At 42.8% G+C, this 72089-nt stretch overlaps 2 protein-coding genes across 5 annotated transcripts; both read right to left on the reverse strand.

The window, feature by feature from the left end:
- Positions 1-4631: 4631 nt before the first annotated feature.
- Positions 4632-17641, reverse strand: LOC115105272 (prolyl 4-hydroxylase subunit alpha-2-like). Its single transcript, XM_029627085.2, has 14 exons — positions 17113-17641; positions 16839-16935; positions 16156-16313; positions 13953-14084; positions 9836-10075; positions 9451-9638; positions 9060-9236; positions 8898-8968; positions 8512-8611; positions 8340-8390; positions 8201-8260; positions 8031-8099; positions 7569-7665; positions 4632-7103 (listed from the first exon to the last, which is right to left on the reverse strand). Exons 1-14 carry the CDS (start codon positions 17201-17203, stop codon positions 7033-7035), a joined length of 1602 nt encoding a protein of 533 aa, XP_029482945.2. The 5' UTR covers positions 17204-17641; the 3' UTR covers positions 4632-7032.
- A 2406-nt stretch (positions 17642-20047) lies between these two features.
- Positions 20048-59355, reverse strand: LOC115105273 (prolyl 4-hydroxylase subunit alpha-2-like). Of its 4 annotated transcripts, none has more exons than XM_029627086.2 (16): positions 59147-59321; positions 51574-51700; positions 36704-36806; positions 33986-34082; positions 33632-33783; positions 30584-30721; positions 29629-29868; positions 28411-28610; positions 27913-28089; positions 27630-27700; positions 27410-27509; positions 27131-27184; positions 25875-25940; positions 24254-24322; positions 23889-23985; positions 20048-20550 (listed from the first exon to the last, which is right to left on the reverse strand). In XM_029627086.2, exons 1-16 carry the CDS (start codon positions 59296-59298, stop codon positions 20480-20482), a joined length of 1914 nt encoding a protein of 637 aa, XP_029482946.1. In that variant the 5' UTR covers positions 59299-59321; the 3' UTR covers positions 20048-20479. The 4 variants fall into 4 exon arrangements, with proteins under 4 accessions (XP_029482946.1, XP_029482949.1, XP_029482948.1 ...); XM_029627088.2 differs by lacking the exon at positions 25875-25940 and adding an exon at positions 26003-26056 and having other exon boundaries at positions 20413-20550; positions 59147-59322; XM_029627089.2 differs by lacking the exon at positions 51574-51700 and having other exon boundaries at positions 59147-59234.
- Between the last annotated feature and the right edge of the window lie 12734 nt (positions 59356-72089).

Genomic DNA, 72089 nt, shown 5'->3' on the forward strand with positions numbered 1-72089 from the left:
CAGGGAAAACCAGGAAACACGCTGGGACGACCTGACGATACAAGACCAACTGGCAGCAGACACACAGAAAACGCAGGAATAAATACAGGGGATAATGGTGAAACAGATCAGGGTGTGACACCATGACCCAAAGCACATTCAGCTAACATGACACCACAGTGGTTAAGCATTGGAGTCAACTTGGCCAGCATTCATGTGCAATGCTTTCAACACCTTGTAGTCCATGTCCCGATGAATTGAGGCTGTTCTGAGGGCTTAAGGAGGTGCAACTCAATAATACAGTAGGGTGGTGTTCCTCAGTGTATTTTTGGGACAGTATACAGATACATGACACTTTGACACTAGTGTTTCTGCTTTCACCTGCCCATTGGAGGGTGCAGGAAATACTCGGGGTACAGGAAAGATACAGAGTAAGGAGCAATGATTTCTGGCTACAAGGATGGACCCTGGAACATCACTTCCAACTGCGGATGAAGGGCATCATGGCAAAGTCCCAGCACTGGAATGTAAGAATTTGGTACCCTTTAAATCACTTAGATGTAGTGTAATTGACTGTTGGTTGATTTGGACCATTTTAACATTATTTTTCATTTAATTGCCTCTAGTTTGACATTTATACTTTGTGCTTTGGGTCATTTGAAAGCTGGCTGTTTGTTAGATTGCTCAGCTGGTTGAAGGCATAGTGCTGCATGACAGCGTCGATTAAATTCCTGCATGGGCTTCATAAGGTTAATATGTTTGTTAACCATCAATCACTTTGGAAACATGAATCAAACTAGTCAGCGACCATTGTTTTGCTAGTTGTAGTGTAGCCTATGTCATTTTACACAAGACATTCTCAGATTTATTCATAGCTTTTTTTTGTCAGGTTGCATAATAAGACAGATAATGTGATTCTCTCAGCCCTAATTAAAAATTGTATTCGAAGTGTGTAGCCAATAGTGAGGACTGTGACATAGTTTCCCAGAAACTTAAACAAGGAAATTGCCAATTGCCATTCGATCTCTCTCTCGCTCTCTCCTCCCCTCTCTTTTCACAGCAAGCACGCACATGCACACATTTACGAAACCACACATCCTCTCCCACATGACAAATACTATGGTCTAGTATTACTATATTTATATTCTGTTATTCACTGTAGTGTTTCTGCAGACTTTATTGTAGTATTCACGGGTGGGTTTTTGCGGACATGATTAGTAGTAACTGTTTGGCCATAATGACCATCGTTGTGTTTGGAGGGAAAAGGGGGAGGCTTGCAAGCCGAAGAACACCATCCCAACCGTGAAGCACAGGGGTGGCAGTATCATGTTGTGGGGGTGCTTTGCTGCAGGAGGGACTGGTGCACTTCACAAAATAGATAGCTTCATGAGGAAGGAAAATATGTGGATATATTGAAGCAGCATCTCAAGACATCAGTCACAAAGTTAAAGCTTGATCGCAAATGGGTCTACTAAATGGACAATGACCCCAAACATACTTCCAAAGTTGTGGCAAAATGGCTTAAGGACAACAAAGTCAAGGTATTGGAGTGGCCATCACAAAGCCCTGACCTCAATCCTACAGAAATTGTGTGGGCAGAACTGAAAAAGTGTGTGCGAGCAAGGAGGCCTACAAACCTGACTCAGTTCCATCAGCTCTGTCAGGAGGAATGGGCCAAAATTCACCCAACTTAGTGTGGGAAGCTTGTGGAAGGCTACCCAAAGGATTGACCCAAGTTAAACAATTTAAAGGCAAATGCTACCAAATACTAATTGAGTGTACGTAAATGTCACGTTTTATCAAGGTGGGTGGAATCAGGCGCAGAGAGCAGGTTTCAGATATTTGACAGTTTATTCTCCGGCGCACAAAAAACACGGTCAACCCAACACACAGGGTGAATAATCCAACACAGGATCAAAAATAGACCGGAGAATAAAACACAAGCACTACACCAAATGACATGAATACAAAAACAATCCCGCACAAAACAAGGGTGGGACAACCTACTACATATAAGGACGTTAATTAAACTAAATACACACAGGTGAAACTAATAAGACAAAACCAATAGACAAACGAAAAAGGGATCGGTAGTGGCTAGTAGGATGGTGACGACGACCGCAGAGCACCGCCCGAACAGGTAGGAGAGCTAACTTCGGCGGAAGTCGTGACAGTACCCCCCCTCTGACGCGCGGCCCCCGCAGCGCGCCGCCACCGTCCTCGAGGACGACCCGGAGGACAAGGTGCTGGGCGATCCGGGTGGAGGCGGTGGAAATCTCTCAGGAGAGAAGGGTCCAAAATGTCCCCCACCGGAACCCAGCATCTCTCCTCCGAGACGGATAGCCAAGTCAATGAGTTCATCCAGTGTGAATGTGGTGTCCCGACATGCCAGCTCCCTGCGGACGTCCTCCCTGAGACTGCATCTGAAATTATCGATCAAGGCCCTGTCGTTCCATCCTGCTCCTGCGGCCAAGGTCCTGAACTCCAGAGCAAAGTCCTGTATGCTCCTCATCTCCTGACGCAGGTGGAAGAGCCGTTCACCCGCCGCCCGACCCTCTGGTGGATGGTCAAAAACAGCTCGGAATCGGCGGGTGAACTCTGGGTAATTATCCCTCGCCGAGTCCGGACCATTCCACACTGCGTTGGCCCACTCGAGGGCTCGCCCAGTCAAGCAGGAGACGAGGGCGCTCACGCTCTCCTCTCCGGAGGGAGCAGGACGCACGGTAGCCAGGTATAGTTCCAGTTGAAGGAGGAAACCCTGGCACCCAGCTGCCGTTCCATCATACTCCCGTGGGAGTGTCAGCCGAAGAGCCCCGGAGCCAGATGTGGTCGCAGGAACAGGAGGTGCTGTAGAAGGGGGTGCTAGAGATGAGGTAGGGAGGCCACTCCTCTCCCATCGATCCATCCTCTCCATCATTTGGTCCATGGCAGAACCAATCCGGTGAAGCACGCTGGTGTGATGGAGGACCCTCTCTTCCATCGATGGGAGAGGAGACGCGGCTGCTCCTGCTGATTCCATGGAGGTGTGGGATTCTGTCACGTTTTATCAAGGTGGGTGGAATCAGGCGCAGAGAGCAGGTTTCAGATATTTGACAGTTTATTCTCCGGCGCACAAAAAACACGGTCAACCCAACACACAGGGTGAATAATCCAACACAGGATCAAAAATAGACCGGAGAATAAAACACAAGCACTACACCAAATGACATGAATACAAAAACAATCCCGCACAAAACAAGGGCGGGACAACCTACTTACATATAAGGACGTTAATTAAACTAAAATACACACAGGTGAAACTAATAAGACAAAACCAATAGACAAACGAAAAAGGGATCGGTAGTGGCTAGTAGGACGGTGACGACGACCGCCGAGCACCGCCCGAACAGGCAGGAGAGCCAACTTCGGCGGAAGTCGTGACAGTAAACTTCTGACCCACTGGGAATGTGATGAAAGAAATAAAAGCTGAAATAAATCACTCTTTACTATTATTCTGACATTTCACATTCTTAAAATAAAGTGGTGATCCTAACTGACCTAAAACAGGGAATCTTTACTGGGATTGAATGTCAGGAATTGTGAAAAACTGAGTTTAAATGTATTTAGCTAAGGTGTATGTAAACTTCCGACTTCAATTGTAGGTATTACCTGTAGTGTTTTTACATGAATGTATTCAAACAAGGATCTCACCATTGTACAGCTGACAGAAAAACATTATAATAATAATATATAACAGAATATTTTTTTGTGTTATTCGCAACACATTTCTAAATGCATTGTATACACCGTTGTGGTTGTATTGTGTTTTTCCATAGTCAAATAAAATCTATCAATCAAGGGATACTACAGTGTGTCTTATAGTATTCTCCAGTGTACAGTGCCTTCAGAAAGTTTTCATACCGATTGACTTATTCCACATTGTGTTGTGTTACAGCCTGAATTCAAGGGGGAACCTCAGAGGGATACTTGAGATATTTCTGTATGTAATTTTCAATACATTTGCAAACATTTCTAAAAACATGTATTCACTTCATCATTATGCAGGATTTTGTGTAGATGGGTGAGGAAATATAACACATTTTAATACATGTTATATTCAGGCTATATCACAACAAATGTGGAATAAGTCAAAGGGTATCGAATACTTTCTGAACGCACTGTACTACAAAATTCTAAAGTAAACACTACATGATCGAGGGATATTATACTGTATTCTACATTATACTACAAAATTATAAAGTAAGTAATACAATTGATCGAAGGATACTACAGTGTGTATTATAGTGTACTACAAAAGTCAATAGTAAGCACAAGCCCACTGGTGCTTTAAATAAACAAGTAGGAAAGCCTTAAGATAAATAATACTACTTGTTGTAGAGAGAAAATGTTTGATAACTAGGGGGTAAAATGTATTTTTTATGTGGGCTGGTCAGCCCACCTCTCTCTCTCTCTCTCTCGCTTGACCCCATTTACAGCAGGATTGGTGGGTTTTGTTTGTTTGTCTCCTGTCTGTCCCCATCTGTCTATATAGGTTTCAGACCGTGCCAACGTCAGCTACAACTTCTCAAATCCAAGGAGAACTTTACTTGCACATCCGAAAAAGTATCAGGCCTCATGACCTGCAAAGAGAAGAAATGCAAACAACGCGTATGTAGCGTTCCACATATTTATTAAAGAATGAAGTGAAACTTTAGTAAAGACAAAACAAATAAAGAATAAGTGAAACGTGCCTAACAATGCAGTGCTAACAGGCAACTAAACATAAACAATATCCCATAACCCACAGGTGGAAAAAAATGCTACTTAAGTATGATACCCAATTAGAGACAACGATAACCAGCTGCCTCTAATTGGGAATCATACAAATCACCAACATAGAAAATAATCCTAGAACCCCACATAGAAAATATAAACTAGAACAACCCCCCAGTCACACCCTGACCTACTCTACCATAGAAAATAAAAGCTTTATCTGGTCAGAACGTGACAATTTTAAAGGTTATCGGAGCTATAATCGGACCTGGAGACGTGTGGAGATTCTCTTACATGTGCTACAATAACGTGAGTGAACATGGTCATCACTATTTACCACAACCACAAAGCCATACATCGGTCTTTTTCTACAATTTCTCTTCTTAAAATCAGATTTTAAACCTAATCCTAATCTTAATACATTAATCTCACTTTATGTTTAACCCTAACCTTAAATTAAGACCAAAAAGCAAATGTATGTTTTCATGAATTTTTACGATATCGACTAGCAAATGTTGACTTTGTGGCTGTGTTAACTGGTGGAAACCAGTAAAAATTGATGATTTGTCCAAAGTCGGTCATTGGGTTGCATCAGAGCAATACATTTGATTTCATGGGCGTAATTTGAATGGGACGATGGTGATAAAAACAACTAACAGTGCCATTTGCGCATGTGTTGAATCACCTGGTTTTGCTTGTCTGGCAGGTGTGTTCTTCATTCCATATGTTTTGTTCTTGGTGACGTGCGGGATAAACTTGGAATGGCTAACACAACGTGCCATTGGAACACAGGAGTGATTGTTGCTGAAAACGGCTATGTAGATATTTCATCAAAAATCTTCCGTTTCCAGCCACAATAGTGATTTACAACATTAACAATGTCTACACTGTATTTCGGATCAATGAGATGTTATTTTAATGGACAAAACAATGTGCTTTTCTTTTAAAACAAGGACATTTCTAAGTGACCCCAAACGCTTGAACGGTAGTAGAAATACATTAGGCTATAGGCCTATTTCAATCATATTGAAATACATTTTCATGTTATATTTTGCTACTTATTGGATACTGTCTGTAGTCTAATTTGTCTCGATATAAACTACATGACCAAAGGTATGTGGACACTTGCTTGTCAAACATCCCGTTCCAAAATCATGGGCATTATTAATATGGAGTTTGTCCCCCCCTTTGCTGCTATAACAGCCTCCACTCTACTGGGAAGGCTTTCCACTAGAAGTTGGAACATTGCTGCAGAGACTTGCTTCCATTCAGCCACAAGAGCATTAGTGAGGTCGATCACTGAATTTTGCCGATTGGGCCTGGCACGCAGTCGGCGTTCCAATTCATCCTAAAGGTATTCAGATGGGGTTGAGGTCAGGGCTCTGTGCAGGCCAGACAAGTTATTTGTCTCTCCTTCACAGTGGAGGACGAGAATATACTGTGTAGTCTCAGAGAAAGATGTAAATCTCTGGTGCGTCGGCGGCGCCAAAAGCACGTGCAAAAAATGTATGTTTGTGCTTAGTCTTTACATCGGCAGTGGCACCATCCAGAAACAGCCACCCTCTTCACCCACACATGCCTTGTTGGATTTTAGTTTGACGTTTGTCTATACAGAGTGATGTGGAGAACACAGACTCAGAGTCATGTATAGCATCTCTGAATGCAGCCTTTACCTGCACTGCAATGCATCAATGGGACATTGTGTATTTTTGTAACCTGGTTCCAAATCTGTTAGTGCTCTTGTTAACAGCATTGCTGTCATTTTCATGCCAAAAATTCCATTAGGCATGAGAGCAGAAACAGACATAGTAGCAATTCCTCTACATTAGTTTTTACCTCTTCTATTTTCCCGTGTGTGTGTGTGTGTGGGTGTGTGTGTGTGTGTGTGCTGCAGATTAAGTGGATGCTAAAATCAAAACAGCAAGCAAAATATATTCTGTAGTATGTATAGAGGAACAGTGATTCTTGGTCCAAATATTTTATTACTCTGTCTTCTACAATGTATTTTAAATGGATCATGCGGATCTAATCAATCACGTAAACTACTCTATGGACTACCCGCAAACAATATCATTTTCGACAATCACTGTAAAAAAAAAAAAAATGCAACACAGTTCAAATGTCAGCTTAGTATTGTTGACATCTTGTCCTGCTTCACTGCACAAACACTTGAAAGGTGCTTTCGTGTGATTCAGTGGGTCCCTCCCCCAGGTGGCCAGCTGAGGCCAAGGAGAGTAACAATGGGGAAATGTGCAGGAATGTGTAGGTAAACTGAGGGGAGAATCCATCCTGGCTCCAGTCTCAGTCCATCTGGGACAAAGAACATCTTTTCCTGAACTCCTGTCCGTGGGCCCGCACCCATTTATTGGCAACTAAAACCAGGGAAGAAATAAGAGTCAAGTTCTGTTCATTTCATTTTTTGTAATCTCTCATTTACCCATTATATTATCTAATGATCTTATCACTTTATACCAGTTTCCCTTTATTATGTACTGATCAGCTGATTGTTTTCCCATCTGACTGTAATGCTGTTAACATACAACAGATGTTATGGCTCAAGTTCTCTCTGTACCCTTCTGCTTTAAAGTACCATCAATGTACATTACAATATATATATTTTTTAATGATTTGAATCCATTTGTTTTGATTATTACATCTCAATATGCTTTTTAATTCTTCTTTTTATATTATATGAATTATTATGTCTTCATTTCAATAAAATTGTAATAATAAGTGATGAGATTTTGTCTTTCTTCATGACAAAAAACTGTGTTCTAACTTTTTTTTGTTGATGTAATTGTCCATACTATGAGGCATAGGTTTTGATGGGAACGTACCCCATTTATTGCCCACAAATACAGGGCATGCAGCGTGTAAGGTCCTAGCGTCCTCCTCTCCATTCTGCAAAAGGTTGTACCACAGCACCGCTGAACCCTATAGCAGATTACACAGGTAACAATGAGTTCACGGATATACCTCAACCCAGATCTACAAGCACTACTCACATGTTTTACTGGCTTAGGGCAGAGATGCACAGCTCCAGTGCTCATTAAGGACCACCTATAGCATATGAGACTGATTTCTACCTGAGAAACTAGGTACATGTACTGTCCTGCCAATCAGTGGCATTAATCAACCAGTTCAGGGCCAGGGAAAACCATAAAATGTCAGAACTGCGGGCCTGAGTTCTGCATCGCTGGCTTTTGGACAATGCACATGGACACCTGTAGTGTTTAACGTTGCTGTCACTACCCATGTAACCATGAATGATGATGATGATTAGTCAGCTTTGAATGTACCTTGTACGGTCGTAGAGTAGCGCCTATATCAGGGAACACAGTCGATCCACCCACTTCCACATCACTCATCTGACATGGATCAGAAGAGGGAGACATGATGTACAACACAGTCACGCGTTTCATTACTTTGTCACGTTTTAACCAGAGATGTCGATATACAGCAGTCTTACATAGATTAAGATCGTTGCGATCCTGCCACCCCTCGTCATGTAGTCTGTGTCATTGGTCAGCTGTGGAGCATAAGAATATTACTATATATGCTTGTTGAACAAACAACACATACCATTATCAAATTATTTTAATGCTTACCTTGTTGTCGAAGTGTGGTTCATATTGGCCCCCAATCCCATAATTTGCAACCTGAAAAAATCTGACATTTGAGACATTTTAAAAACTCCACACCCTAATCCCTTAACCCTATCCGTATCCTCCAGCCAACACCCGGGCTTAACCCTGAGCTCTGCCTCTAGCTGTCACCTACCTGGAGCATCTCTGCTGCCTCCATGTCCAGCCCAGTCAGGTCAGCCATTCTCTGGGTAACACGGGAGATGACAGGGTTGTCCTCGTCAGCCAGCCATGCACTGGCCACACAGCACAATGGGTTTAGATAAAGTCATAGGGTCACATAAGGTCAGAGGATATCACAGAATCTTTGGTCTATGATCGATCCTGATTGTCCAGCTTTTACAAGTGGAACTTGCAAAAATAGAGGATGTATAGAAAAAAACAGAGGAAGACTTTATTGTGTATGCAGTAAGTAGCTATTCAAATAGAAGTTACACATTACATCCTGTCTGCTTAATGCATGGTGGAAATCAATACACTAATCAAAAGGCACTATTTTATAACAACATGAAAACAACCAACCTTTTAGCCACACGGGTTTCAGCTGAAAATCTTTCCCCTGTCACATGGTCTGACACCTTTGCTCTGTCAAGCTTGGTGACAATGCACAACACAAAATTGAGTCCCAAAAAAAATAGACACTTGTGAATATATTCTTAGTAGTTTAAAATCAAGCTGCAGTACCTTTGATCGGGATAGGTGTTTTATGGTCTCAATCTCCCTTTCAGATACAAGGTCATGATAGCGTATTATTAGTGGATGGTCCCATTCCTGCTCCTCTTTTATAGGTGCATAGATGAGTCGAGGGTTGCCTCTACCAGTGCTGTACCTGCACTGCAATGTCCTCTGTCTCCTCGGGGTCTGACCATCACAGACACAGCATCTTTTATTCATACACTCACAAGACAGGTAGACAATGAGTATAGAATTCATGGAAAAGTTCATGTTGGCACCTCAGAAGCAAATCTTGTGTGAACGCTGAACTATGGCCAGCTTTGTTACGGGATGTTAAGGACAGACTGTTCATTTACATTCATAGTATGTTGCTATTTGTAATTGAGTACGAGGGACTTGCCATTTTGACGCCCTCCCCTCTGCAAAGAGATTCGTATGAGGTTTCGCTTGCTGGTTTGATTAGTGTTAAGATGTCCACTGGTGCATCTAAGGGCAATGAGGGTGTTTGTGTCTGGCTCCCACACCGGATGCTCTCTCTCAGGGTTCTGTAGTAGGCCAGGTGCACCTTGGTCTGCATGCAACTGGGGTCTAAGGGGAGGAAGTGTTTTGACAGACACACACTGTTATGTAGTACATCTTAGCTAACTCTCAAACTTGAGTCCAGATATCAAATGAACATGGTAAAATACTTCACAGGAATTTGGGTTCACTGTGATCACTGTATTGTTTTTGAAACCAGTGCATAAGAGAAACAACTGCTCCTTTATGTAACATAGGCCACATACCCAGTTCCTGCAACTGCTGCGTTAGCTCCAATGCTAGAGGCAGGTTACCCATCTGAAAGGCTAGGGGACCCAGGTAGGTCAGAACCTCTCTCCTGGTCACCAGAGCTGGGATGCCATCCTCCAGCTGCCTGAAGGTCTCCTGGAGCCAGAGCAGGGCATACTGGAACTTGTGGTTCTGCAGGGCCACCATGGCAACGTGGAAGGAGTCATCTGGATCCAAGGGTGTCACATTTACCTGTCCTGTGAAGCAAAGCAAATCATGCTACAATTTATTTGTACAGCACTTTTCATTTAAGACCGCTCTGAACACAGCAACAACCTTAAAAATGTATTTTTTAAAAGTATTTTATTTAAAAGGATATTGGTCAGATACTGTACAAGAAACACAGACTATTGGAGGCAGCATAAGACTAAATGGCAGAACTTTAAAAACGTAACCCCTGTAGATCTACGCTCTTTGATCACAATATCGACTTAGCTAACGTGGAATTGCTTTATGATGGCTGTAAAATGTATCATTTAGCTATTTGATTTGGAATTTTAGGACCCCTATAGGTCTAAAAAAAATTATACAAAATAGATTGATGAAATTTTGAATTTGGTCCCACATGTTTTGAGCCCCTCATATGGCGGTGCTGGCATTTTTTCCATGTTATTTTGGAATTAATACGCGTCACATATCAGTTTGCAAACAATGTAAAAAATTATCTATATATCATTGAGTTAATTAATAAAGCCTCATACAAAATTATACAAAATATGGTCTCTTTTTTGTTTTCTTGAGTAAAGTAGCTCCAAAATGCAGATGTTTCAGCCTAGCTCAGTGCTTTCTGTGGTGATGGGGCAAGTCAGCAGAAAATACGGAGAGTTGCGCCGTGATTGGCTCAGAGTTCTGTCACTCATGGGGACTTTACATCACTGCCAAGCATAAGAAGATTCCTTGAACATTCTAGCCCTTTGGGGTCTGCCATAGAGTTACATTAGTAGTGCCCATCCAAGAAGGCTCAAGGTCATTGGCCACAGATAAAATGTCAAATCACGTTATATCTACAGTAGCTTTGATTGGACTGATCATGTCAACATCATACTTTCACAATCCTAGCTAGCGGTCATCATCATGAATCAAGTCAATAATCTACTGGCAAATCATTTTTAATCATTGTCATATGAAGAGAAATAATGAAGTGGTTTGGAAGGAATCAGTGACAGTGACTGTGTGGTCCCAAATCTGGGATTAATGGGCTCATTTCCAAATTTAAAAATGATAAACATTCAACATTGGCCCTGCTGTCAATGAAGCATGATTTATGCCACGCTCACAACAACTGTTCACCTCGGAACTGCAAAATCTTGAACTCAAGTTAACTGGGAAGTCAGGAATAAACGAGCTCCGACTGGGAAAATACGTTTTGAATGGTCATCCAACTTGGAATTGTAAACCCGTCCTCCAGTTGTTTTGAAAGCACCATAAATCGAGACAATGCCAGACAAAATGATGACAAAATTTGCCCCACGAAGGACAAGCACGCAAACTTCCTGTCCAAGACCAAAAATGCATTGTATGCTGCTGCATAAATTATGTAATATCCCAGGAAGATATGCATACTGTAGCTAAGAAAGTAATACTAAGTGTATGTTCTCTGTATACATCAATGATGTCGCTCTTGCTGCTGGTGAGTCTCTGATCCACCTCTACGCAGACGACACCATTCTGTATACTTCTGGCCCTTCTTTGGACACTGTGTTAACAACCCTCCAGACGAGATTAAATGCCATACAACTCTCCTTCCGTGGCCTCCAACTGCTCTTAAATACAAGTAAAACTAAATGCATGCTTTTCAACCGATCGCTGCCTGCACCTGCCCGCCCGTCCAGCATCACTACTCTGGACGGTTCTGACTTAGAATATGTGGACAACTACAAATACCTAGGTGTCTGGTTAGACTGTAAACTCTCCTTCCAAACTCACATCAAACATCTCCAATCCAAAGTTAAATCTAGAATTGGCTTCCTATTTCGCAACAAAGCATCCTTCACTCATGCTGCCAAACATACCCTCGTAAAACTGACCATCCTACCGATCCTCGACTTTGGCGATGTCATTTACAAAATAGCCTCCAATAGCCTCCAATACCCTACTCAATAAATTGGATGCAGTCTATCACAGTGCCATCCGTTTTGTCACCAAAGCCCCATATACTACCCACCACTGCGAGGGCCAGCCAAGCTCTCGTTGGCTGGCCCTCGCTTCTTACTCGTCGCCAAACCCACTGGCTCCAGGTCATCTACAATACCCTGCTAGGTAAAGTCCCCCCTTATCTCAGCTCGCTGCTCACCATAGCAGCACCCACCTGTAGCACGCGCTCCAGCAGGTATATCTCTCTGGTCACCCCCAAAACCAATTCCTCCTTTGGACGCCTCTCCTTCCAGTTCTCTGCTGCCAATGACTGGAACGAACTACAAAAATCTCTGAAACTGTAAACACTTATCTCCATCACTAGCTTTAAGCACCAGCTGTCAGAGCAGCTCACAGATTACTGCACCTGTACAAAGCCCATCTATAATTTAGCCCAAACAACTACCTCTCCCCCTACTGTATTCATTTATTTATTTTGCTCCCCATTATTTCTATTTCTACTTTGCACATTCTTCCACTGCAAATCTACCATTCCAGTGTTTAACTTGCAATATTCTATTATGCCATTCTTTGTTTTCACAGATTCATAAGAGTGTTATTGTCTGAACTTTGTTTGTTCCTCCGTGCGTTCGTACGGGTTCTCTGTTGTTGAGGGCGTTGTATTTTTTGGATTGTGCCATACCTGTGTTGGTGGACTTGCCAATTAAAGTACGCTTCTCAGACATCTCTGCTCTCCTGCGCCCGACTCCTTCACCTACCTAGGTCTGTGTCCGTGCATTGATTATAGAGGTCTAAATTCCATCAGGGTGGGGTTTAGTTACCCGCTACCTCTTATCGCCACAGTGGTGGAATCATTTCACGGGGCACGTTTCTTCACAAAACTGGACCTTAGGAGTGCGTATAATCTGGTGGGTATCCGGGAGGGAGATGAGAGCAAGACCGCGTTTAGTACCACATCTGGCCATTTAATGAAGTCCTGAGGAGGATAAACGAGGTGTGTTATAGGTTACAGCTTCCTACTTACTATCGTATTAACCCCTCGTTTCATGTGTCTCTCCTCAGGCCAGTGGTGGCTGGTCCCCTGCAGGACGGTGAGGTGCCTGAGGTCCCTCCACCCCCTCTGGACCGAGGGGTCCCCGGTGTACACAGTACGTGCTATTCTGGACTCGAGACGCCGGGTGAAGGGCCTACAGTACCTCGTGGACTGGGAGGGGTACGGTCCGGAGGAGAGGTGCTGGGTACCGGTGGGGGACATTTTGGACCCTTCACTTCTGAGGCACTTCCACCACCTCCACCCGGATCACCCGGCGCCTCGCCCCCCGGATCGCCCTCGAGGCAGGTGGCAGCGCGCTGTGGGGGCCGTGCATGGTATAGTCACGACTCCCACCGAAGGTGCCTCCCCTGCCTGTTCGGGCGGTGCTCGGCGGTCTACTAGCCGCCACTGGTCCCTTTTCTGTTAGTTTAGTCTTATTAGTTGCACCTGTTCCTTTGTGTGTTTCTTGATTTTTGTCTACTTAAACCTGTTAGGCCCGCTTAGGTTTGTGCGGGATTATTTTGTTACTCTGGTGGTTGGGGATGTGTTCTCGTTTAGTTTTCTCCGGACTCGTTGTCCTGTGTTTGGGCTGGTCAGTGCGTGACCATTTGTGCCGGAGAATAAATAATTACATTTCACCGAACCCTCTGCTCTCTGCGCCTAACTCCTACCCAACACTCCTAGTGATAAGCCCAATGTTACATTAAAGGAAAGATATTTTAGTAGTATGACATCTTTTTTTGCCCAATAAAGCAAAATAATGATTAATCTTACAGAAATCATCAAGCAATTGTGGCCATTAAATGATCCTTTTAGGTATATTGCTATCAAGAGAAAATGCCTAGGAAAATGACTATTCATAGGATGTTTAAATTGCAACGGTCTGATTTACCAGAGTGATTATTTACCAAATGTTCCTAGATGTACAGTTCCCAGTTTAGTCTCACCTGACACATCCACTGTAATAATTTGCAGTTGTCTGTATATGTCCTGTAGACGTATAAGACCCAATGCAACCCCATCCATGTCCTTCTCACTGGGGAGCCGCTGGGAGACCAATGATACATTAGCCAGGAAATCTAGATTTATGGAAAGGTTTAAACACGGCAGGAAAAAATGGAACAAGAGTTAATGGACACTGGGTCTAGTCACTTTTAACACGTTCATATCCAAGCATAGATAACTGATTTAGTAATGGAGTTGTGTAAGGTTCAATAAGTCTGCGTACAAAATGCCACACGGTTCCCTAGCGCACTGCTTTTGACCAGTAGTGCACTATATTAGGAATATGGGGCCATTTGGGACACAACTTGGGTCTTATAGTCACACTTAATATGTCATGACCAAGGGTCTTGTGTAAGCTTGAGTTAGTTTGAACAAGGTTATTTAAGACTCACTTATACAACCGATAATTATAATAAGGTGAACATACAGTTGAAGTCGGAAGTTTACATACACCTTAGCCAAATACATTTAAACTCTGTTTTTCACAATTCCTGACATTTAATCCAAGTAAAGATTTCCTGTATTAGGTCAGTTAGGATCACCACTTTATTTTAAGAATGTGAAATGTCAGAATAATAGTAGAGAGAGAATGATTTATTTCAGCTTTTATTTCTTTCATCGCATTCCCAGTGTGTCAGAAGTTTACATACACTCAATTAGTATTTCGTAGCATTGCCTATAAATTGTTTAACTTGGGTCAAACGTTTCAGGTAGCCTTCCACAAGCTTCCCACAATAAGTTGGGTGAATTTTGGCCCATTCCTCCTGACAGAGCTGGTGTAACTGAGTTTGGTTTGCGTGCTCACACACGCTTTTTTCAGTTCTGACCACAGATTTTCTGTAGGATTGAGGTCAGGGCTTTGTGATGGCCACTCCAATACCTTGACTTTGTTGTCAAGTAATTTTCCCACAACTTTGGAAGTATGCTTGGGGTCTTGTCCATTTGGAAGACCCATTTGCGACCAAGCTTTAACTTCCTTACTAATGTCTTGGGATGTTGCTTCAATATATCCACATAATGTTCCTTCCACATGATGCCATCTATTTTGTGAAGTGCACCAGTCCCTCCTGCAGCAAAACACCCCCCCAACATGATGCTGACACCCACGTGCTTCACGGTCGGGATGGTGTTCTTCGGCTTGCAAGCCTCCCCCTTTTTCCTTCAAACATGACAATGGTCATTATGGCCAAACAGCTCTATTTTTGTTTCATCAGACCAGAGGACATTTCTCCAAAAGTATGATCTTTGTCCCCATGTGCAGTTGCAAACCGTAGTCTGACTTTTCTATTGTGGTTTTTGGGCAGTGGCTTCTTCCTTGCCGAGCGGCCTTTCAAGTTATGTGGATATAGATACTTTTGTACCCGTTTCCTCCAGCATCTTCACAAGGTCCTGTGCTGTTGTTCTGGGATTGACTTGCACTTTTCGCACCAAAGTACTTTCATCTCTAGGAGACAGAACACGTCTCCTTCTTGAGGGGTATGACGTCTGCGTGGTCCTATGGTGTTTATACTTGCGTACTATTGTTTGTACAGATGAACGTGGTACCTTCTGGCGTTTGGAAATTGCTCCCAAGGATGAACCAGACTTGTGGAGGTCTACAATTTTTTTCTGAGGTCTTGGCTGATTTCTTTTGATTTTCCCATGATGTCAATCAAAGAGGCACTGAGTTTGAAGGTAGCCCTTGAAATACATCCACCGGTACACCTCCAATTGACTCAAATTATGTAAATTAGCCTATCAGAATCTTCTAAAGCCATTACATAATTTTCTGGAATTTTCCAAGATGTTTAAAGGCACAGTCAACTTAGTGTATGTAAACTTCTGACCCACTGGATTCTGACCCCTATTATTGGAAAAATTACTTGTGTCATGCACACAGTAGATGTCCTAACCGACTTGCTAAAACTATAGTTTGTTAACAATACATTTGTGAAGTGGTTGAAAAACGAGTTTTAATGACTCCAACCTAAGTGTATGTAAACTTCCGACTTCAACTGTATCTGCATCATCAATCCATAAAAACATGAGGTTGTATTAACAAACGCACATCAACAGCGGAAGTGTGTCTATCAAGCAGATAGATACTATGTGGATACTGTATACATCTAATGATGTTCATTTCAATTGAAGATATTAGATCACTACCTGCAATATATGAAGAACATGTCTTGGTAACTTGTTCCACGATGTTCCGCTCGAGCCTCAGTCTTCGCACCAGCTTGAATGCAGTGAAAGGGTTGCTGATGTGTTTTTCCAGATCCTCTGGGAAGTCTCCAGAGGCATTTTCACAGGCTTCAACAACACTGTGTTTGATTATTATAAAAATATGATTAACTGAAAGCCCATTTCTAAGACCAGCAGCAGAGTATGTAGGAGTTATGGCACCAGAGGCCACAAAAAAAAAAAAGAGAAAATACATTCTGTTTTGAAAAACCAAGTAACTCCTAGATTACGGTTGGAAAATGTTCATTTTCTTTCAACAGCCACATACTATATCTACATGTCCACCAACCCTGGTGAAGGCCAGAATGGGGCCGAAACCACACTTGCAACATTTACATTTTTTTTCATAATTTGAAGATTTCCGACAGCAGTCTAGGAGTATTCCGTTTTTTTCTCTTTATTGCCAAGAAGATCAATAAAACAACTAAAATTGATTCCAACTCTCTTTTTAGAGGACTTAGACTAGATGATTGTGCCAAAAGATATAACTTTCAAGTCAGAAACTGGGTACTTCTGATTCCTCAATGGATAGATGAGGTTAATTGCTGAATATTATGTGACAAAGTGGAGATTTCCCATAAACCCACTACCCTCTGCACGGTCACCTGTTAAATCGGTCTATGCATTGTTTCTTTGCTGTGATGAAATCTCTGAGGCTCTGGATGAGACTCCGCTCAATGACAAGCAGTTCCATCATGTGATCTGTCAGGAAGGAGAAAATGCCGTTCCCAATGAATGTCATCTGATGCTCATAGACACAGAGGTGCACATACACTAACAGTGAATCCTCTTTAATCACAAATCTGCGAATGACCTCAATCCTGACTTTAAAAGTTCTGATTCAGTGAATGTGCAATCTAAAAAGTAACATAACTTTACCTGTAGAGGAGTAGAACTCAGTCTCTTCAGCACAGAAAGTCCAGCCTATCAGCAATAATAAAATCACACGTCGAAGACAATTTGATTCCATTTCCTGGCCAGTCGCACAGCTCTAGCCCTGTTTTAGTAAAACTCCAAATATACCCAATGTATATGTTATATATACATTAAGGTATACCCAATGTATATGTTATATATACATTAAGGAATACCCTATGTTGATGTTGAACCAGCAAATACAATCGTATTCTTGTCAGATTCCAAGACGAGAGTCCAACGCAGAAATTATGTGGTAAAACACAACTGAAAGACACTACTCCAAAGTCAGTCTAGAAGCCAAACATGTCCACGTCAACGAGCCTGGTCAAACCCTTTACATCTCGAGTCACCTGCATCTACAGTTTTCATAAAGCACAGTCATGGCAAATAGAGGATCTTTTCATTCGCACTAATCTCAATTGAGTAACCTACTGTACAGTTTAAGGCCACAGATTATGGCACTAGTAAGAGCGTGCTAGCCACATTGTCTATCTCTTGTCTACAGCATTTGTAAGAGAGGTAGTAAAGTGCCAGGAAGTTGTGCAAAACCATGTAGGCGCTAAATCCCTACTACTGTAACTCCCTGATGGCCTATGTGTCATAACACCTAAGTAGAAATGCGTTTAGTTTAACTGCGTATTTAGCGTTGAACTGAACCAGGGTTATGGAGATACCACCAAGGGCTTCTGTTAATCCTTTAATGACAGGGTGTGGACATGGCTTCATTTATGGTGAAACACCTGAAGACATAAAGCCATGCTTAGCAACATGAATCATAGAGTCCCTCTTACACAAACTCTCTTACCCAACGCATTTACTCTGTTAGGGTGTCATCTGTTTGTCTCAAATGAACCACAAAGTGCACCCTCATCAACATACAAACCTGTCATGAGAGGATCTCTAGGGAATTTTGACAGCAATTTGACATAATATCCAAACAAGGCTATGGGAGCGGTAGAGAGAAAGGTATTTATGAGTGTGGAGGGACAGTACATTAGACTTGTGCGGTAAATTAACTTTCCTGTGTTCAGTCAAATACTAAAATAAAAGCACATGGTAAGCTGCCCCACAGTCATAGTAGGGTAAGGGCAAGTTATGGAACAAGACAGCTTGGTGATATCATGGCAGAGAGGAGGGAATGAGACCTTTACCTGTAGGCCCACAGCTGATCTCATCTATGGTACATGGGTTCCCATATACACTGAGTGCACAAAACATTAGGAACACCTGCTCTTTCCATGACATAGACTGACCAGGTGAAAGCTATGATCCCTTATTGATGTCACTTCTAATTCAAATTCAAATCAGTGTAGATGAAGGGGAGGAGACAGGTTAAAGAATGATTTTTAAGCCTTGAGACAATTGAGAAAATAATTGTGTATGTGTGCCATTCAGAGGGTGAATGGGCAAGACAAAGATTTAAGTGGCTTTGGATGGGGTATGACAGTAGGTGCCAGGCGCACCAGTTTGAGTGTGTCAAGAACTGCAACACTGCTGGGTTTTTAATGCTCAAAAGTTTCCCGTGTGTATCAAGAATGGTCCACCACCCAAAGGATATCCAGCCAACTTGACACAACTGTGGGAAGCATTGGAGTCAACATGGGCCAACATCCCTGTGGAAGGCTTTCACCACCTTGCAGTCCATGCCCTGACGGGGTGCAAGTCAATATTAGGAAGGTGGAAATGGAAAATGATGACACCAACGCTGCTGTAATGAGTTACAGGGTAAAGGCTGAGATGTCACCAAATCGCAGTCTGCTCGGGAATGTGTCCATGAGCTCTTGTCAGAGTCTCGAACAGTGTTTAAAATCATCAATGTGACGTGGAAAAACACTCAATGTTTTCAGTGTGGTGCTTAAAAGGCTTCACATTTTAATAGTGAATGTCTGACTGACTTTCGCAAAGTGAGAGGCCGTGTTTGAGAGTGTCAAAACCGTGATGTAGCATGGGTAAATTGTGACTGACTGATCTACAAATTATATCGAATAGTTATTTTGTAGGTGATTTGACTAGTCAGTCTTGACTCGTCTTTAAAGTCGACTGGAATGTTGATCACGCCCATAGAGTTTGGTCAAGTTCCCCTGCTCAGACATTGCATCCATCCACCAATGGTTGCGTACCAGGTCATCAACTTTCCTGTTGGACACCACATTGCTATAACATATGATACTTAAAATACCTATCCAGGCGTTGTAAGATCTGGCATGCATCATCAACGCCTGGGCAGAGGAACACGCCCCATGTGTGTCGGAAAAATGACACCCTCATCACCGCTTTGCTACAATTCTCTGTTGTGAACAGTTGGGATGTGTTAATCTGGAAAACAGGTCATCCTTACTAGGTGGTGATGGTGGAATGGCTTTACATTTTTTTTTTTTTTTTTTTTACATTTGATTTATCTAGGCAAGTCAGTTAAGAACACATTCTTATTTACAATGACGGCCTACACCGGCCAAACCCAGACGACCCTGAGCCAATTGTGTGCCTCCCAATCACGCCCGGTTACATACATGAATAGCCTTTCTCAATGGTGGAGGTGATGACATTATGAAACAGTAATGTTAAACAAATTTGTTCACAAGGTTACAATATAGGCCTTCCAATGTAGCCTGGTCTCATATCTGTTTGACAATGACTGACAAGGAGTTGGCAGGATAGCACCCTCTAGTGGCTAACTCCTGAAGTGGTTCATATCGGATGATGACTAGTCCTTTTTTCTTGCACTTAGATCAGGCAGCGTTGATGGGATTTATCAGGCAGTCAGATTTAAATCATGAGCCTTAGCCGATTTTAGGCTAATTTAGAAAAATGTCATCATAAAATAGGTTAGGGCTAGGCAAAACCTTATAACAACTTACATTTGACAGAGCCGTCAAGAGATCAGCCATCACAATAGTGAATGTAGGCCTACTGCACTTTTAATCAAATACACTGTTTATTCTGCTCCACATTTTCCATCTTTTAAAAATGTCACAATCATACAGTGTAATAATTTAAGAAGTCTATAAATACAAACGTAAATGGACAGGAATAGATGAAGCAGTATGTTCTGATAGGGTTGTGCAGTCAGTATGTGGTTATGCATAAGTCATTTTTGTATGAAACATCTGAATGCTAAACAAACATGTAAACAAAACAAGAAATCAGAGACTTTAAAGCTACATATCCATTTCTCTGCATAGTTACTGCAGACTCCCAAGCTTCAGATCATTGTTAAAAGCCATAATGGATACCACAGTGTGTGTGTGTGTGTGTTTTCAATCAAAAGTTCAGGCACTGCAGGTGGAGTGTACTCCTGCAGCCAGGGGTCAGGGGTGAGAGGTCAAGTTCAGTCCACTTCTGTCAGGCCACATGGCCTCCTGAACTCCTGACCTCGTTCGTGGATCCATTTGTTGGACACTGGCAACAGATAAAATAAAGTACAGTATGTCAATGTCAGTCTCAATTGAGTGGAAGTCTCAAGTATCTCCAATGTGTGAGATTAGGGCTCTGTTAAAACCTACAACTACCAGGAAGACTCCACTCACAGGTAGATGCTTCCTATTCCAGAAGTACAGTGCCTTCAGAAAGTATTCATACCACTTGACTTATTCTACATTCTCTTGTGTTATAGCCTAAAATCCAAATGGGCAACAAAAAATAGTAAAATCTCACCCATCTACACAATACTCCATAATAACAACCTGAAAACATGTTTTTAGAAATTATGGCAAAGTTATTGAAAATGAAATATCTTAATTTAAATAAGTATTCACACCCCTGAGTCAATATTTTTGGAAGCACCTTTGGCAGCAACTACAGCTGAGAGTCTTTCTGAGTAAGTCTGTAAGAGCTTTCCACACCTGGATTGTACAACATTTGCCCATTATTCTTTTCAAAATTCTTCAAGTTCTGTCAAATTGATTGTGGATCAATCCTAGACAATAGTTTTCAGTATACTGAACAAAAATATAAAAACGCAACACGCAACAATTTCAAAGGTTTTACTAAGCTACAGTTCATATAATTAATTTAAATCAATTTAAATACATTTATTAGGCCCTAATCTATGGATTTCACATGACTGGGAATAGAGACATGCATCTGATGGTCACAGATAACTTTAAAAAAAAAAAGTAGGGATCAGAAAACCAGTCAGTATCTGGCATGACCATAATTTGCTTCATGCAGCGTAGAGTTGATCAGGCTGTTGATTGTGGCATTGGAATGTTGTCCCACTCCTCTTCAATGGCTGTGCGAAGTTGCTGGATATTGGCGGGAACTGGAACATACTATTGTACACGTCGATCCAGAGCATCACAAACATGAAACATGAGGTGATGGCGTCGGATGAAGGGCACGACAATGGGCCTCAGGATCTCGTTATGGTATCTCTGTGCATTCAAATTGCCATCGATAAAATGCAATTGTGTTTGTTGTACGTAACTTATGCCTGCCCATACCATATCCCCACCACCACGGGGCACTCTGTTCACAACGTTGACATCAGCAAACTGGTCTCCCACATTACGCCATACACTGCTATCTGTGCAGTTGAAACTGGGATTAATCCATGAAGAGCACACTTCTCCAGCGTGCCAGTGGCCATCGAAGGAGAGCATTTGCCCACTGAAGTCGGTTACGACGCCAAACTGCAGTCAGGTCAAGACCCTGGCGAGGACAACGAGCATGCAGATGAGCTTCCCTGAGACGGTTTCTGACCATTTGTGCAGGAATTCTTCAAATGTGCAAACCCACAGTTTTGTCAGCTGTCCGAGTGGCTGGTCTCAGATGAGCCGTCAAGTGAAGAAGCCGGATGTGGAGGTCCTGGCGTGGATACACGTGGTCTGCGGTTGTGAAGCCGCTTGGACGTACTGCCAAATTCTCTAAAACAACGTTGGAGGCAGTTTATGGTAGAGAAATTAGCATTCAATTATTTGGCAACAGCTCTGGTGGACATTCCTGCAGTCAACACCCCAATTGAACACTACCTCAAAACTTAAGTCATCTGTGGCATTGTGTTGTGTGACAAAGCTGCACATTTTAGAGTGGCCTTTTATTGTCCCAAGCACAAGGTGCACTTGTGTAATGACCATGCTGTTTAATTAGCTTCTTGACATGGAACAGCTGTCACGTGAATGAATTATCTTGGCAAAGGAGAAATGCTCACTAACAGGGATGTAAACAAATTTGTGCACAACATTTGAGAGAAATACGCTTTTTGTGCATATGGAACATTTCTGCTATCTTTGATTTCAGATCATGAAACATGGGACCAAACTTTACATGTTGCTTTTACATTTTTGTTCAGTGAACACTTTGTATTCAGGACAAATGGTTAATTGCTTTGCCACATTTTTTGCAGACTCCATGCAACTTATTATGTGACTTGTTAAGCAAATGTATTTAGGCTTGCCATAACAAATGAGTTATTTATTGACTCAAGACATTTCAGCTTTTCATTTTTAATTAACTTGTAAAAATTTGAAAAACATAATTCCACTGACATTATGGGGCATTGTGTATAGGACAGTGACAAAGAAAATCTGAATTTAATCAGGCTATAACACAAAAAAGTAATTTCTGAAGGCACTGTAAGTGTATGTGCAGGCAGACTTTCAAAAAACAAACACTGCAGGTCATTCCATGTCATTTCCACAAGCCATGAAACCCACCATCTCAGATTGTTAGAAACAGATAAGATAAGCATTCCTATAATTTGATTTTTGACAATTTAAGCTAACTGATTATACATAAATTGGCCATTTTATTTGATAGGATTCATATATTATTCAATAAATATAGTACCCAAACTCCGATTTGGACCAAACTTCTTCTTACCAATAAGTAAGACATGAGGAATCCAAAAATGGTTGCTAAGAGAATATCAACAACATCTATTTCATGTAGAACTGTCTTGACTTGTAGGACCACATCATTTACAGTATATTTACCATGAGCAATTAGTTTTCTACCCAAAGGTGCAAAGAAAATGTTGTGATCCATTTAATATATACAAGTGACCAGCAAAATTGGTAAAAAGGTGTGACAGTAAAGCTGGAACAGAACCATCTAGTGGTCAAAACCTGGTACTTTCACAAAGTTTAACAGGAAATAAGGCAAGTGACTTCAATGACTAATTTCTCTGAACAGGGGGAAATAACCGTCACCAGATTCACAGGGAATACATTACATAGTATGAATAAACAATACTCCAAGATGCAGCTCCATACTACTTGTCAAACACAGAGAACTGATATTGAACACTGGTTGTTGGGGTGGGATTGGTGTGAGGTGTGGGGATGGCTTTCGTCATTTTTGGGGGATTCCTCATGGCTTTCTCATTGCTTGGAAGAATGTAGGTCCAAAACAGATATCTATTGAATATGATATGAATCATATCAATTAAAATGGCCAATTTGGGTGCAATCAACTGTCTTCAATTCTCAAAGACTAAATTATATTTTGACCTAATGTTTCAGGAATGCAAATCCTACCTGTTTCTAACTACAGAAACGATTTCAAACCAATCTGAGATGGTGGGTGTCAATCTTCCTTCTTGTGTTTTTTGATGTGGAACGACCCTGAGGTAACATTCCTATGAAGGTTTGATTGCAGCCTATGTGAGAGATACATACAAGGAGCACCGACTAGGAAGTAGACAAAGAAACACATCAAATGACTGACACCAATTAATTGATTGATATTGAGATTAGACGCTGCTTGTGAGTTTGGATTAAACTCTCCATCCAACTCACCCCATTTACATCCTACTAACACAGGACAGGCAGCGTGTCTGGTCCTGTAGTCTCCCTCTCCACTCCTAAAGAGGTTGTACCAGAAGACTGCAGTTCCCTGTGGACACACATAGAGGAGACATACCTGTTTAGTACATGTAAGTCACCACTGCATCGACATGATGGCCCACTATAAGATAGTGTGTGCCATCTCAACCCAGGGTTACATATATTTGATGAAAAGGGCTAGGAGTTTTCCCTGACCATGTGACCTGACCAGGAAAATCTAGAGCCTTTCATCTAGAGTTTTTCATGACCTGGTGACATGGCCCTATAGTGATGAGGGCTGTACTTGTCTAAGAGTAGGTGAATGGTTTATCTCTCACCTTTTTGGGATAGATAGCTGCTCCAAAGTCTGGGAATACAGTTGCTCCTCCCGCTTCAACATCACTCATCTGTCAGGGAAAACACAACCCTGTCAGCTGGCTTTACTGATATACAGTTAACTATACTGTAAGAAATGTGTACTGCCTTTAAAAGGATACACTGTTTTAACAGGCGCGTAATGATACAAGTTACTGGCGCCCAGTGTGGCAGCCCCCTGCTCCAACCTGTACATGTGTACTTGTGTCTTTCAGAGGGGTTGGGATAAAGCAAACTGACATTTCTATTGGACCATGTGACCAATGGACGAATAAAGTGATCTTAATTTTTTTTTAAATAACATGTAGCAATGTAAAGACTACTGACGATCTAAATAAAAAAATAACATGTAGCAATGTAGACTACTGATGATCTAAATAAAAAAATAACATGTAGCAATGTAGACTACTGATGATCTAAATAAAAAAATAACATGTAGCAATGTAAAGACTACTGACGATCTAAATAAAAAAATAACATGTAGCAATGTAAAGACTACTGACGATCTAAATAAAAAAATAACATGTAGCAATGTAAAGACAACTGACGATCTAAATAAAAAAATAACATGTAGCAATGTAAAGACTACTGACGATCTAAATAAAAAAATAACATGTAGCAATGTAAAGACTACTGTTGATCTAAATAAAAAAATAACATGTAGCAATGTAGACTACTGATGATCTAAATAAAAAAATAACATGTAGCAATGTAGACTACTGACGATCTAAATAAAAAAATAACATGTAGCAATGTAAAGACTACTGATGATCTAAATAAAAAAATAACATGTAGCAATGTAAAGACTACTGTCGATCTAAATAAAAAAATAACATGTAGCAATGTAGACTACTGATGATCTAAATAAAAAAATAACATGTAGCAATGTAAAGACAACTGACGATCTAAATAAAAAAATAACATGTAGCAACGTAAAGACCACTGACGATCTAAATAAAACAATAACATGTAGCAATGTAAAGACCACTGACGATCTAAAGAAGTGTCTTGAAAGTCTTGAAACTATGGCAAATTGTTCAATGACACTAAACATAATGTTTATTACACACCATTATACAGCAACACCAAGTCCATAACAGCCAGTCATTCAACTATACAGAAGTGCAGCAGAAAACTAAGTGATCCAAAATCACTGTAGTTTTGCAAAGCATGGCATTCTTCTTCTATTTACACTCACATCACGCATACAGTATTAGCATGGACCAAGAAACAAGGTAGCATGTTGTGGGGTGGGGGTGGGGGGGGTGGGGGTACAACACGACGCAATATGCACTGAAATTGACTGACAGAGACTCCAAGGGGAAATGTCCTGTTTTTGATCACCTTTTTTCCCGACAACCATCTACTAGGTTAGTGATGGTATGAGTATGCGGTAACACGGATTGTCAAATGGTTGAGAAACATGGAAATGTCAATCAATTGAAGTCCAATATTCAAATAGAGTTCATGGATCTGCCAAAAACAATAATTATGCAAAATGGAGACCCAAAAAAGAAGAGTCAAAATCTAAAATCAGTAACTGCTACTGTAAATTGACGGCAGCAACTGGATTCGCATACTTACGTAATTTAAAAAAGTAGCCACACGATTTCCAGTGCCTAATGTTTTGAAAGCATCAGGTTCATCTTTCTATGAAGATAAAATTTGAGAGTAAAACACACATTGGAAAAAACACAGAGACATGTACTTACGTAGTTCAGGAAGGTAGCAAGTCTATTTCCATCGACCATGATGTCCTGAGGACGCTGCAACAAATGTTTATAACTTTTAACTCAGACTGAAATGAATAACTCTTGGATCCCGCCACTAGGGCACTAAATCAATCATCTATAACTAAATTGATTATTAACAACTGTTTGACTTAACATAGTCATTGAAAAATTTGTGAGGCCTAACCGATTTCACACAATATGAGCTACTACTGAATATTTAGCATATTGAATATAATATAGAATAATGTAGATGATTAGATTGGATTAATATGGATATATTTTCATGAAGTTAATTGATACTTTGTGCACCTCCCAGTGGCACTGTCTACAAATGGGTGGTGGCCCCGGGAATCTTGCGTTGCACAGTCTGAAACCTTCCAGACAGAAGAAACCTACACACATTACTCACTATAAAACCTTAAACTGTGCCCGAGTTTAAAAATGCAATCTTCATCCTGCTGTGATTTTTTGTGTGCCAGAAACATAAAATAAAACAACTTCTGACGTGTATTGAATGTGTTTTTAAATAATTCCATAACTCAATCACCACATATCAAAGCCAGCATGCATGGACAAACTTGATCATGTCCAAAAATGTGATGATTTTCTCAATTACAATTGTATATTATTACTAGAGACTCTTCTCCTTATAGGAAGATGCACTCGGGGGTTATGGACATGGTTGAACTGTGACTCAACCCTTCATCTAGGGCCGCGTCCAAGAGCCCTGGTCAAAAGTAGTGCACTATATAGGGAATATGGTGCCATTTGAGATAATACCTAGGTCTCGTTTGTCAATCTGCCATATAGGAATTCAGGGCCTCTCTTAGATGACACACTATTCTAGCAGTGGATGGTCAATGAGATGGAGAACCCCCGACGAAACTTTATAGGTCTACATTTGTCTTAGACAATGTCTTGCATGTTGACTGCTAACACCGTAAACGTGTGTGCTACTGAAGTCATTGTTTTTTTTTATCACAGGTCAACATACAGGTGAAAACATACTTTCTCCATAGAACCCAGCAGGATAAACCATTGCGTGCCTGTTGCATCCCTTCTCAGATGCAACAGGGAGCAATTGTAGGCCGTAGAGGTCACCCTTACCCTGGAGAAATCAAAATGTGGCTCATATTGTCCTCCGACCCCATAGTTAGCAATCTGTTCAGTGAAAAGAGAGAAGAAGCTGAATTATTTAACAACACCTGAAGCTTAAGACTAGTCACACAAAACCAGGTGTCTGTTAAGATTGTCAGTATAGTTTCAAAGAGTGAACAGGGATATTTCTTGCAGTGGGCCACCAGAAAATAGTATCCAGTGTTAGGTAATATGCGTGTCTTAACAGGTAGAATGCATGTACAGTCTTATATAGTATGTGGTGTGTACCTGGAGTAACTCGGCAGTCTGCGTCGTCAGGCCTGTGATGTCCTCTATCCTCTGGTTGACACGTTCAATAACAGGGTCCTCCTCCCCCTCCAGCCAGGCACTGAAGGACAACAGATCCACTGACTCGACACAACACCACCACTCGTTCACCCAGACATGAAGCATAGCTAAACATGAACCACAGAGGGCGCCAAAACCCTGCTTACCCATAATGACTCACCTTTTTGACACCCTGTAGTTCGCTGTGGTCAGAACGCCTGTTTTGGGGTCTCGAACAGTCGCTCTCGCAAGCTATACAAAGATTTACCAACAAGTAGGAATAAATATTGACATACAGCACTTGTAACATCTCATTTTCCCTTGGACATTCACCACCTTATGATACAATGTTTCAAGACTACCACTGAAACATACAGTATAGTGTTATATCTAAAAAATATAGATCATCTGTGAGGTAATAGTGGCCCTGCTGGTCCGGTTTGCTGCTCCTCTGCTCCTCTCACCCTGGGCTTGGCCAGCTCCTTAATCTTCTCAATTTCTGAGTCTGAAAGGGCGTTGAGGTAGCGGACGATGTGTGGGCTGTCCCACTCGTCCTCCTCCTTCATGGGCTGGAGCAGCAGGCGAGGGTTCCTGTTCCCGTCATGGTAGCGGCAGTACAGCCGGCTGCGCCTCGCACTGGTCTGGATGGGGTGGGATGGGTCGAGGGTGTGGGAAGTTAGACCGGAACTCACAGCTCCTCTCCAAAACCCTGTCAAATTACCGCACCGCTCTAAAAGTTCCCTCACAATAACTGTCTCTTTTAGACATCACCCTTTTGACACCATCTCATTTAGCTCCCCGTCTGCTTCTGCTCTCTTCTCAACTCCATGTCACTCCTTGTCACACCATGACAACGAGTGACAAGGAGTTGACATGATATCACATACTGGGAACAGGCTACATCTCATGCTCCTTACTTTTAAAAACACTGTCTGTGCGTTATAAGAGTCAGTCGGTCTCACCATTTTGACTCCCTCTCCCCTACATAGGCCCTCGTAGATCTCCCTCTCAGGTAGGTAGTCCTTGGGTCTCTTGTAGGTCCCCAGCTGGATGGGCTCCTCTGTGGCCGGCTCCTGGACCTCTTGGTTCAGCTCCTTCAGCTGCTTGGATAGCAGCTTCTCAAAGTAGCGCAGGTTCCCTCCTGCCCTCTGGTGGCTAGAGTCTGTAAGGACACCATGGGTAATGCAGTTCGGCAGATTAACAGGACATGAGGGAATTGTGTGATGGCACGGCACAGCACAATTCAACAACATTTAACTCTCGTCAATGGTTTGAGTGAAAAGGAACTGTCTCTCTCTGTGTGATGCTACTTCAACCATACAAAATGAATCCGTTTTGAGTATCAAGGGAAATAGGCCTAAACACTAACATTGAATGTCTGAAATAAGATGCGGTGTGGTGTTTGGAGTCAGTTGTTTCAAAATTGCCATTACATGTTATGAGATGAGAGACATGATAAAGCATTTAATTCAGTATAGCAAAAAAGGCATTCAGCTACTTTAGTTGGATCCAGTTGTCTTTTCAGTTTGAATTACAGGAACCTCTAAAACAAAAATGTTATACCATCACCCTAGTACGGTATTTCCCTTTGTTAACTTCAAAGGCTTTGAAGAGTTAAAAGTAGCACTTTTCCTGCCACAATCACACTGGGGATTGGGGGTCACAGACAGCTGTAAAAAAAAAAGATACCCAAACTAGAGACAACTACCCAACAATATGTTGCTCTAGCTAACTACAGCAGCTAATGTTATTATTTTATATCTGATTCTTTACTTGGTAAATATGCTGGTAGATCTTACTAGTTGTTGACCTTGGGTTTGGTTCATTCAACTTCACATTTAAGCAAAGTAACCAGAACTCCATAATTGCAGCCTTTAACAAAGAACAACATTCCTGATGCAGCTCAAATGAGCAAACCGTGAGCACTCAGAGTTACACCCTGTAACTCTGGACAAATACCAGAGGTTTTGAGAGGGTGATTATGTGAGAAAGTGCGAAAATATGACAGTATGTGAGGGAGAGTGAGTGCGTGAAAGAGAATGTGTGAGGGAGAGTGAGAGTAGAAGAGATTGAGAAAGTGAGAATGTGTGTGAGAGATGGTATGAGAGAGTAAGACGTCTCTCCTGTTGTCAAACACCTCAATCGCATGAAACGGCGGAAACAGCGCGTGTGAGTCCTACCGATGGCCACTAGGCGGCGTGTCAGCTCGATGGCACGGGGCAGGTCTCCCATCTGGTAGACGGAGTAGCTGAGATAGTCCAGGACGTCGGCCTTGGACACCACGTGCTCCTCCCCTGCATCCATCTGCCTGAGGGCCTGCTGCATCCACAGCACCGCGTGGTAGTAGTCTGCCTCGTTGTACGCCGTCTTCCCCATGTCGTAACAGTCATCCACTGTCAGGATGGCGTTGTGGTGCACACCTGCAGGTATGGTATAGCATAGTATAATGCACCCTTTTGGCAATACAGCACCATTCTGCTGTGTTTCTGGTCTCCTGGTAGCATGTCATAATAACATCCATTAATAAGACAGCTGTTTATGAGCAGTTTATCAACTGCTTACGAGGTTACTACATAAGAGTGCTCCATAAATCCACAATGGTGTTATGATACTGTAGTGGACGTTGCTATAGCAGCAGTAAGAAGGTCATATCAAAACACTTTGCTTTTGCAACCTTTTTCTGACAGACCTCCCAGACATGGTGGGGTGTGCAATATTAGGATAAGATGCACATTTGTCATAAAATATATACATAGTGAATGTGTGGCCACAGCATTTGCTCCCGGTATCAAAACTGTTCTGTTTGAGCTTGCATTTCTGGAGAGGGTAAACATCTGGCTGGACGAAAGAGCAACAGTTCTCTGCAGTCTGGTAGTGGTGGAAGGGCAGGCTGAGAAATGCTCAGCTCACACACCATCTACATCCCAAATGGCACCCTATTCCCTACATAGTGCACTACTTTTGACATGAGTTCTGATCAAACGTAGTGCACTACGTAGGGAATAGGGAGCTATTTGGGATGCATCCCACTGTGCTGAACACATCTGGAGGCTTCTGGAATCTTCCATGGCAGAGTTTCAGTGACTGTTCACACACAAAGAGTAGGGATGTGTCAAGGAGATGATAGAGCCTCACCAGGCAGCTTGCCCTTGGAGAAACTCTCTGAATCCAGTTTGTACGTGTCCTGGAGACGCATCAGTGCCTTGGCAGCACCTTTCTCATCCTCCTCGTCAGGGAAGTACTGCCTGTGTACAGTCATGTTGGAGATGAACCCTGAGGAGGGAACACAGTGATAAGGACGCAGAGTGAAGCAGTGAAAAGGTTTGCATCCCAAATTACCACTACCCACTACTTTTGACCAGGGCTTTGATAGGGACTTCGGTCAAAAGTAGTGTACTATATAGGGAATAGGGAACCAAACAATGAGTCGAAGGCATCACAGCACAGAACATCTGCATTGGAGTTGCCTGGTGTGCACTGCTATGATGTGTGATAATGTAGTGTGTGAGGTCAAGACAACTAGAGAATGTTTATTTAATTTTTTTATTTCACCTTTATTTAACCAGGTAGGCTAGTTGAGAACAAGTTCTCATGTACAACTGCGACCTGGCCAAGATACAACAAAGCGGTGCGACAAAAACAACAGTTACACAAGAGTTACAGACAAACAAACGTACAGCCAATAACACAGCAGAACAATCTGTGTACAGTGTGTGCAGATGTAGTAAGGTTAGGGAGGTAAAGCAATAAATAGGCCATAGTGGCAAAATAATGACAAGTTCGCATTAACACTGGAGTGATAGATGTGCAGATGATGATGTGCAAGTAGAGATACTGGGGTGCAAAAGTGCAAAAAATGTATTAACAGTATGGGGATAGTGTAGTTGGGTGTGCTATTTACATATGGGCTGTGTACAGGTACAGTGATATGTGAGCTGCACTGACAGCTGATGCTTAAATGTATGAGCCTCCAGCTTCAGTGATTTTTGCAATTCGTTCCAGTCATTGGCAGCAGAGAACTGGAAGGAAAGGCTGCCAAAGTAGGTGTTGGCTTTAGGGATGATCAGTGAGCTATACCTGCTGGAGCGTGTGCTACGGATGGGTGTTGCTATGGCGACCAGTGAGCTGAGATAAGGCAGGCTATACCTAGCAAAGAATTATAGATGACCTGGAGCCAGTGGGGTTGGCGACGAATATGTAGCGAGGGTCAGCCAACGAGAGCATACAACGGTGGGTAGTATACGGAGATTTGGTGACAAAAAGGATGGCACTGTGATAGACTGCATCCAATTTGCTGGGAAGAGTGTTGGAGGCTATTTTGTAAATGACATCGCCGAAGTCAAGGATCGGTAGGATAGTCAGTTTTACGAGGGTATGTTTGCCAGCATGAGTGAAGGAGGCGTTGTTGCAGAATATGAAGCCGATTCTAGACATACATTTTGGATTGGAGATGCTTAATGTGAGTCTGGAAGGAGAGTTTACAGTCTAACCAGATACCTAGGTATTTGTAGTTGTCCACATATTCTATGTCAGAACCATCCAGAGTAGTGATGCTAGGCGGGAGGGCAGGTGCGGGCAGCAATCGGTTGAAGAGCATGCATTTAGTTTTACTATTTTAAAAGAGCAGTTGGAGACCACAGAAGGAGTGTTGTATGGCATTGAAGCTTGTTTGGAGGTTTGTTAACACAGTGTCCAAGGAAGGGCCAGATGTATACAGAATGGTGTCATCTGCGTAGAGGTGGATCAGAGAATCACCAGCAGCAAGAGTGACATCATTGATATATACAGAGAAAGAGTCGGCCCGAGAATTTAATCCTGTGGCACCCCCATAGAGACGGCCAGAGGTCCGGACAACAGGACATCCGATTTGACACACTGAACTTTATCTGTGAAGTAGTTGGTGAACCAGGCGAGGCAGTCATTTGAGAAACCAAGGCTATTGAGTCTGCCGATAAGAATGCGGTGATTGACAAGAGTCGAAAGTCTTGGCCAGGTCGATGAAAACGGCTGCACAGTACTGTCTTTTATCTATGGGGGTTATGATATCATTTAGGACCTTGAGCGTGGCTGAGGTGCACCCATGACCAGCTCGGAAACCAGATAGAATGCATAGTAGGGAAGGTACGGTGGGATTCTAAATGGTTGGTGATCTTTTTGTTAACTTGGCTTTTGAAGACCTTTGAAAGGCAGGGTAGGACAGATATAGGTCTGTAACAGTTTGGGTCTAGAGTGTCTCCCTCTTTGAAGAGGGGGACGACCGCAGAAGCTTTCCAATCTTTAGAGAAGTCAGACAATACGAAAGAGGTTGAACAGGCTAGTAATAGGGGTAGCAACAATATCGGCTTGTAATTTTAGAAAAAAAGAGGGTCCAGATTGTCTAGCCCAGCTGATTTGTAGGGGGGCGGGCTTGGGCAAGTAGGTGCGGGGGGTGCAGAGCTGTTGGCCGGGGTAGGGGTAGCCATGTGGAAAGCATGGCCAGACGTAGAAAAATGCTTCTTGAAAATCTCGATTATCGTCGATTTATCTGTGGTGACAGTGTTTCCAAGCCTCAGTGCAGTGGGCAGCTGGTGCTCTTATTCTCCATGGACTTTACGGTGTCCCAACACTTTTTGGAATGAGTAAACTGGTATGCTAGTCACGCAGTGGCTAAGAGCTCTCCAGGGACACACAAGGGAGACTAGCTGATAGAATTAAGCAATAAGGCACGATGGGGTGTGGTATATGGCCAATATACCACGGCTAAGGGCTGTTCTTATGCACGAGGCAACGTGGAGGGCCTGGATACAGCCCTTAGCCATGTTACATTGGTCATATACAATTAGAAATACATTTGATTTGATATACCACAAACTCTGGAGGTGCATATTGCTATTATAAACTGGGTACCAACGGAATTAGAACAGTAAAAATAAATGTTTTGTCATACCAGTGGTATGCGGTCTCATACACTGCAGACGTGGCCAATGTCAACAGAGGAAAGATGCAGCTGCACATGAAAGACGACAGCCTGTGTTCTCTCTCAGCTCCACTCTACTCACACCAACTCTACTCTGCAGATGTCGGGGAGGAGCATGATGGATCAGAATTGGCCTCACACCTTCTTTTCCACAAGCCTCCTCACACCCACACACAGAGGAGCTATATAGAAGCTGTAACCTCTCCCTCCCTCCGACCCTATCTTACCATCTGAGGGGTCCTGCAGCACAAGGCTCTCCAGCTCGGACCACTCGGTGTTGAGTCTCTTCATCAGCTTGTAGGCGTTGACGGGGTGGGCCAGGTAGACCTCTGGGTCTGAGGTGGAGGCAAGCGTCAGTACGTCCAGCTTGTTAGCCCAGCTACAACACAGCACAGGGGGAAAAAAACTGTCAGGTTCAGTACAGTACACAGCGATCTCTAATCGTGCTACAATCTGATTATTGATAATTCCTCAAAATGGGCTTATTCTGTCTACTCTTATTTTGGCAAATTAACATAATTGAATACATGGCTATCAAAGTGGCCTTTATTAGCACTATGGTTACAGAGTGTAGTGTTCACCTTTTCACAGCAGCAAGCTTGGACTCTTCTGCTTGAATATATTCTTTCAAGGACTGAACCAACTCCTTCTCTGTGTATATCAGGTCTGTCATTTGACCTAATGGAAAGTGGAAAGAAAAAAAAAGGGCCACGCTGAATATGAAACTGGAGATGACTCATTAAATACACTGAAGCTTTTGTGTTCTGTGTTATAGACTACTGCATCTATGCAATAAATGTGTTCGGCAACCAGATCAAGTATTTTGCCATGATCATCATTTCCTGGAGGGAAAGTGGAGGACGTAGAATATGCTTTGGTTTCATTGTCCGGAAAATAAAAGGTTTCCTCACACAGACTTCAGTAAGTGAAAAGTTTCAACCTGTAGCATTCTCTGCTGTGATTGTATAGAATTACCGGTATGTGTCCAGCCACACACCACTCTAAATACCCATGGTTCTTGGGGTAAGGGGGTGGGAATGCTGCCGTTTGCAGTAAACAATTCCATAGCAACACTAGACAGTCAAGAGTGAACTCAATGCTGTTGCCAGAAGGAAAGCGAAACAGCTTCACGCAATATTTATATTATAAATGACACAGATGACTTTAACTGACATCATGCAGGCTGATGGTGCCACTTTCCGTGAAATTATGCTCACCATGTTATTTTAGAAATTGGACGAAAAAAAGAACTGCTGCTACTTGCTTATCCTGTAAACTATCCTAAGCCTTGTCTATAGCAGGTGTTTCCTTCATTTGATAGCTATGCTGGACAGATGTGAGGCGAGTTCAGAGACTTAGCTAATTGTTTCCCAGATACTTTTTAGAAGCCTGTTGAACACTGGAGGTTTGGCGAGAGAAAGAACGTCAGTCAACTCTAAGACAAAGAGGCGCCGTAGGCTGGAGGTGTAAAGCTCTCTCTTCTCAATAGCATATTGGACACAGCAAATACAGCGTCATCAACATGCATGGAAAAGCAGGAATCCTGAATTCAATATCCTATAGACTTAAGAATTCTAAATGAGATGATTTATGACAGGAATTAGGTCATGCAGAAACTAAGGTTGACTGGTGTCATGTCAGATATACAAGGGTAATGGTATAGGCCTACTTATAGATGTGTAATGGTAAAGGGTACCAACAGAGGCGGGTGGGTACACACATCACACACTACCATTCAAAAGTTTGGGGTCACTTAGAAATGCCCTTGTATTTGAAAGAAAAGCACTTTTTTTTTGTCCATTAAAGTAACATCACATTGATCAGTGTAGACATTGTTAATGTTGTTAATGTTGTAAATAATTATTGTAGCAGGAAACGGCTTTTAATGGAATATCTACATTAGGCGTACAGAGGCCCATTATCAGCAACCATCACTCCTGTGTTCCAATGGCACGTCGTGTTAGCTAATCCAAGTTTATAATTTTAAAAGGCTAATTGATCATTAGAAAGCCCTTTTGCAATTATATTAGCACAACTGTCGTACTGATTAAAGAAGCAATAAAACTGGCCTTCTTGAGACTAGTTGAGTATCTGGAGCATCAGCATTTGTGGGTTCGATTACAGGCTCAAAATGGCCAGAAACAAAAGCACTTTCTTCTGAAACTCATCAGTCTATTCTTGTTCTGAGAAATGAAGGCTATTCCATGCAAGAAATTGCCAAGAAACTGAAGATATCGTACAACGTTGTGTACTACTCCCTTCACAGAACAGCACAAACTGGCCCTAACCAGAATAGAAAGAGAAGTGAGAGGCCCCGGTGCACCACTGAGCAAAATGACAAGTACATTAGAGTGTCTAGTTTGAGAAAGACGCCTCACAAGTACTCAACTGGCAGCTTCATTAAATGGTACCCGCAAAACACCAGTCTCAACGTCAACAGTGAAGAAGCGACTCCAGGATGCTGGCCTTCTAGGCAGAGTTGCAAAGAAAAAGCCGTATCTCAGACAGACCAATAAAAAGACAAGATTAAGACAGACAAAAGAACACAGACACTGGACAGAGGAAGATTGGAAAAAAGTGTTATGGACAGACAAATCTAAGTTTGAGGTGTTCGGGATCACAAAGAACATCAGAAAAAATGAAAAGATCCTGGAGGAGTGCTTAACGCCATCTGTCAAGCATGGTGGAGGCAATATGATGGTCTGGGGGTGCTTTAGTGGTGGTGTTAAAGTGGGAGATTTGTACAGGGTAAAAGGGATCTTGAAGAAGGAAGGCTATCACTCCATTTTGCAACGCCATGCCATACGCTGTGGATGGCGCTTAATTGGAGCCAATGTCCTCCTACAACAGGACAATGACCCAAAGAATAGTACCAAACTATGCAAGAACTATTTAGGGAAGAAGCAGTCAGCTGGTATTCTGTCTATAATGGAGTGGCCAGCAGTCACCGGATCTAAACCCTATTGAGCTGTTGTGGGAGCAGTTTGCCTATCAAGCCAATCCAACTTGTGGGAGGGGCTTCAGGAAGCACGGGGTGAAATCTCTTCAGATTACCTCATCAAATTGACAACGAGAACGCCAAAGGTCTGCAAGGCTGTAATTGCTACAAATTGAGGATTCTTTGACAAAAGCAGTTTGAAGGACACAATTATTATTATTTTTTAAATCATTATTTATAACCTTGTCAACATCTTGAATATATTTCCCATTCATTTTGCAACTCATTTCATGTCTGTTTTCATGGAAAACTAGGACATTTCTAAGTGACCCCAAACTTTTGAACGTTAGTGTAGGTTTACCTATAGAGGTGTAGACTTCAGCCTGAATGCCCCAGAAGCAGCAGCAAACCAGAGCCAGGGCTGGGAGAGACAGGTGTTTCCTCATTGTACTGGTAGATAAGACCTGCAATGACATCATACAATCACATCAATTAGTCATTATATTTAATTCAATTACAACTTTATGAATCCTCTCATGGGCAATTAAGACAGGCAAGTCAGTCGGTCATTCCCATTTTAATGATCCACACTGGCTACTGTACTATCAGAGATGTGATGTTGAAACTTTTTTTTTTTTTAAACAGGCCATGTCTTCATTATGAAAAAGCTTGCGGTGCTGTGTGTTCATAGTTTCCAACAGGCTTTTTACTATTCTGTTAGCCATTACCCACCCGCTGGGAGGCCCTGTGCAGTCTGGTGGTTTGTCATCCGAGTCTAAAAATGGCTGCAAAAGCAAAACCGAGGGCTGGGCCGCCACATGACTGATGAGAAATGATGACTCATAGGGTGAATCTATAAATCAGTCTTTTCATTGATCATAGGATCTTAATTTGTTCACCCTGTTGCAGGAGAACTTTCTTGCAGCGCAGGACATTTTTAACTTGCAATGTATGAGGTTTAAAAATAGTTGGAAAGGTCCACTTCGAAATCTCAAGACTTGATTTTCCCCTTACGAAAAATTGGTCAAACCCTATAACAATTTTTGTTCATTATAATCCGTATGATTCACATTTCCTGTTGCTGCAGGATGATTTTCCTGCTGTAGCAAACTGACTCAAATTAAGATCGTACATCTGTAGCAGAGCATTGGGAGAAGACTCACAAATTCCCTGCTAAAAGGCGGCGGGTAGCCTAGCGGTTAAGAGCATTGGGCCAGTAAGCGAAAAGTCGGTGGTTCAAACCCCGAGCCGACTAGGTTAAAAATCTGTCGATGTGCCCTTGAGCAAGGCGCTTAACATTAATTGCACCTGTAAGTCGCTTTGGATAAGAGTGTCTGCTAAATTACTTAAAATGTTCAATGGATAAGGTCTGGTTACCAACTACCGTATGTCTGGGTCATGGGTTAGGGGACAGGGCAGAGTATATTATTAGAAAGCAGTCACATCTGCTTCCTTAATGGTTAAGAAGTCTGTAAACCTGTCTGGCTCACACATACAGAGAAATTACAGTACTTGATTGATAGAAGTAGTCTTTTGACCGAAGACAAAACAACCTTTTCCGCTTTTCTTTCCTGTATAAAATCCCAAATACTGTTGACATAGACACACATGACATAGTTCAGAGAGGGAGTTTACAGTGAGGTTATACAGGGCGTGAAGCAGCATTGGACAGAGTGTCTAAACTCTCCCCAGCTGCTTCACCACAACATTCCTCAGTGAGGACTGTTTACCCGCAGGTCTGTCTAATTAAGCACAGCTCACTTCACACTCCGTCTGAACCACTGTACTCCTAGCTTCTCCTTAATCCAACTCTAATTTTGGATTATCGCCAACGACCTGCTGAAACACAGTATGTTAGATACCTAACTGTCAAAACTACCTCATTTGAAGCATAATTGCTAAGTGATTATGGCAGGTTTTTACAAAGTTTTGACAATAGATTTAAACATTCTTACATTTACATTTACATTTAAGTCATTTAGCAGACGCTCTTATCCAGAGCGACTTACAAATTGGTGCTTTCACCTTATGACATCCAGTGGAACAGCCACTTTACAATAGTGCATCTAGGTCTTTTAAGGGGGGAGAAGGATTACTTTATCCTATCCTAGGTATTCCTTAAAGAGGTGGGGTTTCAGGTGTCTCCGGAAGGTGGTGATTGACTCCGCTGTCCTGGCGTCATGAGGGAGTTTGTTCCACCATTGGGGGGCCAGAGCAGCGAACAGTTTTGACTGGGCTGAGCGGGAACTGTACTTCCTCAGTGGTAGGGAGGCGAGCAGGCCAGAGGTGGATGAACGCAGTGCCCTTGTTTGGGTGTAGGGCCTGATCAGAGCCTGGAGGTAGTGAGGTGCCGTTCCCCTCACAGCTCCGTAGGCAAGCACCATGGTCTTGTAGCGGATGCGAGCTTCAACTGGAAGCCAGTGGAGAGAGCGGAGGAGCGGGGTGACGTGAGAGAACTTGGGAAGGTTGAACACCAGACGGGCTGCGGCGTTCTGGATGAGTTGTAGGGGTTTAATGGCACAGGCAGGGAGCCCAGCCAACAGCGAGTTGCAGTAATCCAGACGGGAGATGACAAGTGCCTGGATTAGGACCTGCGCCGCTTCCTGTGTGAGGCAGGGTCGTACTCTGCGGATGTTGTAGAGCATGAACCTACAGGAACGGGCCACCGCCTTGATGTTATTTGAGAACGACAGGGTGTTGTCCAGGATCACGCCAAGGTTCTTAGCGCTCTGGGACGAGGACACAATGGAGTTGTCAACCGTGATGGCGAGATCATGGAACGGGCAGTCCTTCCCCGGGAGGAAGAGCAGCTCCGTCTTGCCGAGGTTCAGCTTGAGGTGATGATCCGTCATCCACACTGATATGTCTGCCAGACATGCAGAGATGCGATTCGCCACCTGGTCGTCAGAAGGGGAAAGGAGAAGATTAATTGTGTGTCGTCTGCATAGCAATGATAGGAGAGACCATGTGAGGTTATGACAGAGCCAAGTGACTTGGTGTATAGCGAGAATAGGAGAGGGCCTAGAACAGAGCCCTGGGGGACACCAGTGGTGAGAGCACGTGGTGAGGAGACGGATTCTCGCCACGCCACCTGGTAGGAGCGACCTGTCAGGTAGGACGCAATCCAAGCGTGGGCCGCGCCGGAGATGCCCAACTCGGAGAGGGTGGAGAGGAGGATCTGATGGTTCACAGTATCGAAGGCAGCCGATAGGTCTAGAAGGATGAGAGCAGAGGAGAGAGAGTTAGCTTTAGCAGTGCGGAGCGCCTCCGTGATACAGAGAAGAGCAGTCTCAGTTGAATGACTAGTCTTGAAACCTGACTGATTTGGATCAAGAAGGTCATTCTGAGAGAGATAGCGGGAGAGCTGGCCAAGGACGGCACGTTCAAGAGTTTTGGAGAGAAAAGAAAGAAGGGATACTGGTCTGTAGTTGTTGACATCGGAGGGATCGAGTGTAGGTTTTTTCAGAAGGGGTGCAACTCTCGCTCTCTTGAAGACGGGAGGGACGTAGCCAGCGGTCAGGGATGAGTTGATGAGCGAGGTGAGGTAAGGGAGAAGGTCACCGGAGATGGTCTGGAGAAGAGAGGAGGGATAGGGTCAAGCGGGCAGGTTGTTGGGCGGCCGGCCGTCACAAGACGTGAGATGTCATCTGGAGAGAGAGGGGAGAAAGAGGTCAGAGCACAGGGTAGGGCAGTGTGAGCAGAACCAGCGGTGTCGTTTGACTTAGCAAACGAGGATCGGATGTCGTCGACCTTCTTTTCAAAATGGTTGACGAAGTCATCTGCAGAGAGGAGGAGGGGGGAGGGGGAGGAGGATTCAAGAGGGAGGAGAAGGTGGCAAAGAGCTTCCTAGGGTTAGAGGCAGATGCTTGGAATTTAGAGTGGTAGAAAGTGGCTTTAGCAGCAGAGACAGAGGAGGAAAATGTAGAGAGGAGGGAGTGAAAGGATGCCAGGTCTGCAGGGAGGCGAGTTTTCCTCCATTTCCGCTCGGCTGCCCGGAGCCCTGTTCTGTGAGCTCGCAATGAGTCGTCGAGCCACGGAGCGGGAGGGGAGGACCGAGCCGGCCTGGAGGATAGGGGACATAGAGAGTCAAAGGATGCAGAAAGGGAGGAGAGGAGGGTTGAGGAGGCAGAATCAGGAGATAGGTTGGAGAAGGTTTGAGCAGAGGGAAGAGATGATAGGATGGAAGAGGAGAGAGTAGCGGGGGAGAGAGAGCGAAGGTTGGGACGGCGCGATACCATCCGAGTAGGGGCAGTGTGGGAAGTGTTGGATGAGAGCGAGAGGGAAAAGGATACAAGGTAGTGGTCGGAGACTTGGAGGGGAGTTGCAATGAGGTTAGTGGAGGAACAGCATCTAGTAAAGATGAGGTCGAGCGTATTGCCTGCCTTGTGAGTAGGGGGAAGGTGAGAGGGTGAGGTCAAAAGAGGAGAGGAGTGGAAAGAAGGAGGCAGAGAGGAATGAGTCAAAGGTAGACGTGGGGAGGTTAAAGTCGCCCAGAACTGTGAGAGGTGAGCCGTCCTCAGGAAAGGAGCTTATCAAGGCATCAAGCTCATTGATGAACTCTCCGAGGGAACCTGGAGGGCGATAAATGATAAGGATGTTAAGCTTGAAAGGGCTGGTAACTGTGACAGCATGGAATTCAAAGGAGGCGATAGACAGATGGGTAAGGGGAGAAAGAGAGAATGACCACTTGGGAGAGATGAGGATCCCGGTGCCACCACCCCGCTGACCAGAAGCTCTCGGGGTGTGCGAGAGCACGTGGGCGGACGAAGAGAGAGCAGTAGGAGTAGCGGTGTTGTCTGTGGTGATCCATGTTTCCGTCAGAGCCAAGAAGTCGAGGGACTGGAGGGAGACATAGGCTGAGATGAACTCTGCCTTGTTGGCCGCAGATCGGCAGTTCCAGAGGCTACCGGAGACCTGGAACTCCACGTGGGTCGTGCGCGCTGGGACCACCAGATTAGGGTGGCTGCGGCCATGCGGTGTGGAGCGTTTGTATGGTCTGTGCAGAGAGGAGAGAACAGGGATAGACAGACACATAGTTGACAGGCTAGAGAAGAGGCTACGCTAATGCAGAGGAGATTGGAATGACAAGTGGACTACACGTCTCGAATGTTCAGAAAGTTAAGCTTACGTAGCAAGAATCTAATTGACTAAAATGATAAAAATGATAGAGTACTGCTGGGGTAGGCTAGCTGCGTTGTTGACACTACCCTAATCAAGTCGTACCGTTGAGTGTGAAGTTTCTACAATGCTGCTTATCGGGAGCTAGCTGGCTAGCTAGCAGTGTTGGTTACGTTACGTTGCGTAGGAGAACGACAATAGCTGGCTAACTAACCTAGAAAATCGCTCTAGACTACACAATTATCTTTGAAACAAAGACGGCTATGTAGCTAGCTATGTAGCTAGCTACGATCAAACAAATCACACCGTTGGGACTGTAATGAAATGAAGTGAAAAAGTGATACTACCTGTGGAGCGACGCGGAATGCGACCGGGATGCGAAAGTTCTATTCAGTAGACGTTGGCTGGCTGTTGGCTAGCTAGGAGTGTCTCCTACGTTAAGGACGACAAAATAGCTGGCTAGCTAACCTCGGTGAATTAAGATAATCACTCTAAGACTACACACTCTAAACTACACAATTATCTTGGATACGAAGACAGCAAAGACAACTATGTAGCTATCTAATACTACACTAATCAAGTCGTTCGGTTGAGTGTGATAGTTACTACAGTGCTACGGTAGCCGGTGAACGTATGCTAGCTGCTAGGCAGATAGGAGGGCGACGAAATACAATAATAACGCAATTATCACTCTAAGACTCCACACTCTAAGCTACACAATTATCTTAAATATTATTCAATTATTCTTAAATATTTGTCACTAGTCCTACATTATGCTTCAAATTGTTTACACTGACCGTGGGAGAGCAGAATGTATGGATAGATTTATATGTGTGGAAAATGCTATGTTTTGGCAAATCGTAGTTTTTAAAATCTAAATAAAAGCAATCCCTTGAGCCTTTCCAGATGAGTCCAACATTTTTTGTGAGGAATGGAGGGAAACAGTCACTTCCCAGAAAAACAGATCCTTCCGGGACAATGACAGATGCTATGAGAAAGGGGAGAGGAGGAGGAACAGAAGTGACTTCGAGCTAAAGCACTACGTAGCTGACTGTGGCAGTCTTTCAAATGTAACAGATTAAAAAGAAATGCAAAAAGGTAAAGCAATTGTGGAATTTGATACATTCATGATAAAGGCAGATATTTGGTTAGAGAGCAGCTTACCAGTACTAAATGGTATTTACCAAATGTCTGAACTAGTGTGTAGATGTGTAACTGAATACTGTGCACTGTGAATTCAGCACCATCATCCCACGCATCACCACGCCTCGAGTTCTTCTGACCTCCCACTCCCAGTTTTGCTAGTCATGGGTTAGTCCTGCAGTTCTGACCATTGGCAGGGTTTCCACTTATATTATTTTAGCAGCTGCTGCTAAACTGTTGCCTTGCCACCGCTACAAAGAATATGATGTCATTATTGCCACCATCGGTGTTGAAAGGACAGAGGACAACGTGTGCAGTAGGAGCTTACTTTGGAGGACATGGTAAAAGGTTTACTCAGCAGATGCCTCCATCTGGGGCATGTTCTAATGCTGTTGGAGCTCAGCTGAAAGAAGTTCCATGGAAGAGCATCTGGCTTGTACAAGCAATGGTTGTCTATGGCCAGTCAGATTCCAGTAGGGGAAATCTCCAATTCACAAGTCCAATTAGAGAGTAAATAATACACTACCGTACTCTTTGTGTACTGATACAAGTGAAAATACTACAGTACATTTTGCATTAATACAAACAGGCGTATACTGTATCATATTTCTTTCATTGGCCTCGGGCTGGGATGAACTCACAGTGAAACTGTTGTGTAGAAATATATCATCAGCTTAAGTGAATCAGTGAAGCTGGATAAAAGGGCATGATCATACACAAACACACCCCCTCCCCAGGCTGAGTTAATGCAGAGACAACCCACCCAAGCCTCAGACTTCACCTTTCCAGATTTCTGTCATAGCCTAATGTTAACTCATTCCTCACAATACACTGCTAGAACATACATCCCACAACCCCTTTCACCTAAGGAGGTCCCAACAGGGAGGCCCGACTGATTTCTCCCTTCCATCTCTGCAGCACACCGGTCAAATTTGTCATATTTTTTTCACATTTTCTAGGTGTTACTTGAGTTGACAAGAACACAGCTCTGAACCATTCCAGAGCAGGATAGGGTAGTGAGTGACCTTTCCAGTATTTATTATGAGCTGAGATCCAGTAAGCCCCAGGGGTTAAATTCGTCCAGGACCTGGTACGTATGATCCAAATTGAGAGCCAGGCAGAGCATTTCAAATGTTGTCCACACAATTTCCCACAGCCAACAACACGAGTAAGCAAACAGCGGAGTCAGAAAACTCCATAGTAGAATAGTTGACCTATTCAATTGTTCAGCCTGACACATTCTGTGCGAGAACATAATATTCCTCTCGAGGTGTATTCAAATTGCGAGTGCCGGAATAGGGAGAGAAATATGCATGCCCAGTTATTGTAGCCTATAACATTATGAATGCAGTCGAGAGAAAAAACACCTTTGAAAGCTTTTTTGATGGCCACTGTTAAAAGAGGAGGATTCACTGAACTTTCTTATGGAAGCCCCGAAGCCCAAGGCAAAAAAAAAGTCACTTAGACTCTAGGAATTATTTAGTTAGTATCTGGTTTGAGCAACTTAGTAAAAATATTTTTTTTTAACTCAATTGTTCAAGATACTAAGTCGTTTGAATGACTTATCTTGTTTGAATGACATAATTGTTGTTTTGTCTATATTAGGCATCTTTTGTTATGCGGCTTGTCAGACCTTGTAATGGTTGCTGCCGCCATTCATTCACTGATTCTATTCATTGACATGAGCATGTAGGTGGGCGAGTGTGGAGCGAGGAGCAGAGCACAATTTCCCTTTGGGCATGCTCTGCCTAGCATTTTTTATTTCCTTTATCACTATTCTTTGAATTACTGTGACCCCACCCACAGTAGCCAATGTCTAGTTTATATTCTACCATCAAGATATGTAGTTTATATTTTGAAGGACTTAAAATGTATTAAATTATGTTTTAGGCAGGCAATACATTGGCTACTGAAAATATGACTTTTTTCTTTGAATAGAAACACCATATGTAAATCAATTTAATGGAGCTAAAATCTTATGAACACCACATTCATGTCAATAGGAATAACAGTAATTCTGTCTTCCATTTTGTATTCACTCACTATTGAAAAATTATTAACACGCAACAACAAAAAACCCTAGTGTATTGAAATTAGTAAATTTGACTAAATTACTCACTCAAAATGTACCAAGTAGAATATATTATTATTTATAAATGTTTAATGTGACCAAAGGACAATATTCAGAAAGTATTTCAAAACCCACACAACGCAGGCTATTTGATTGACAACTATTCTTAATGTAAAAATGCTAAATACTATTTAAAAATGTAGGTAACCTCTCTCAATAAGATTTAGTACAGACTAGGCCTTACACAAAATGTTATAATAATAGCCTGCTTTGACAACAATTCAGTGAATGCAAAGAGTATTAGATAGAGACCGAATAAAGAGAGAAGATACAAAACACAACAACTGGTCAGAGACCAAATATTTGTAGGACAAATTCATATTTCACACAGTCACTTTAGTGTTTGCATTTAGCCGACAACATGTCCTGGAACTTCTGGAAGCACGGCCCCATCCTGTAAAGTGGCACAGAACACATAGAGTGCACAAAGGTTTCTACACATCTCCCAGTCTTTGCCCTGCGTCCACTCCGAATGCACACCACACACCCTCTCTTGCACCCTTCAAACTGTGAGGATTGAAAATATGCTTGGCCTATCATGAGGGTGTCGTGTATGTTAAAAGCAACATTTTGCAATATATGGTGTGACTAGCGGAAAGGCTGTGGCTGGCCTTGAGGTGTAGGCAGCTATCATGAGTTGTGGGAGACACGCACAGAACGTAGGCAGTTAGACTGTCTTTTGTTAGAACTCAAACTTAGCAGTAACAAGAACCAGATGTGAGATAACGGTATTTAGGGTATGAGCGCATAGATATTCTGCCCAGCAACAACTACACCTGTCAATGGGAGCGCCCGGGGGCTGGGACCAGCCTGGGCGCCAACAATCAACATAGGTTGAGTAAGTTTAAACCACACTTGATCTCTACTCTGACAGGCCAGCTCGGAAGCAGGAACTACTACTGTCAGAGTATTTAAAGAAGATATCTTTAGGGTGTTGGCCAGTTCTCTGTTCTACCCTGCGTGGTGTTACAGCGGACCCATATATATGAAAATTGCATTGACCATTTATTGATTAGCTAATAAAAAAACATAGTATACAATCGGTGACTCAGTGTAATATTTATCCTGATACCAGATTCGATTGACGCAACCCTTTACAAAAGTTCACCTGCTTTCAAATGAGCTACAACTCGGTCCACACACCCTGGTACCACACTTTTGCTTCCCCTCTTTCTGCCACATCACAAATTGAATGCACAAGCTGCATTTGAATGCCTTCAGGGACCAGCGCCTGCGGTTTCTGGTAGAGGGCCTTTGCAGGGGTTTCCCACACAATGTGCACATTTACGATGGCCATGTTGAGCCTCCCCCAAAACACATACTTCCACCATTTTCCACCTGTGCATCCTTGTAAATAGCTCCTCAGTTGGTCAACCCCACCCATGTTCCTGTTGTAATCCATTACAAGCACAGGAACAGATAAATTACTACCACTTTTAAAAACAACTCCAAAACTCCTGCCTCTGTCACTTTAGGCCCAGGCGGTGTGGTACAAGGGTGAATGCTGGGACTTGGGGCAGAGACAATCCATGGAAATGTAGGCTCCCCTCTTGGGTGTGCTCTACCTCTCCCTCCACGTTCCTCTCCCTCCACTCTCGTCTCCCTCTTCACTCTCCTCCCTTTGCCAAAGCAAGTGAAATAAATCTTAACCTTTCATATTCCAAATATCTCCAACGGTCGCCCCAGCGTGAGTTTTTTTATGCACGTGATATTAGAACGTTCTCTCCTTTCCAGAATGTAATTGTTACGCAACAGTACATTTAATCACATTGAACTGCGCAAATTGTTTGCGCAGTTCAAGTCTGCAGACACTTGCACATGTCCCATCAGAATAGGATCTGAACACGTGTTCAAATGTTCCGTCTGTTGCCCGCATCGCAGTCATTGTTTTCGTTACCAATAACCACTTTTGAAATGTGTACGTTTCTATCAAAGTAAGTGCCTTATTACGTTATTATAATATAATAAAAACTATTATAATAGTTTCTTTGTCATTTCTACTGTAGCTCACTGTATGTATGGAGCATAGTATATTTGTGTATATTCCTTAGAACCACGGACACGTGAGTATTAGCTTGCGTTGTATTTTAAAGCTACCCTGGCCTTGGCTCCCAAGTAGTACAGCGGTCTAAGGCACAGCATCTCAGTGCTAGAGGCGTCCCTACAAACACCCTGGTTCAAATCCAGGCTGTGTTTCTATCAAAGTAAGTGACTTATTGCGGTAATAGTTTCTGTATGTGATTTGAACGTGAACTGTATATCTCTTTACAAAAAATACCATGTTCAGTAATCATCTCACCTGCTAGTTGGCGGTGAACTATGTGGGCATTGAGGGCAGCAGAGATCAGATTGAAAAATATCTTCTTATACTACTTGGTCGTTTTCCAAGTGCGTCCCACAAAGCTGTGTATAATGTCCACCTTATCCACTGCCCCAGTGTTGAGGTTATAGTCAAGCACACGGTCTGGTTTAATCTCTCTCTCCCGTCAGGTGGTCCACCTTCCCTGTGGCCGACATGGTTGATGTATGGACAGTGGAGAGGACATGGACGTCTAGTTTGTCATGCCACTTTACTGCCAGCTGTTGACCGTGCTCCATCTTCCTGCCTCCGAATGCCGGCATCCCCTTCCTGTTCGACCTGACTGTGCCACAGGCCCCTGTGCTGTTGAAGAGCAGATGCTGGAAGAGTGTGGGACTGCTGTACCAATTGTCCACATACAAAGTGTCCATTGCTGAGATGAGGAGCCAGCGTGGTCATCACCACGAACCCAGACACCCCAAGCCCCTCATAATGTTGGATGTCAGTGGTGGACCCTGTGTAAGCTATAATGTCCTGGACAAATCCTGTCTTCACGTCGCACATGAGAAATAACTTGACCCCAAACCTGTGCCTTTTGGAGGGAATATATTTACAGATCTCCAGCCTACCTTTCCCTAACAATCAGGTACTCATTAATGCATAGGTTCTTGTATGGTACAAAGACCTGACCAAATACTGATGTCAGGCTGGTAAGAACATTTCTTATTTTTGATAATGGGTCATTTAGGATGGAAGTAGCATTGTTGACGAAATGCAGGCATCGCAGCAGAACTAGGAAGCGTTCTTGGGAATAGAGGGAGGCAAAGAAGGGAGTTGCAAAGATAGGATCTGTGCTCCAGTATTCTCTTAGGGAGTTCTTCTGTACTATCCCCATGAGAAGGACTGTCACCAGGAAAGTATACATTTCACTAATTGTGGTTGTCACCCATTCAGCAAGTTTCCCCCTCATTCCTTGCTCCCTCTTCTCCTGTAAGCTCCAAGGCATAGCGATTGGTCTCCTCAACTATGTCTCCCACCAGCTCCTCTGTCAGAATCAACTTGAAGCACTCTGCCGCAGATGGAAATGGCAAGGGGCGTTGCACTCCAGACTGGGACTCATCAAAGCAAACAGCAGGGCCAGGAGGGGTGAAATGACTGGCGAGCTTCCAGCGACCACAGAACTCCTGTACTTCATCCACTGTCGGTCTGCCTCCATCACCACCAGCAACTTCAAAGGGACCTGGGACTTCATCAGTGGACAAGGAGTCCTCAGATTCAGGGTTCTCAATGACTACAAGGTTGGGGAGGCAGCTCCTCACTGTCAGAATCTGAGTCCTGAGTTCCATACTCAGACTCATTGTCAGAATTTTTAAAAATATCCAGAATATCCACATTTGTGAGTTGTCTCCTTTTGAAAGAGATTGCTAATGCTACAGCTTAGCTCACTAGCTACATACATAAACAACACAATAGAATGGCTCAGAGTGGGAGTGAGAGCTTACGTGACTGACTGCCCGGCACGCGCCACTTGTATCAATAAATCACTATCAGAAAATGTTTTGTGTGGTAATTACAGTGGGGCAAAAAAGTATTTAGTCAGCCACCAATTGTGCAAGTTCTCCCACTTAAAAAGATGAGAGAGGCCTGTAATTTTCATCATAGGCACACTTCAATTATGACAGACAAAATGAGACAAGAAAGCCAGAAAATCACGTTGTAGGATTTTTTATGAATTTATTTGCAAATTATGGTGGAAAAATAAGTATTTGGTCAATAACAAGCAAGCAAGATTTCTGGCTCTCACAGACCTGTAACAACTTTTTTAAGAGGCTCCTCTGTCCTCCACTCGTTACCTGTATTAATGGCACCTGTTTGAACTTGTTATCAGTATAAAAGACACCTGTCCACAACCTGAAACAGTCACACTCCAAACTCCACTATGGCCAAGACCAAAGAGCTGTCAAAGGACACCAGAAACAAAATTGTAGACCTGCACCAGGCTGGGAAGACTGAATCTGCAATAGTTAAGCAGCTTGGTTTGAAGAAATCAACTGTGGGAGCAATTATTAGGAAATGGAACACACAAGACCACTGAAAATCTCCCTCGATCTGGGGCTCCACGCAAGATCTCACCCCGTGGGGTCAAAATGATCACAAGAACGGTGAGCAAAAATCCCAGAACCACACGGGGGGATCTAGTGAATGACCTGCAGAGAGCTGTGACCAAAGTAACAAAGCCTACCATCAGTAACACACTACGCCGCCAGGGACTCAAATCCTGCAGTGCCAGACGTGTCCCCCTGCTTAAGTCAGTACATGTCCAGGCCCGTCTGAAGTTTGCTAGAGAGCATTTGGATGATCCAGAAGAAGATTGGGAGAATGTCATATGGTCAGATGAAACCAAAATATAACTTTTTGGTAAAAACTCAACTCATCGTGTTTGGAGGACAAAGAAATCTGAGTTGAATCCAAAAAACACCATACCTACTGTGAAGCATGGGGGTGGAAACATCATGCTTTGGGCCTGTTTTTCTGCAAAGGGACCAGGACGACTGATCCGTGTAAAGGAAAGAATTAATGGGGCCATGTATAGTGAGATTTTGAGTGAAAACCTCCTTCCATCAGCAAGGGCATTGAAGATGAAACGTGGCTGGGTCTTTCAGCATGACAATGATCCCAAACACACCGCCCGGGCAATGAAGGAGTGGCTTCGTAAGAAGCATTTCAAGGTCCTGGAGTGGCCTAGCCAGTCTCCAGATCTCAACCCCATAGAAAATCTTTGGAGGGAGTTGAAAGTCTGTGTTGCCCAGCAACAGCCCCAAAACATCACTGCTCTAGAGGAGATCTGCATGGAGGAATGGGCCAGAATACCAGCAACAGTGTGTGAAAACTTACAGAAAACATTTGACCTCCGTCATTGCCAACAAAGGTATATAACAAAGTATTGAGATAAACTTTTGTTATTGACCAAATACTTATTTTCCACCATAATTTGCAAATACATTCATTTTTCATTTTGTCTGTCATAGTTGAAGTGTACCTATGATGAAAATTACAGGCCTCTCTCATCTTTTTAAGTGGGAGAACTTGCACAATTGGTGGCTGACTAAATACTTTTTTGCCCCACTGTACTTATATATTTACGGTTTTATTCACATGTTTTCAATTACCGGTGACTAATCACTCATTCTGATTCTTGCATAGATTGTAATGGTTACATATTATGTGTGTAAAATACTTTTTTGAAGGTTGTACTGATTATGATGAACTAAGCTGATTCCAGCTGTGTGTGAAGCCATGTTTGTTGACATACAATGCATTCTGGGTTGTCGGACCAAAGATGTTATAAATGAGGTAAGTGAGTAAGGGTTCACTCATTTTTTTTAAACTTCAGAAAGTGAATGGTGGGATGTGAACGAAGGTAAACGACACACCCCCTTCAACATGCATACCATAAACAGACCAACAGATCTTTGGTTTCTGTGAGAGAAAAAAAGCATGGTAGCGCGTAGAAACTACCCATCATCGGATTACTTTCGATTTCTAGAGAGTGTTTTCCTCAATTATTTCGATCAATGGTGAGCTCACCCGTGATGTGATTAATTATAAATAGTCATTTCTATTAGCTAATTCATTTTGTAGTCTGTGTCAGCTGAGAGTTATACAAATATGACCGGCTTGTGTTTAGTCAATCTTTCCTCAGTTAGCGCTAGGACAAATGTAGCCTACATTTGTCCGGTTTGGATGATTGTGTTATGCTTTAGATACTTCTGTGAATGTCTGAACATTGCATTCAAAACGAAACTGCTCACATTCTGGACATAACTATGTAAGGACGGTGTCTGTGTAAATAGTTTCTGAAAAAAGTGTGGCCAGCTCAAACGCTGATTGTTGCGTCAATCGAAACTGGCCGTTCTAAATAAGCGTTCTAATCACACCGGTGTGATCGTAAGCTACAGGGACCACTGTAGAATGATCACACCTGTGTGATTGTATATGTAAAAGGGTTAAACAAAAGTGAAATAAACAAAAAATGTGCAGTAAACATCACACTCACAGAAGTTCCAAAAGAATAAAAGACACATGTCATATTATGTCTATGTACAGTGTTATAACAATGTGCAAATAAAAAAAGTACAAAAGGTAAAATAAATAAACAAATACAGGTTGTATTTACAATGGTGTTTGTTCTTCACCGTTTGCCCTTTTCTTGTGGCAACAGGTCACACATCTTGCTGCTGTGACGGCACACTGTGGTATTTCACCCAATAGATATTGGAGTTGATCACAATTGGATTTGTTTTTTTATTCTTTGTGGGTCTGTGTAATCTGAGGAAAAAATCTCTCTCTAATATGGTCATACATTTGGCAGGAGGTTAGGAAGTGAGGCTCAGTTTCCACCTCATGAGCAGTGTGCACATAGCCTGTCTTCTCTTGAGAGCCAGGTCTGCCTATGGCGGCCTCTCTCAACAGCAAGGCTATGTTCACTGAGTCTGTACATTTTGGAAGAGATGGACACAGGAGTACCTGCCATTCTTACAGGAAAGACGAAAGTGGGGTAAAGTGAAGACGCAGCTTCTGTGAAGGAGATGTGGTTCTGGTCATGGACCCCACGGCACCACTTAGTAGCCAAGCCTGATTCCAAGGGGTTAGTGCGTGCAGTACGCCTGAAGACAAAAAACAACATTATAGAAAGACCAATATCCAAGATCTGCCTACTGCAAGAAGGTGCAGTCTAAAAGGAAGGCTCCATCAAGTTAAGTAAATAATTGTTTTTGATTTCACACCAAATACATTTGGGGCCGGTGTATAGGAGCCAAATATAAAAATATACAATATGAACCGTTTCCAATTCATGATGCAAAGTGTGTTTGCCATTAATCCCCTGTCAAGTGTGTGTATCACCTCTACAGGCCCATGGAGAATACAGTTAATAAAAGGCATACGTGCTCCATAGCCTACTGGGAGTGACTGGAATGGCAGCATAGCCTTTTGACCACACCAGCCCATGTTAACCGTGATGTTTGTTTCTTTAGTTTTAAAGATCAGAATTAGTTTTGGTATAATTTTAACATTTTTTGTATGCAGAAGAACAACAAATAAATGGATTATCAAACTCTTGACATTGGGGAAATGTTAGTGTTCACGCATACAAATCCAATCTCCATTGTGGCTAAAGGATTAGAATGAAACTTGTATGGGGACAATTATATTGGACAATTTAGCCACTATAATTTTAATAATGAGAATGACTGTAGTTAAGATTTAACTTTTGTGATTAGGAATTTGATACGTTATTCTGTTATTTTTGTTATGGAGCAGACAAAAAAAACGATCCAGTTAATATACCACTTTGTGGTTAAAGGATTTCCTGCCTCAGGCTCCTCCGTTCCTCTGTCACCTGACCCATGACCACCTGTTCCCCTTCACTATTGTCAGTCATCCCACCTGTCTGGCTACACACACAGATTCCAAGAATCTTTCAATGGTCCACCTAGCTAGATGATGACTGAACCAAAGACAGGTGAAAAGGAAATGGAGGAGGAGAAGGAAGAATTGTCTCCACTGGAAGGGAGGAAAGATGAGGTAATAGCAGCTGAGGCTAAAGTCCTGGAAAGAATAAAAAAAGATTCAGGAGCTAAGCCTAAAGCACCGAAGGATTCATCCTCAACTACCAGCATCACCAGGAGAACCAGGCAACAAACGAGCAGACAACTATCAGGTTATTTGAAGGATTATGTGGTAAGGTTTCTCCTACCAAAGGGCAAGCCCACTAAATCAACTGTTATTGGTTACATTCACATGGTAAGCAGATGTTATTGTGGGTGTAGCAAAATGCTTGTGTTTCTAGCTCCAACAGTGCAGTAATATCTAACAATTCACACAATACACACAAACCTAAAAGTATGGAATGTATAAATATTAGTGGGAAAAAAACTGTTCCAGCTACAATAAATGCGGCCTCAGGCTATGTGGTTTCCAGTTTGCAGAAAGTCCAGTGAAGTTTTTGAGGGCCGTTATGGTATCGGCTTGAGGGGGAATAAACAGGAATTATTTTGGGAGGTAATATGGTTGGTAGTCCACTCTGAATACCTCTTCTCAGCCGCCAGCAGTGTTTTGGATTAGTCCCTGGAAACAGTTAAATTGTCCTGGGGGGACGAACAAAGGATCGAATTCGGGAAAGTTGTATTCCCGTTCATAATGCTGGCGAGTTACCGCCGCTCTAAAATCCAAACGATCTTTCCAGCCGTATGTAATAACACAAAACATTTCCTGGGCTAATAATGTAAGAATTAACACATAAAAAAATGAAATACTGCAAAGTTGCTTAGGAGCTAGAAGCAGAGCTGCCCTATCTGTCGGCACCATCTTGCCATCTCATCACAAAGGCTCAAAGCAGCGATGCATAAAACTGTATGTTTCAGCCATAAAACATCCCGTCCAAGCTAAAGACCGGAAACTGCTTAGGAACAGGAGGGTGGTCTACTGGGAGAACCCATGGAAGAGGTAACTCCCACAGCACAGTTCGACCAGCTCTCCAAGGTGGGGTCCGCTCAACCCTCAAGTCATGGGAAATCATCGAGGCACTCTAGATGGAGTGACTCAAGACGGAGTGAGAGTTCGACCAGTGGATACCCCCTTTGGAAGTGGCCCTGCCAGCCTCCATTCACTAGATTCACAGACCGCTGTCCTACAAGAGAGAATGAAACTACTAGCGTTGGAGGAAATTGAGGAGGAACTACAGACTGATGAACGATGTCACCTATTGGACGTGCAGGCCCGTAAAGCTATACAGGAACAGGAATTGTCAACGACTTGGCACAGCACCAGCATCAAGCAAGAACAGAATTGGAGGAGGCACGGATAGTCTCATCCGTCCTGGAAAGGAACAAACAGTTCAGAGGTGCACAACCATCCTCTTCTGTCAATCACAACACGGGCTGTACTTCCACTACTCCGTGGGACAGAATGGTGACTACTGAAGAACCCTGAGCTTGCTGAAGTTCATAAATGGGAGATTCATAACCTTGTGAAGGCAGGATGTCACCAAAGTGACCGCTCATGAAGAGGGAAACCCACCCAGTGAATCCTGGTATCTCCCTCCCCATTGGTATTGCTGGATAATATGGTAAGTACCGATTTGTCTTCAACTGTTCATTCCAGGATGCTGGTTAAAGCCTAAATGACTGTCTGCTGCCTGGACCAACCTTTGGTCATTTCTTGCTCGGTGTCCTTCTCCGGTTCTGGCAGGACTCCACAGCCATCAGTGGAGACATCAAAGCCATGTTTATCTGATTTGTCTGCTGCCTTCCGACACCGCACTGCTACGGTTCATAGGGTGAGATATGGAACGAGACGCAGAGCCCACAATCTAAGAATGGCAAGTGCTAACATTTGGGACCACATGCAGTCCTTGCTGTGCCAGATACACTCTGCAGAGACACACCTGGGAGCACCCAGACAGTGACAAAGAAGTATGGGACTCAGTGGACAATGCCTTCTATGTGGATAACTGCTTACAGAGCCTCTCATCCACTGCTGAAGCAAAAGCACTCCTCAACAAAGTCTGGAATCTCTTGTCCAAAGGGGGATTCGAGGCCTGACAGAGGGCAAGTAACACAGCAGAGGTTATCCAGCACCTCCCGCCACAAGCTAGGACAAGTAGCATTGAAGTATGGTTGTCACAGTCTGGCACCAATCCACAAGAGCCCACTCTAAGTCTGAGATGGAGCTGCACACCGGATACAAGTGCCTCAGCCCTGAGCACCAAAATCCCTTCGGGTATATCTTTCCTTACACAACCCGGGCCAAAGTCTTAGTCCGGGATCTGTGGCAGACCAACAGGGACTGGGATCAACCAATCCACCCAGCTGACCTAGTCGAAAGATGGATATGTTGGGAAACAGTTGTCTGCGCTCTCCAAAGTCCAGATGCCAAGGTGTTATGTCCCACCCTATGATGACCAACTAGGTCCAAGCCAGGAACTTCATGTGTTCTGTGACACTTCAGAGCAGGATTATGGAGTGGTTTCCTATCTCTGAGTGGAGGATGATGCTGGCCAGACCCATGTCTCCTTTGTCATGGCCAGGGTCACACCCAAGAAGCAGTTGTCAATGCCTAGGCTGGAACTCAGCGCTGCCCTTTCTGGCGCCCAGTTGGCCTCCACCTTGCAAGCAGAGGTCACCTTGCCAATCCAAAGGGTCATCTACTAGGGTAATTCGACCACGATACTGACATGGCTCAAGTCGGAGTCCTACAGGTATAAGGTGTTTGTCGGAACGTTGGGAATTCAATGACTGAAGGTATGTTGATAGCGCAAACAATCCTGCTGATGACACCACTAGTGGTAAAACTCTCCAGGAACTGGCTCAACCCCATGGCCGGTTTCACTTTGTCATTATGGAGTTCTGTGTGTAGATTGATGCACACTTTTTTTCTCATTCATTCTAGAATAAGGCTGTATTGCAGTTAAATGTGTAAAAAGTTGACCAATGAAAACACTTTCATTGGCATAGACAACACCGTTCAGTCAAGAGTGTCTAACCCAGAGCTCTCCAACCCTGTTTCCAGAAAGCTACCCTCCTGTAGGTTTTCAATCCAACCCCAGTTATTAGCTGAATCAGGTTAGTTACGACCAGAAAATTATTAATATCAGGTGCGTTAAATTAGGGTTGGAATGAAACTTTTTGACACACCCACTCCTTTCAACACAGCCATTACTCCGAGACCAGTCCAGGACACAGCTACCTATACTCGAGCTTTGCTCCTAATGTGAGGCACTGAGGCTAGCTAGGTTAGTTAGCTAGTTACCTATACCGTTAGACTACAGTATATTTTAGGTATAGCAAACACAGCTAGCTAACTAGCTTAACTTTAATAGCTTGGTTTGTAGTGGTACTAGCATGTCCCGTTGTGTTCGAAACAATCACCAAATTGTACTCTACAACACTGCTTAGTTTAAAAGATACCTTATATTGCTAGCTGCAGACAGCAAAACAACTCTAGGCTGGTGCCTCTGCTTGCTGGTCTCGCAATTATTTTTCCTCGCTGTCTGAACTCCTTTTCAGTTTATTCCAGCTCAAATTAATTAGGCTGTATGTTCCTATGTGAAAGACAATCTAAAAATGTTTCGTCATCCAGCTTATCTTGGAAAGAGGAATCATCAGAAGCAGCCATTGTAGCTAATTATTTAGCAATCTCGGATAGACAGTACACAGTAACATAGCCTGCATTCGAGGGTGAGAACAAGGAAGAAGGGCTCCCATCAGGCTGTACAATTTCCCGTCTTTACAAAGCCAGGGGAAATGAGTAAACCTAGATATCCTGCAATGTCCTGGCAGATAGGAACATTGTTGAGACCAATGGCTCTATTGAACAAGGACAACAATATCTATCGTTGCCAACGTGACAATGCAATCAGAGAAGCACAAAGGCCACAATAACTGTTACAAAACATACATAAGACAGCAGTCTCAATCAACCAAAGCGAGGTCCATACATAAATGGTTTGTTAAGATCGGTGTGGAAGAACATGACTGGTCTGCACAGAGCCCTGACCTCAACCCCATCGAACACATTTGGGGATGAATTGGAACGCCGACTGCAAGCCAGGCCGGATCACCGTACATTAGTGCCCGACCTCACGAATGCTCTTGAAACTGAATGGAAGCAAGTCCGCACAGCAACGTTCCAACATCTAGTGAAAGCCTTCCCAGAAGAGTGGAAGCTGTTATAGCAGCAAAGTGGGAGGCCAACTCCAAAATAATGCCCTTGATTTTGGAATATATATAATTGGAGAGTAGTCCAAATGTCACTTTCCTATGGCCGGATATGGACTCATTCGATATCCAGAGATGTGTAACATCCTATTTTCCCTCTTCATGTTGCCAAATATCCACTGTATATTCAAGATAAAAAGCTATATTGAGTCAAGATATGCATCTCTTGGCTGAGGTCCATATCTGGATCTTGCAATTCTTTTTGATATGCTGAAAATAAGTATGATTTCTGAGTTATCACATGCTCAATAATGACAAATATGAAATCCATATTTTTCTTTCATGAACATATCATTTTTGAATTCCCTCCGGATATCATACATGGTATGGCCGGATAAGGACTCGATAGATAGACCTAAATAAGACATCTTATAGGTCTATATGTTGACAAGTACTAACAGTAGGCCTACATAACATATTGTCTCATGATTTGGATATGCTAAATAAGGACAATGTGATGTTTATTTGAGTTGAGGACATGCTCAATAATTTAACAAATATTAAATCCATATTAATCTTTCTGACACTATAATGTTTTATTCCCTCTGGATAAAAATTGTCACTATTTACCCCAGCCACACAATTCTAAACCCGGCTATTTCTAGAATTTCCCTTCTTACAATCTGCTTTTAAACCTAACCTAAAGCACACTGTCAAGCTTATGCCTAGCCTTAAATTAAGTGGTAACTAGCAGGGGTTGGTACCGGTTCAGGGAACAGAACCGAAAACCGGAAAATAATTTTATTTTTCTAGGAACTGAAACTGAAAAGAAAGGGATCCATACTGTTCCGAAACAGAACCGTTATTTTAGAAGCATGGGAACCAGTTAATAACGATATTTTACGTTCCAGGCATTCCAGGCACGTTCCAGGCATTTTTTTCTAGTGTTGGATTTGCTATGCTGCATTTATTTAAATAGAAAAACCAGATGCGCTTTGGAAGTAGCAACTTGGATGAAATAGGTTGCCTTTTTGTGCCTTGTATAGCCTACTACTGAAAATGATGCAATGTATGCTCAGATGTCACCTTCATGTCAAGAAGTGCGTTGATTTCCGGTGCCTGAACAACGTCCATCACACAAATTATTTTACATTTCATAAAATCAGATTTAGCCTATTTTCGATCAGACATACAATGATGAAACATTAAAATATCCATGATCCACATTGATTCACATATCATGTAAGGATATCTATTGAAATAAATCAGGTCAGGTAATGATTACAGATATGATACATTTCTGAAAATATGTGGATTCGTTCATGCCTGAGTATAAAGGCTTAGACATGTCAGCATGTTGACACATACCCTTTCCGGAGTTAGAATATTCTACTAATATGCATCAGGCGCGTGTCTTGAACCTATATCACTCCAAATCTCCCTGGATCCATATGGTAGCAAGGAGAATTCAAGTCCAGATTGGATGCATGTAGAAGCTGTCCCATTACAGAGAATATTCTAGCTCTGTATTATGAAATTAAGGACATGCTTATCTGGAGTACGTCTACTCCTTTCGTGTAATAAAATGTCAGAAATATACTGATAAAAAGATATCCCAAAGGTATCGACCCTTTTCACTCAGTCTTCCCACTGGGCAAAAACTGGTTGAATCAACGTTGTGTCCATGTCTTTCAACCAAAATTATCTATGTGATGTCATTGAACCAACATGGAAAATTGACTGGATTTGCAAAAAGTAATCAATGTAAGGGCATTTCATATTTTTTTCACATTGAATTCACGTTAGCTGACAACAAATCTAGACGTTGAACTGACGTCTGCGCCCATGGGTTCTTGCTACAGTACTTTACTCCGTTACAATGCCTGAGACGTCAGCCAAGACGGCGACTATTCTATAAATCCCCGTTTGAACACATCAGGGTCTTTCTTGTGAAAAAGTTTTTTGAAAAAAATAATATCATAAAAACAGTTGAGAGAAAGGTGACTGCCAATGTTACGTTCTAAATACATATTGCCTACCTACCCCTCAAAACCCTGAAGTTATAATGGAATTCTGTAATGTTGGCTAAACCTTCCAAAACTTTCTGTCAGTGTTGATATGTTGTTGCTGCAGCTACAGTTGCCAACAAGGCATGTAAAGCAAGCGAATGCGCTAAAAAAGAGCACGCCAGTATAAGGCCTACCCAATTCACGAGTTCATTAAATTATTTTGCTGAAATCACAGGTTTAGCAACAAGAATGTCCCAAAAAAAGGGGTCCGTTGTTATTGACAACAATAGGCCTACACATCATGTTACAGGAATTACATGCTGCGCTCCTCTGTGCAATACACAGATTTCAAAATAGATATGACAGTATGCATATGTACGCTTACCTTTTCGTTCCCTTGTGATTGTAAAATAATCCTACACCTTTAACAGTACGTGCAAATCTATTGTAGACGCCCGAGTTAGTGATCTGCAGAGATTTTTTTCTCTGCCACGTACAGACCCTGGTCAAAAACCTTCTACGAAATGCGCACTTCATTCTGGGACCCCTCAGCTCAAACCGTCGTCTTTGCATTACAACAGTAGGCTAAATCAGAGCCATATATCTTGGCTACTGTTGGCAACCATAAAATAAGGGCTATCATGTTGCACCTAGTAGGCAGATCCTTATTACCAAAGTTATGTATTATAAAACAGAAGGCCTACCGAGTGCATCAAACTACATTTTGACACTATCTGTGGACATGACTCAATTCCTATTGGATCTTGTCTGTACTTGACATTTGTCCGAAGCCAATTAAACTGGAATATTCTGTACAGAATGAGTTCGACACGTCTTGGAGGAAGAAATACATTTGGGTATATTATGTTACATGATGCAACCTTCACAAATGTAGGATGCTCTCTGGACCGAACGTAATTACGGTAATATAATAATCAAATCAAATCAAATTGTATTAGTCACATGCCGCCGAATACCTTACAGTGAAACGCTAATTTACGAGCCCCTAACCAACAAAGCAGTTTAAAAAAAAATACGGTTAAGAATGAGAAATAAAAGTAACAAATAATTAAAGAGCAGCAGTAAAAGAACAATAACGAGACTATATACAGAGGGGTACACCCTTCTGCAAGTTTACAATGTTATATACAGTTGAAGTCAGGAACTTTACATCCACTTAGGTTGGAGTCATTAAAACTCGTTTTTCAATCACTCCACAAATTTCTTGTTAACAAACTATATTTTTTGGCAAGTCGGTTAGGACATCTACTTTGTGCATGACACAAGAAATGTATCCAACAATTGTTTACAGACAGATTATTTCACTGTATCACAATTCCAGTGGGTCAGAAATGTACATACACATACACAATGGTCCAATTCACACACATATTTACAGACACTCTTCTTCAGAGGAACTTTCATAGTGGTCCCCGTGGGACTCGAACCCACAAACCTGGCATTGCAAGCGCCATGCTCACAACTGAGTCACACAGGATTTATCTAGAAAACATCCCTAGTTATTGCTACTGGCTCTGATCTGCCGGAGTCACTAAACACAAACACTTTGTTTATTAATTATGTCTGAGGGATGGAGTATGCCCCTGGCTATCCATAAATTAAAATAACAAGAAAACTGTGCCGCCTGGTTTGCTTCATATAAGGAATGTGAAATTATTTATACATTTACTTTTGATATTTAAGTATATTTTAGCAATTACATTTACTTTTGATACTAAGTATATTTAAAATCAAATACTTTGACTTTTACTCAACTGGTATTTTACTGTGTGACTTTCACTTTTACTTGAGTCATTTTCTATTAAGGTATGACAAGAGTCACTTTTTCCACCACTGCATTGTAGGACTATAAAGTGCCAATCTCATAAGTCATTTGGTTAATGATGATTAATTGCTGACCCAGTCATGAAGTGATCAATTACAAAGGACGGATTCAGATTATGAGGTCAATTGTGTGCAGCCTGTATTCTTTTAAGCCACAAGTCTACTGATCAATGTTGAATGAAAACCATAAAGGAAAAATTGCAACACTGTTGATTATTTGTTTTATTTTTTATTGAACCTTTATTTAACTAGGCAAGTCAGTTCAGAACAAATTCTTGTTTACATTGACGGCCTATCAGGGAAAAGTGGGTTAACTGCCTTGTTCAGGGGCAGAACGACAGGTTTTTACCTTGTCAGCGCAGGGATTCGATCCAGCAACCTTTCTGTTACTGATCCAATGCTCTAAAACCACTAGGCCCCAAAAACCTGCTCACAAACTAGTAAACTGTTTTTGCAAAAGTATCATCTTGACAATGACATTAGGCCTTATTCATCAGTGCATGTTTATTACAAAAACCTGTAATAATCTACTGATCATAACCAATATGTACATTCATAATTAATAATTCAATGAACGAAATTCAAATGTTTAGAAAACAGCTTATTTGAAAGGAGACTTTCAAATGAAGTATTACTAAGTTTAGGGTTCTTGTGCAGTTTAGGTTATTTCCTTATAAACATCTACATGGGATCTATACATCATTTACATCTGAAATAAAGATATGTTGTCTCCCCTGAATTACTTATAACCCTTTAAAAAGGGTTGTTGTCAAATAAACTCAGCAAAAAAAGAAACGTCCCTTTTTCAGGACACTGTCTTTCAAAGATAATTCATAAAAATCCAAATAACTTCACAGATCTTCATTGTAAAGGGTTTAAACACTGTTTCCCATGCTTGATCAATGAACCATAAACAATTAATGAACATGCACCTGTGGAACGGTCGCTAAGACACTAACAGCTTACAGACGGTAGGACATTATGGTCACAGTTATGAAAACTTAGGACACCAAAGAGGACATTCTACTGACAGCAAAAGAAAGATGCCCAGGGTCCCTGCTCATCTGCGTGAACGTGTCTTAGGCATGCTTCAAGGAGGCATGAGGACTGCAGATGTGGCCAGGGCAATAAATTGCAATGTCTGTACTGTGAGACGCCTAAGACAGCGCTACAGGAAGACAGCTGATTGTTCTCGCAGTGGCAGACCACGTGTAACAACACCTGCACAGGATCGGTACATCCGAACATCACACCTGCGGGACCGGTACAGGATGGCAACAACAACTGCCCAAGTTACACCAGGAACGCACAATCCCTCCATCAGTGCTCAGACTGTCCACAATAGGCTGAGAGAGGCTGGACTGAGAGCTTGCAGGCCTGTTGTAAGGCAGGTCCTCACCAGACATCACCGACAACTTCGCATATGTGCACAAACCCGCAGTCGCTGGACTAGACAGAACTGGCAAAAAGTGCTCTTCACTGACAAGTCGCGGTTTTGCCTCACCAGGGTGGATTGATGGTCGGATTTGCGTTTATCCTTGAAGGAATGAGCATTACACCGAGGCCTGTACTCTGGAGCTGGATCGATTTGGAGGTGAACGGTCCATCATGGTCTGGGGCAGTGTGTCACAGCATCATTGGACTGAGCTTGTTGTCATTGCAGGCAATCTCAATGCTGTGCATTACAGGGAAGACATCCTCCTCCCTCATGTGGTACCCTTCCTGCAGGCTCATCCTGACATGACCCTCTAGCATGACAATGCCACCAGCCATGCTGCTCGATCTGTGTGTGATTTCCTGCAAGACAGGAATGTCAGTGTTCTGCCATGGCCAGCAAAGAGCCCGGATCTCAATCCCATTGAGCACCTCTGGGACCTGTTGGATTGGAAGGTGAGGGCTAGGGCCATTCCCCCCATTTCCCTCACAGCAAGAACTGGCAAATCTGGTGCAGTCCATGAGGAGGAGATGCTCTGCAGTACTTAATGCAGCTGGTGGCCACACCAGATACTGACTGTTACTTTTGATTTTGACCCCCCAACCCCTTTGATCAGGGACACATTATTCCATTTCTGTTAGTCACGTGTCTGTGGAACTTGTTCAGTTTATGTCTCAGTTGTTGAATGTTGTTATGTTCATACAAATATTTACACATGTTAAGTTTGCTGATAATAAACGCAGTTGACAGTGAGAGAACATTTATTTTTTTGCTGAGTTTACTATCCTTATCTATGGACATGTCAAACTGATATATTCACTATTATTTATTTTATTCCTCTCTTCAATAGTTCACCATTGACTTAAGGGGTCATGTTCCGTTTTTGAGAGAAATACATTATCTTTGCGATGTTCTGTGTCCAGTAGGCGTCACTTTGGTTCCTCTGAGTGCATCCTCCTTAGCTGTAACCTCATTTAGTAGGCGTAAAAAGACAGCAGCGTTGTACTCCAGCAGAGGGCATATTGTTCTCACCGCTAGCTCAGGACGATATCAGACAGTCAATGTTTTATGACAGTAGATGAGGTTTCCATGATTTGATAGATGTAATTCAAAGATTATCCCCAAAGAAAGCAACACCCAGAACTGCTGGCACCAAAACTGTCAATTGAAACCAGTTGACCACAGTGGATGCTTTGCTAGATAGTACTGTAAGACTTACCTTACCTTTCATCAAAGTTAATCAAAGTACCACAATCTCTTCCTGTCCAACAGTAATAACTGAGGGGCAGAATAAAGTACAGCTATATAGCAGTATCTCCCCACACAGAATCAGGCCATTATTAATTTATGTCCATTAGGTGTCAGTAATGTTCTTTGTATGAGAGAAGACTTATACCTGAAATGGTCAGTCATCTCTCAAGTTAAGGACCATGTTCTTTCCCAACTGTAGTGGGAGTAAAGCTTTCCATCATGGTATTGGTTATTTACTTTTAGTTGTTTTTTTATGCGTAACGTAGGCTATATAGTATGAGTTGTAATCTGTGTCAGTGTGATTGTATTGAGCTGTTAACAAGTAACACATTTGTAATCATTTATTTACATAAGGCCTCGCCTTTCGGAATTTCTCAATGTGCCGATGTACCATGAATCACAGCTCGTTGAAACAGTTGTCTAATTTATTCTAGCTAAACACAAAGGTGTTCAGTCACCGCTGTTGGATTTGAACATGCCATTGGGCATTTATTTTTACACCTGAGCAGAGGCACTGAAAGCTCTGAGACGTGGTGAATGCATGGTATGTCACGCATAGTGACATACAGAAACCAATTACCATAGGGACGTGAATGTAGAGATTCGAGACTGTGGAATGTGTCAAAGCTGATTGATATAGTATGTTCCATCATCTGATGATGATGCCTTTGTCTACTTTGGCATCTGGTAGCAGAGTACTGTGCATATGGTGACAGAATTTGCTCGAAAAGTGGCATCCCTTCCACCCATTCATTTATACTGAAGTTAAGTTTTTCCAGATGTGCAAATGGTTCCAGACGCTGTTTTTTTTTTAGTTTGCCTGGTTAGTCATGCACAAGCAAGGCCAAAAGGTCAAAGACGCACTCTGCTACAGAGTCAGGAATGATGATTGAGGAGGGACACACAGCCAGCATCAGGTTTCAGCCACTGTAATCAACTTACATCAGTTGAACTGAAGGTACTTGAAGGTATGTATACCTCTACTACTCCAGCACCATTTCTCCAGAGCTGATTGTTCTGCCTTGGCCTCCAGAACACGGAACAAAACAGAAAAACAAAAGGCAGGGAACAGGGAGATTTAGGCTGGGGTATTAGTGTGTCCAGGTGCCCAGCCATGGAATGACTCAAGGGCGATCCCTCAAAGAGGAGGATCGGGTTACAAGCTGCGCCAGTCATCACAGCCAAAATGAGCTCCCTGGGGAAAGAAGTGACAGTGGTGTTCACACTCTCTCTCCGGCAATAGGGCTAATAGTTTTGTTGTTGACGTTGAGCTGGTTGATTCCTTCAATCAATTGGTGAAATCACTCATTGGCAGATAAATAAAGTAAGATTTTTGTGAATGTGTTCATATGGTGAGCAGACTTTTCTGGTCCTGATGCTAGTACTTTTATCTGGAGTACTTATATCTGGAGTGTTTGCGTGTGTGTGTGTGTGCGTGTGTGCGTGTGTGCGTGTGTGCGTGTGTGCGTGTGTGTGTGTGTGTGTGTGTGTGTGTGTGTGTGTGTGTGCGTGTGTCACTTGAGTACGCCTCACTGCAAATCAATTTGTGTGTGTGTGTCACTTGAGTAACGGCCCTGTCACACAAGCATCCCTTACTGTTCAACGTATCACTGAGTTACGGCTTCACTAATATTGACTCAGTTCTTTCCTGAAAGGACATGTAGCTAAACCAGATGTAGAAGCAGGTTGCCACCCATTACCGTGGTGAGATACGGGTGAAAACAAGGGGAAAGGCTTGTCCTTATACCAGAATAACCACTGTGCACTGACCCAGGTCAGAGAAGAAGCTCCCAGTAGGGAGCAGCTCTCAGAACCAAGCCTCTAATTCAAAAGCCTCTAATGAAAATGTTCCCGAAGTGGTTTATAGTGGGAAGAACACCTAAGGCAGAGGACCCAAGAATAAGAACATGTGCTTGGAATAAGACAACCTAAAGAGACTCTGGAGGGCCACTCAAGTCCAGCCGGGGTGCGCTCACTAAACGCTAGTACCACACAAGGATTGGAAACCACCCTTCTGGCATCCCCAGAAGTCCCCACAGCAATATAAACAATGAATGAGAAAGACAGATTGACAGGCACTGCTGAACAACTGCTTTTCTTTCTGACTAGCGTATGGATAATGGCAAAAATCTTGACCTTAGGTTTGGTGCAGGCACTTATACCTTCAAATTACATCTACGGTATGTGGCTATTCTCTCTTGGAACGAGTGCTTGACTAGCAACACTCAGGGAGTAATAGAAAAATATACTTCCTGAGACATGTGCTGTAGTAATCAGCAGCCAAGAGAAGGCATGGGCAGCCTTTCAAAGAGGAGCTTAGAGAGGGAATCCAGACCCCTAGGTCTTCTGTGCATTTCACTCTAAATCGTATTTGACCACTTAAGGCCAGAAAGCATGTGTAACCACAACCTGATATAAAAAGCTAATGTAGTTCCTTCCTGAGTGAAAGATTCTACCATTCGGCACAAAACCCTTAAGGCCTGCCACTCAAAATAAACATGCTATTGTAATACGTTAAATGACTAGCCAATTCTACGATACCCAAGCCAGCACACCGCAAATTGAAGGGAAATAAACATTTCAGAGATATTGTTTTGGGCTTTTGTTTCATTGGCTGCCTAATGTGAAACATACCAAGACATGTTATGTCATACTTACATGAATAAAATATGTAAAGTACTGTACCTGAGAGAATAAGCAGAACGTAATGGCAAACATTTGTGCACCTATAATTACATTTCCTTTGTATGCAGTAGTGGATATTAGATTTCCACCGATATTGAATATAGCATTTCACCAAAGGGTTAGACGAGGACGGTACAGTGGACAGGTTTTTGAAGCTCATCTGTTCGAATCTCTGAAGTTGGCCATAAAAGGTTGTTGAGGACGTCTCTCACTGAAGATCAACTCACTGATGTTCCTTGACAGAGGAATGCAGCTTAACGAGATGGAAAAACAGCCGATAGTCTGGAAGTAATTATGCAAAGAAGGTGAAGGCATTGTCCTGCAAACTTCCCCTAAAGCAACAAAAGTCCTTCCATAACTGGAGCCTGAGGCCACAAATAAGGTACACAGCTGCATACCTTTCCATCAGTCAAAGATACCTTTGGCCTATGTCCTAAATGGCACCCTATTCCCTATAATTATAGTGAAATATTTTTGTGCAGAGCTCTACTTTTGTACTGCACAACATAGGGAATAAGATGCCATTTGGGTTGCAGACTTTGAGTAGTTCTACCACCCATACCCAAACACATGGCAGAAGGAACCAACAACAAACTGGAGACAAGCTGAGCACCAGCAAACAAACAAACCCATTGAGTCTGGAGAGCATCAGTGAAAGGCTAGCGGCTCACAATGGACAACGTGTGGGGGGGGGGGGATGTCTCAATGAGGGAGATTGATTGCCCAAACCACATTAAATAACAAACAGTGTATCCTTTCTTTCTCTGTCCTCTGTTCTCTCTATTTAGAAATGAACGCACTTGTGGTAGCCTACAGAACAAAATTAGGCCACTAGCAAGGTACAGTTAATTCCTCTGAAGCACAGTTGGTACTCGTAACATAGTAAATGTAAATCCGGGACACAATTAGTATGGTATGTTACATTTCATAAGTCGCTCTGGATAAGAGCGTCTGCTAAATGACTTAAATGTAAATGTAATATGGTTTGTATTAATTTGCGGATGTCCATCATCCACTTCGTAAGATATGTTACAAATGACAATTCGTACAATATGTTACAAATGACAATTCATGTAATATATTGCAAATATTCAAAAACGTATGATGTTACAAATTCCAACATGTATTTGGTCAGTTGGCTAATGCTAATGTTAGCTAAATGGCTAACATTAGCTAGGCTAGGGTTTAGGGTTAGGGGTTAAGGTTAGGGTTACATTTAGAGTTAGAAGTTAGGTTAAAGGGTTAAGGTTAGGGGAAGAGCTAGCTAACATGCTAAGTAGTTAAATATACTGTGTCTGTCAAATGTATATGATACGGTTAGGGGAAAATAATAAAGGGAAAAAATATATATATATATACATACACACACACTGAACAAAAATATAAACGCAACTTGCAACAATTTCAAAGATTTTACTGAGTTACAGTTCATATAAAGAAATCTGTCAATGGAAATAAATAAATTAGGGTCATTTTCAGCTTCCATGAACTGTATCCTGGCAAAATGGGGCCGTGCATTATCATGCTGAAACATGAGGTGATGAATGGCACAACAATGGGACTCAACAATGGGACTCAGGATCTCTTTACGGCATATCTGTGCATTCAAATTGCAATCGATAAAATGCAATTGTGTTAGTTGTCCGTAGTTTATGCCTGCCCATACCATAACCCCACGAACACCATGGGGCACTCTGTTCACAACATCAGCTAACCTCTCGCCCACACAACGCCATACACGCTGTCTGCAAACTGCCCAGTACAGTTGAAACTGGGATTCATCTGTGAAGACCACACGAGCCAGCAGCCACCGAAGGTAAGCATTTGCTTACTGAAGTCGGTTACGACGCCGAACTGCAGTCAGGTCAAGACCCGGGTGAGGACGATGATCATGCACATGACATTCCCTGAGACGGTTTTTGACAGTTTGTGGAGAAATTAATCGGTTGTACAAACCCACAGTTTCATCAGCTGTCCGGTTGGCTGGTCTCAGACAATCCCGCAGGTGAAGAAGCTGGACGTCGAGGTCCTGGGCTGGCGTGGTTATACGTGGTCTGCAGTTGTGAGGCCGTGTGGACATACTGGTATAGAAATTAACATTCCATTTTCTGCACATTTTAGAGTGGCCTTTTATTGACTGTGGCACATGGTGCACCTGTGTAATGATAATGTGACCCAGACTGGAATATAATCCTCCTGTTACTGTGACCCAGGCTGGAATATAATCCTCCTGTTACTGTGACCCAGACTGGAATATAATCCTCCTGTTACTGTGACTCAGACTGGAATATAATCCTCCTGTTACTGTGACCCAGACTGGAATATAATCCTCCTGTTACTGTGACCCAGACTGGAATATAATCCTCCTGTTACTGTGACCCAGACTGGAATATAATCCTCCTGTTACTGTTACTGTGACCCAGACTGGAATATAATCCTCCTGTTACTGTAACCCAGACTGGAATATAATCCTCCTGTTACTGTGACCCAGACTGGAATATAATCCTCCTGTTACAGTACCTCCAGGCTCTGATCAGGCCCTACACCCAAACAAGGGCACTGCGTTCATCCACCTCTGGCCTGCTCGCCTCCCTACCACTGAGGAAGTACAGTTCCCGCTCAGCCCAGTCAAAACTGTTCGCTGCTCTGGCCCCCCAATGGTGGAACAATCTCCCTCACGACGCCAGGACAGCGGAGTCAATCACCACCTTCCGGAGACACCTGAAACCCCACCTCTTTAAGGAATACCTAGGATAGGATAAAGTAATCCCTCTCACCCCCCCTTAAAAGATTTAGATGCACTACTGTTCCACTGGATGTCATAAGGTGAATGCACCAATTTGTAAGTCGCTCTGGATAAGAGCGTCTGCTAAATGACTTAAATGTTAAATGTAAATAATGCTGTTTACTCAGCTTCTTGATATGTCACACCTGTCAGGTGGAAAGATTATCTTGGCAAAGGTGAAATGCTCACTGACAGGGATGTAAACAGATTTGTGCACAAAATCTGAGAGAAATAAGCTGTCTGGAAATGTTCCACATTTCAAAGTTTGAAAGTTTCTTCAAGTGCATTCGCAAAAACCATCAAGCGCTATGATGAAACTGGCTCTCATGAGGGCCGCCACAGGAAAGGAAGGCCCAGAGTTACCTCTGCTGCAGAGTTACCAGACTTAGAAAGTTGCCAGACTTAAAAATTGCAGCCCAAATAAATGCTTCACAGAGTTCAAGAAACAGATACATCTCAACACCAAGGAACATCAAAAGTCGTGCTATAAATTCACAGACAACACAAAGATTCCTTGATGCCCTTCCAGACTCCCTCTGCCTACCCAAGGATGCCAGAGGACAAAAATCAGTTAACCACCTAACTGAGGATCTCAATTTAACCTTGCGCAATACCCTAGATGCAGTTGCACCCCTAAAAACTAAAAAAAAAATCATAAGAAACTAGCTCCCTGGTACACAGAAAATACCCGAGCTCTGAAGCAAGCTTCCAGAAAATTGGAACGGAAATGGCGCCACACCAAACTGGAAGTCTTCCGACTAGCTTGGAAGGACGGTACCGTGCAGTACCGAAGAGCCCTTACTGCTGCTCGATCATCCTATTTTTCTAACTTAATTGAGGAAAATAAGAACAATTCGAAATTCCTTTTTGATACTGTCGCAAAGCTAACTAAAAAGCAGCATTCCCCAAGAGAGGATGACTTTCACTTTAGCAGTGATAAATTCATGAACTTCTTTGAGGAAAAGATTATGATTATTAGAAAGCAAATTACGGACTCCTCTTTAAACCTGCGTATTCCTCCAAACCTCAGTTGTCCTGAGTCTGCACAACTCTGCCAGGATCTAGGATCAAGAGAGACGCTCAAGTGTTTTAGTACTATATCTCTTGACACAATGATGAAAATAATCATGGCCTCTAAACCTTCAAGCTGCATACTGGACCCTATTCCAACTAAACTACTGAAAGAGCTGCTTCCTGTGCTTGGCCCTCCTATGTTGAACATAATAAACGGCTCTCTATCCACTGGATGTGTACCAAACTCACTAAAAGTGGCAGTAATAAAGCCTCTCTTGAAAAAGCCAAACCTTGACCCAGAAAATATAAAAAACTATCGGCCTATATCGAATCTTCCATTCCTCTCAAAAATTTTAGAGAAGGCTGTTGCGCAGCAACTCACTGCCTTCCTGAAGACAAACAATGTATACGAAATGCTTCAGTCTGGTTTTAGACCCCATCATAGCACTGAGACGGCACTTGTGAAGGTGGTAAATTACATTTTAATGGCATCGGACCGAGGCTCTGCATCTGTCCTCGTGCTCCTAGACCTTAGTGCTGCTTTTGATACCATCGATCACGCCAGGATGTGATTTTGCATGCATCACATTCTTTTGGAGAGATTGGAAACCCAAATTGGTCTACACGGACATGTTCTGGCCTGGTTTAGATCTTATCTGTCGGAAAGATATCAGTTTGTCTCTGTGAATGGTTTGTCCTCTGACAAATCAACTGTAAATTTCGGTGTTCCTCAAGGTTCCGTTTTAGGACCACTATTGTTTTCACTATATATTTTACCTCTTGGGGATGTTATTCGAAAACATAATGTTAACTTTCACTGCTATGCGGATGACACACAGCTGTACATTTCAATGAAACATGGTGAAGCCCCAAAATTGCCTTCGCTAGAAGCATGTGTTTCAGACATAAGGAAGTGGATGGCTGCAAACTTTCTACTATTAAACTTGGACAAAACAGAGATGCTTGTTCTAGGATCCAAGAAACAAAGAGATCTTCTGTTGAATCTGACAATTAATCTTAATGGTTGTACAGTCGTCTCAAATAAAACTGTGAAGGACCTCGGCGTTACTCTGGACCCTGATCTCTCTTTTGAAGAACATATCAAGACCATTTTGAGGACAGCTTTTTTCCATCTATGTAACATTGAAAAATTCAGAAACTTTCTGTCCAAAAATCATGCAGAAATATTAATCCATGCTTTTGTCACTTCTAGGTTAGACTACTGCAATGCTCTATTTTCCGGCTACCCGGATAAAGCACTAAATAAACTTCAGTTAGTGCTAAATACGGCTGCTAGAATCCTGACTAGAACCAAAATATCTGATCATATTACTCCAGTGCTAGCCTCTCTACACTGGCTTCCTGTCAAAGCAAGGGCTGATTTCAAGGTTTTACTGCTAACCTACAAAGCATTACATGGGCTTGCTCCTACCTATCTCTCTGATTTGGTCCTGCCGTACATACGTACACGTACGCTACGGTCACAAGACGCAGGCCTCCTAATTGCCCCTAGAATTTCTAAGCAAACAGCTGGAGGCAGGGCTTTCTCCTATAGAGCTCCATTTTTATGGAACGGTCTGCCTACCCATGTCAGAGACGCAAACTCGGTCTCAACCTTTAAGTCTTTACTGAAGACTCATCTCTTCAGTGGGTCATATGATTGAGTGTAGTCTGGCCCAGGAGTGGGAAGGTGAACGGAAAGGCTCTGGAGCAACGAACCGCCCTTGCTGTCTCTGCCTGGCCGGTTCCCCTCTTTCCACTGGGATTCTCTGCCTCTAACCCTATTACAGGGGCTGAGTCACTGGCTTACTGGGGCACTCTCATGCCGTCCCTGGAGGGGGTGCGTCGCCTGAGGGGGTTGATTCACTGTTGTGGTCATCCTGTCTGGGTTGGCGCCCCCCCCCCTTGGGTTGTGCCGTGGCGGAGATCTTTGTGGGCTATACTCAGCCTTGTCTCAGGATGGTAAGTTGGTGGTTGAAGATATCCCTCTAGTGGTGTGGGGGCTGTGCTTTGGCAAAGTGGGTGGGATTATATCCTTCCTGTTTGGCCCTGTCCGGGGGTGTCCTCGGATGGGGCCACAGTGTCTCCTGACCCCTCCTGTCTCAGCCTCCAGTATTTATGCTGCAGTAGTTTATGTGTCGGGGGGCTGGGGTCAGTTTGTTATATCTGGAGTACTTCTCCTGTCCTATTCGGTGTCCTGTGTGAATCTAAGTGTGCGTTCTCTAATTCTCTCCTTCTCTCTTTCTTTCTCTCTCTCTCTCGGAGGACCTGAGCCCTAGGACCATGCCCCAGGACTACCTGACATGATGACTC

The sequence above is a fragment of the Oncorhynchus nerka genome, linkage group LG22, assembly GCF_034236695.1.
Source record: "Oncorhynchus nerka isolate Pitt River linkage group LG22, Oner_Uvic_2.0, whole genome shotgun sequence".
Classification (NCBI taxonomy): domain Eukaryota; kingdom Metazoa; phylum Chordata; class Actinopteri; order Salmoniformes; family Salmonidae; genus Oncorhynchus; species Oncorhynchus nerka.

Excerpts from the sequence above, each read along its gene's own strand:
- LOC115105273 (XM_029627086.2), bottom strand. The coding sequence starts at position 59,298 with ATGAAGTGCGCATTTCGTAGAAGGTTTTTGACCAGGGTCTGTACGTGG. Across the intron at positions 34,083-36,703 it reads TGAAGTCTACACCTCTATAG|GTCAAATGACAGACCTGATA; the intron begins GTAAACCTACAC and ends ACTTTCCATTAG. Across the intron at positions 24,323-25,874 it reads TGGCTACTTTTTTAAATTAC|ATGAGTGATGTTGAAGCGGG; the intron begins GTAAGTATGCGA and ends TTTCCCTGACAG.
- LOC115105272 (XM_029627085.2), bottom strand. The coding sequence starts at position 17,203 with ATGGAATCAAATTGTCTTCGACGTGTGATTTTATTATTGCTGATAGGC. Across the intron at positions 14,085-16,155 it reads ATGTTCTTCATATATTGCAG|ATTTCCTGGCTAATGTATCA; the intron begins GTAGTGATCTAA and ends CCATAAATCTAG. Across the intron at positions 7,666-8,030 it reads CTACTCTACGACCGTACAAG|GGTTCAGCGGTGCTGTGGTA; the intron begins GTACATTCAAAG and ends AATCTGCTATAG.